Source organism: Cajanus cajan, chromosome 10, assembly GCF_000230855.2.
Source record: "Cajanus cajan strain Asha chromosome 10, NIPB_CcT2T_4, whole genome shotgun sequence".
NCBI classification, from domain to species: Eukaryota; Viridiplantae; Streptophyta; class Magnoliopsida; order Fabales; family Fabaceae; genus Cajanus; species Cajanus cajan.
In genome coordinates this window covers 22,792,326-22,864,414 of record NC_138526.1, presented here as the reverse complement: position 1 = coordinate 22,864,414, position 72,089 = coordinate 22,792,326, and the positions used below count along the sequence as shown (strand labels likewise).

General features: G+C 32.1%; 3 protein-coding genes and 2 non-coding genes across 6 annotated transcripts; all 5 read left to right on the top strand.

The window, feature by feature from the left end:
* The first annotated feature begins 32,345 nt into the window (after nt 1-32,345).
* AAC2 (ADP/ATP carrier 2) lies at nt 32,346-36,076 on the top strand. Its single transcript, XM_020378064.3, has 4 exons — nt 32,346-32,487; nt 33,657-34,164; nt 34,453-34,824; nt 35,569-36,076. Exons 2-4 carry the CDS (start codon nt 33,667-33,669, stop codon nt 35,863-35,865), a joined length of 1,167 nt encoding a protein of 388 aa, XP_020233653.1. The 5' UTR covers nt 32,346-32,487; nt 33,657-33,666; the 3' UTR covers nt 35,866-36,076.
* Nucleotides 36,077-44,096: 8,020 nt separating this feature from the next.
* LOC109813802 (rRNA 2'-O-methyltransferase fibrillarin 2) lies at nt 44,097-47,499 on the top strand. Its single transcript, XM_020378060.3, has 7 exons — nt 44,097-44,235; nt 44,429-44,745; nt 44,854-44,949; nt 45,349-45,426; nt 45,512-45,688; nt 46,668-46,736; nt 47,085-47,499. The coding sequence occupies exons 1-7, from the start codon at nt 44,220-44,222 to the stop codon at nt 47,265-47,267; spliced, it is 936 nt and encodes a 311-aa protein (XP_020233649.1). The 5' UTR covers nt 44,097-44,219; the 3' UTR covers nt 47,268-47,499.
* Nucleotides 45,972-46,042, top strand: LOC114916874 (small nucleolar RNA snoR60). The gene has a single exon (XR_003805526.1). It is a non-coding gene; the product is annotated as a small nucleolar RNA snoR60 (small nucleolar RNA).
* LOC114916873 (small nucleolar RNA snoR60) lies at nt 46,283-46,353 on the top strand. The gene has a single exon (XR_003805525.1). It is a non-coding gene; the product is annotated as a small nucleolar RNA snoR60 (small nucleolar RNA).
* An 8,212-nt stretch (nt 47,500-55,711) lies between the features above and the next one.
* On the top strand, nt 55,712-59,954 carry LOC109813806 (interferon-activable protein). Of its 2 annotated transcripts, none has more exons than XM_020378067.3 (6): nt 55,712-56,002; nt 56,337-56,392; nt 56,566-56,621; nt 56,710-57,210; nt 58,603-58,774; nt 59,531-59,954. In XM_020378067.3, exons 1-6 carry the CDS (start codon nt 55,849-55,851, stop codon nt 59,681-59,683), a joined length of 1,092 nt encoding a protein of 363 aa, XP_020233656.1. In that variant the 5' UTR covers nt 55,712-55,848; the 3' UTR covers nt 59,684-59,954. The 2 variants fall into 2 exon arrangements, with proteins under 2 accessions (XP_020233656.1, XP_020233655.1); XM_020378066.3 differs by having other exon boundaries at nt 55,714-56,002; nt 56,563-56,621.
* The last annotated feature ends 12,135 nt before the right edge of the window (nt 59,955-72,089 follow it).

Genomic DNA, 72,089 nt, shown 5'->3' with positions numbered 1-72,089 from the left:
TTTGATTTTCCATTTTTACCCTTGTATTTTGGGGTATCTTAGACATAGGATCTATTTTACTTGTATTTTCAATTTTACCCTTGTATTTTGGGGTATTTTAGTCATAGGATTTATTTTCTTTTATATTTCTCATTTTACCCTTGTATTATGGGGTGCTTTAGATCATAGGTTTTTATTTTTAGGCTAAGGTATTTGATTAGGGTGGGAACAAAACCTAGACATATTTTTTGTGGCTCTTGGACCTATTTTTGGTGTTAGAAAGACTTAGGCCCAAGTGGAGGGCAAAGGTTGCATGGTCTTATCATGCACCTAGATGTAGCCTAACTAATCTCAAAGATTCCATCCTTGGCCACCAAGTTTCATCTAGGGTTCATTTTCATTTCATTTGGTGTGCATTTGGATTGTGAATTTCGTCCATGCACTCTCCAAATGCAACCCTAGATGCCTCCCACTCCTATAAATACCCTAGGCTATGCATCATGTAAATATTTTGGAATATATGAATTTGAGTGAGCATTTTTGCCTCAAATCCTCTCCTTAGTCACTAGGTCTACACGGCCTACCTCTCCTATCTCCTCCCTAGAGTGAGTTTAAGGTTACCTTGAGTGGCCTTCATCCCCACTTGGTGAAGGGAGCCAACTAGAACACCCAAAAACACCATCCTCCCAACCTTTCTCCTATTCGCCCAAGACTTCACCTTTCACGCCCACCATCACTTAGCCTCACCCTTGAAGGAACGTCCACCCTCTAAGGTCACCATCTTGGCCTTGGAAAGGAGCTCCTCTTCACCATTGAACGTTTGATCATCCCCTTGGTGGAAGGAGTCCATCATTTGGTATCAAAAGCTTAGGTTATCTTCAAGGGTAACTAGCTTCTTTTCCATTTTCTTTGAGTCTTTATTTCTTGAGTCTTGATTTGCGTCATCTTTGTGTCTCCTTGTCATCCATGAAAGTTTTGCCATAAGGTCTCATCATATTATTCTATGGTTCATTCATTGTTCATGAGCCTCCTTTTGTGTTTTAGGGTTTTTCTCGAGTTTTAGGTTCTTGTGTGCCATTTTTATTTCTACTCTTGTTGCTGGAAAAATATTTCAAGAACATGAAGAACATGCATTACATCTCTTTTTGATCTTTTTACCTTTCAAGTTTTGTCAAAAGTTGTGTTTCTCTCACCCATCTCAAAAAGACAAATATCTTGATGTATGATGCACCCATTTGATGTATGAAACCATGAAAATATGAAATGTATGTGTTTTTTCATGAGGTGACCGAAATTTTGTTGCACCATTTAGAGGTCATTCATGCATGTTAACTAGTCCTTGGCATGCTCCAAATTTGTGTTGAAATCTATGTGTTATTTCCTTCCTACACATACATGATTGGCCACCTTTCCATGCACATCATTACATGATTATTATTTTGTCCTTTTATGCACATGTGTGAGTGATAAGTTTTGTGTGTGAGTGCTGGAATACTTGAAAAAATCTGCACCAAAAAAAAAATAGTACAAGACACACTCCACTCACAAAATGCTTCTATACCCACTCATGTGTTGCCACTTGTCTCTCTATTTTTGACTCCTTATATGTGTTGAATTTTTAATCACCCACAAGTGTAAAAACAAAGCAACATTTAAAAAGAAAATAGAAGAAAAATCTGGACAAAAAAAGAATTAAAAAAAAACGTGACCAAAAAAGACTAAAAGAAAAGAAAGAAAAACAAAAAAGACTTGTTGCTAGACTTGTGGACATTGATCTAATTACCCTTGCACATTGGAGTTGGACTTGGATTGAATTTTTGGACCTTATTGGACCCTCTTTGAGACACAAAACTGTGGTTGGACCTTTACCAAAAAGGACTTAAGTTTACAATTGCAAAACCTTTAAAGACTTACTCCATTCTAGTGCCATTCTAGGATTTTCTCTTTTGAGTGCTATCCTTTTAATGTGTCTTAATTTTTGTTTGTCTTCGTTGGAATTTTTATGTTTGTCTCATTAATATCTCTTTAAGTTTAGCTTTTTAATTGAGTTTTTTCAGTTTTTATTCCTTTGGTCTCCTTCTTGTTCTTGGTTGGTTTGTTGTCTTTGAGTGTAGGTGAAATACTATCTCCAAGATACCTTTAGCAAAACTTCTTTGGGGGATTGAGTGGAGACTAAATCCGTGAGGTCCTAAGTGCTTTGGAGAAGGATATCATATCTCAAAGAGTGCAAACACCAAAGGAGGAGAGGACTAAGTTTGTTTGTTCCTTGTGAAGGGGAGCCAAATTGGAGGAGTTGAAGACCTTTAATTTCTTTTCTTTCTTACTTGCTCATTTTGCTCAATTTTTGGCCTCTTGTAATTTGGGTCTTATTTCTTTATCTTGGTTTGTAATTGGCCATTTTTTTAAACCTCTTCATTTTGGTTTTAGTTCGTGTAGTTGAAGGTGATTTGAAAACCTTCACCTAGGACTTCGATTAGTATATGCTATAAGTGTTTTTCTTTTGCATGTTTTAAAGCTTTTAGTGGTATAATTGCTTAGGACTTTATTTTTGTCTCAATTTCCATTTAGAAGGCTTGTTTTTTCCTACTAGGGGGAACATGCACACACACACTTTATTTTTGTGCCAAGTTGTTTTGTGAGAAAAGTAGAAAAGGTTTAGTGATTTTTATTTGATAAGGCTTGGTTATTAAGTGATTCCTAGTAGTCCACCTCCCTTTGATAGTTCACTTTGTACATTTTTCTACCTATCTTGCACCTTGAAAACCATTTGTGAAAACTTTTTTATCACTCATTCTTTGTGAAAACCTTTTTCAAACCTTTTTGAAAATAACTTTGTGAAAACCTTTTTGATCAAAGATGAGTGATCATTCTAGTATACATTGATGAGATTCCAATTATGAAACCTCAAGGATTTCCTTCAATGCTTCTCGGATTCCTTGGAAAGTTGTCAAGGAAGAAGACTCCGAGTAGCACCAATGTGACCTAGGCTTGCTCTAGCTAAGTCCGAGAGAAGAAGATGCACTCTAGCTCTACAAAGAGAGGAGCTCAAGAAGGGTAGAGGTAGAGTGTAGGAGTGACTTTCGGAAATGAAAGAATTCAAAGAGAGAAGTCTCATGTATATCATCCAAAAGTGAAATACAATTCTCGGCCACTTTGAACTTATAGGAAATAATTAGATTAAAGGGACCATGGATTAGCCTAAGGTTAAGTGAAACCATGGTATGGTTTACTTAACCTTAGGCGCCCAAAATTTGAATTCAAAATTTCAAATTTTGGAGCCTAAACCCGGATCACACCATGTGCACTTCATTTGGAATGTAATTAAGCTTCCATTTGAGTTGCATTTAGGTCACACCATGTGCATGTGTTGCACATGGCCGAAATGCACATCAAATGTAAAGCTAATTACACTCTAATGTAAATACACATGTAACCTAAAATAACCCTAAATTCAAATGACCATTAAATGTAAATTCTAAACTAAATGGCCGGAAATACAAGGCCCTAAGAAATACAAGGCCTTAAGGCCCAATCTTACACTACTTAACATAAGCACAAAATGGATATACAAGATAGGCCCATGTGAAGCTCAACTTTGGACCTTCCAAGCCCATTGGGCCTTGATTGGCCCAAGCCTTCATGCCTTGCCCACTCCTCTTGGATCTTGTAGAATGTCCCCTCTTGCCTTCTTAAGCATGATTCCATCATCCTCTCCTTCTTGAAAAGGATTTGTCCTCAAATCTCGAGGATGCATGGAAGAAAAAGGATCACCTATAGACACAACATACCAAGAATAGAAGGTAAAATTGTCATGGTAAGAAAATGAATTAGAGATCTTAAGAGGAATCCTTCTATGTAGCCTAACAAAGAAAACTAAAATATTGAAATTAAACTCCCTAAAGGTAAAGATAGGATCCTCTTCTAAGGATAACCTAGAATGAAATCTTAAAAATGTAATAACACTAAGACTAATGCCAGTGAAAGAATGATTTTTACAAATGAAAACATCCTGTCTAAAGTATCCTAAATGGTAACCCAAGTATTGCCTAAAATATAAAGAAAAGAATACAAGGAAACTTCCTAGACAATTTTGGATTTGATTGTTAGATATTCATGATCATATAAACTATGTGGGTCTTGTAGGGAAGGAATCAAATTAAGTTCAAAGAAGTAAGAACTTCCCATATGATCAAACATAGAATATAGAACACTAAAATTTGTAGCCAGCAAACAATATAAACCAAAAATTGGGTGTTTTATTAAGACCAAAGAAATACTTTCTTCCTTGTGCACCTTCAAGGAAGTAGTATAAGAAGTAGAACTAAATATAGTCCACTCCTTCTTCACTACATCTTGAAGTTGAGAATCTTTATCTTGTAAAATATTTTGTTCTCGGATCTCTACTTTAAGACTAGTGGTAACATAAGGGTTAGAGTTAAGGATTGTATGTGGAAAGAGAGTATTTTGAAAATGATTTTTAATGATAGCACAACTCTTTTCATTTACAAGTCCTTTAGAGGAGATAATTTCCTCCTTACTCTTCCCTAAGAGAAATGCCTTTTTTTTTCTCTTGTTTTCCTCAATTTTTCTTTTGCTAAAAATTTTTCTTCTTTTTGTTTAAGAATAAGAATTTCTTCCTCCAAAATTGCAAGTTGTGCTTCTCTTTCAAGTTTTTATTTTTCTCTTTTTAACACTTCTTGTTTTGTCCAAGGTGTTAGTGGCTTAAGCTCTTGCATAGATTGTAAAAAATATTTTGAAGAGCTTGATTCACTAATACCTAAGGAATATTTTCTCATGATTAAACAAAAAGATTTCTTTTGATGAAAGATATTTTTGAAGCGATTTTTAACAAGGCTAAGACTAAGTACGTGGAGGACTAAGTATACAAATTGAACTTTGGAGGGAGGTGAGCTACTAAGAGCTACTTAATAACCAAGCCTCTTCAAGTAAAAATTACTAATCCCCTTGTAGTTAATCTCTACCAAAATCTTTTCAATGAATTTTTTTTTTTTTTTGTGATTTGTGAACTAAGATATGCTAGACGAATGAAAGCAATTAAAACAAGTATGATTGCAAGAATTAAACTATCTAAACGTTTCCTAAGGTGAGAGCTTGAGAGATACCAAAGATTAATTAAGGACCACTCTCACCAAGTCTAATGAAAATTAAACCCTAAGGAGAGATGGTTGTGTACCAAATACACACCCAAGACATTCTTACAAATGGTCAATTACAAGGTAATTACAAAACTGAACAGCAAAAGAAACAAGTGGCTTAAAGAGAAATCAAAAACAGCCACCAAAATTAGTGAGGGATTAGTGACCAATTTTGCAACAAAATTTCAAAGTAGTAAGGAAAATTTGCTCTCTAAATCCGTCACTAATACTCTGTTTTTTTTTTAAATTCAATTACAAATCAACTTGAATCTCCAATGTATCTCCTCGGATGTAACAAGTCCAGCAGCCACAAGTGTTTGGTGTTTGTTATTTGGTAGCCAAATCCGAAAGCACCTTTGTCCCTTCCTCCTCCTTTTCTTAGTCCTCTTTTGATGACCCTTGTAGAACTAGCTTCTAAGGAGATAGGCTAGGTCAAACATAGGTCACATTTGAGTACCAAAGTGAACATAAACAGCAAAGAGATTTGAGAATTAAAGAAGACAAGAATAGAGTTTAGGAGAAGACAATATGGATGATCAAAGAACAAGAGTTGGCTAGGACAAGAAAGAATTAACCTAGAAAGGATCTAGAGTTGATTAATAAAACCAAAACACTCCAAAATATGTAAGCTGAAAACAAGATGTATACAATAAGCAATGGAAAACCGAGACAAACTTGGTGAAAAATTTCAACACAAATCTCCTTATATGGCTTTTTCTTTTAAGTAATTAGGTTAAGCACTTTTTTTTAATCACTTTGCTTTTGCATTTTTTTTTAAAAAAATTTGTTCTTTTTTTTTTTTATCTTAGGAGATTTCCTTTTTCTTTACACAATATGCAAACTCACACTTTCGGTCACGCTTAGAGTTAAGCACAAAATCGGATCCAATTTGAAATGCAAATGGTAAGAAAATTAGGTCAAAATGTAATGTAAATGCAACATGCTTTTGGTACTTATTTGTTTGTTTAGCACATGCACGGTTTTGGCTCTCAAATTCAAATTTCAAATGAAGCTTAAACAACAATTTTCAGCACACAAGCCTTACACAAAAACCAAACTCACGAATTGGAGACAAATTTTTCAAGACATTTTATAGAAAAGGAAACCTAAATTCTAAGAAAACTACTACTGAACTAGTAGTAGTTTATGAACTCAAATTCAAACAAAAATTATGAGCACACTTAAACAATAAGGATCTCGGCCAAATCCAGAAAAATTTTCAAGTTGCAATTGAAATCAAAAATGTTAAACAAGCATAGCTAAGAATGATGAACAAGAAAGAACTACACATTACTCCTAGACATGGATTCAAAATAAAATGACTCAAACACACCTTGACCGAATAAAATTTCAAATATGACTCAAACAAAACAAAAGATCATAGGCAGAAAATTCCTAAAAGGAAAAAGAATTGGAGCATGATTCATGGAAGCAATTATTCATAAACGCATAAATGAATCATTTAAGCAACATGATACTAGATCCATCAAATTTTTAGGCAAAAATTAGATCTAGGAAAGATTAAACTCAAAAGTGACAAGAACACAAGATGAACAAGATGAACAACATGACAAGATGAACCACGGATCAAAATTCAAAAGACAAGATAAGGAGCTTATCTCTTGAAGACCGAAGCTCTTGATACCACTTGATGAGATTCCAATTATGAAACCTCAAGGATTTCCTTCAATGCTTCTCGGATTCCTTGGAAAGTTGTCAAGGAAGAAGACTCCAAGTAGCACCAATGTGACCTAGGCTTGCTCTAGCTAAGTCCGAGAGAAGAAGATGCACTCTAGCTCTACAAAGAGAGGAGCTCAAGAAGGGTAGAGGTAGAGTGTAGGAGTGACTTTCAGAAATGAGAGAATTCAAAGAGAGAAGTCTCATGTATATCATCCAAAAGTGAAATACAATTCTCGGCCACTTTGAACTTATAGGAAATAATTAGATTAAAGGGACCATGGGTTAGCCTAAGGTTAAGTGAAACCATGGTATGGTTTACTTAACCTTAGGCGCCCAAAATTTGAATTCAAAATTTCAAATTTTGGAGCCTAAACCCGGATCACACCATGTGCACTTCATTTGGAATGTAATTAAGCTTCCATTTGAGTTGCATTTAGGTCACACCATGTGCATGTGTTGCACATGACCGAAATGCACATCAAATGTAAAGCTAATTACATTGTAATGCAAATACACATGCAACCTAAAATAACCCTAAATTCAAATGACCATTAAATGTAAATTCTAAACTAAATGGCCGGAAATACAAGGCCCTAAGAAATACAAGGCCTTAAGGCCCAATCTTACACTACTTAACATAAGCACAAAATGGATATACAAGATAGGCCCATGTGAAGCTCAACTTTGGACCTTCCAAGCCCATTGGGCCTTGACTGACCCAAGCCTTCATGCCTAGCCCACTCCTCTTGGATCTTGTAGAATGTCCCCTCTTGCCTTCTTAAGCATGATTCCATCATACATGGTCATAACTCATGTAGTTCTAGGTCTAGTGTTAGGGATGAACTTAGGCAATTAAAGGAGTACCTAAGAAAAAAAGAGGAGGAAAATATAAAAAGAGAGGAAGAATTAAGAAAAAGAGAAAAAGAATGTGAGAAAAATAATGAAGAAATAAAAAGGTTGCTTACTAGGCTAGTTGTGGGAGGAGAGGCTAGTGGTTCAAGACCAAGAGTCACTTCTCCTAAATCCTCAAAAGGCAAGGGGCATATGATACCCTCAAGTGTTCATGAGGAGGAAGGGCATCATACCCAACCTCCAAGTGATATCTTCTATAGTAGTCATCACAATGATGATTACTATCAAAGACCCTCAAGGCAACATAGACATAGGGAGTCCTCCAATAAGGAACCTAACATCACTCTTCCCCCATTTCATGGCAAGGATAATGTTGAAAATTATTTGGATTGGGAAATGAAAGTTGAACAACTTTTCTCTTGCCATGGAGTGAGGGAAGATAGGAAGGTTTCTTTAGCAACCCTTAGCTTCCAAGGGCATGTTATGTATTGGTGGACCTCCTTAGAAAAAGAAAGGAGAATAAACCATGAGCCCTCAATCCAATATTGGAATGAGCTCCGTAGTGCCTTAAGAAGGAGGCATATTCCTCCATACTATGATCGAGAGCTTATGGACAAGCTTCAAAGGTTGAAACAAGGATCCTCTAGTGTGGAAGAATATAGGAAATCTATCGAGTTGCTAATGATGAGGGCTGGGATTAGGGAGGAAGAGAGGACCACAATCTCTAGATTTCAAAGTGGTCTAAACCTTGAGATAAGAGACAAAGTTGAACTTTTGCCATATAGAGATTTGAATGAACTTGTTCAACTTTGCTCAAGGGTGGAGTATCAACTTAAAAGAAAATCTTTTCGAAAAGACTCCACTCCCTCTTATCCCAAGAGTTTTAAGAATGAGGGCCACTCTTCCCAACCTTCTCCCAAAGAAGAAAAAGAAAAAGAAAAAGAAAAATCATCTTTTAAGGCATCTTCCAAAGACACTAAAACAAGTGACATCAAGTGTTTCAAGTGTCTTGGCCGTGGGCACATTGCTTCACAATGTCCCACGAAGAAAACCATGCTTTTAAAGGGCCAAGATCACTATAGTAGCCTTGATGAAGCTACTTCCTCATCGTCAAGTGATGAAGAAGAAGTTTTAGAATCCGAGGAAGAAATCTTACCTTGTGAAGGAGACTTATTGTTGGTTAGAAGGCTCCTTAACAATCAATCTAGTAAAATTGACCAATCACAAAGAGAGAACTTGTTTCAAACAAAATGCAATGTCTTAGAAAGCACTTGTTCTCTCATTGTAGATAATGGGTCTACTTCTAATTGTTGTAGTACTAGATTGGTTGATAAGATAGCCTTAGCTATAAAACCTCATCCTAAACCTTACAAAATGCAATGGATCAATGAGGAAAGAGGTTTTGTAGTTAACCAACAAGCAAGCATACCAATCTCTATTGGCAAGTATAAAGAAGAAGTTTTATGTGACATAGTGCCATTAGAGGTTAGTCATGTCTTGCTTGGGAGGCCATGGCAATTTGACAAGAAAACAATCCATGATGGCCTCACCAATAAAATAAGTTTCCAACACTTGGGAAAGAAATTTGTGTGGTGTCCTCTATCACCTTCTCAGGTGAATGAGGACCAACTCAAATTAAAAGCTAAGAAAGATGAGGAGAAAAGCAAAAACAAAAACAAAAAGAAAAGGAAAGAAAAAAAGAATTTTTCCTTTGAAGAAAAAGGGCTAGGTTCTAGAGAACCTTAACCCTTGTGCCATCCTCATTCTTCTTGGTGCCAAAGAAAGATGGCAATGGAGGATGAGCACCTTTTTTTAAAAAGCCATCATTGAATAAAAGGCACCCAATCCCTAAGATAAATGATTTAGTGAATGAATTACATGGGGTCAATAACTTTTTCAAAAATGGTGATGCCTCTTTGGCTCTCTCCTTCCCCTAGTACTTTCATTCAACAAATTGTGTACTTAAGGATTGCATAGCTAAGTTTTAAGTAGTTTATTTCCCTAATTATGGTCTCACATCTCTTGAAGGTACTAATGGAATGATTGAGCTTGAAGATTTGTGGTCAAATGCTTCTCAAGAAGGAGGGGATGATGGAGGACCATCCATGGAGCTTCATGTGAGACCCATCACTAAGTCAATGGCTAGGAGAGTAGAAGAGAATAGGGAAGTAAAAACCTTAGAAGACATGTTTCTCAAGATTAAAATACACTAATCACTCTCCTAAGCTTTGATAGCCTAGAATTTATCTTTATGCCTATTTTGCCCTTGTCTTTGATTTTCCATTTTTACCCTTGTATTTTGGAGTATCTTAGACATAGGATCTATTTTACTTGTATTTCCAATTTTACCCTTTTATTTTGGGGTATTTTAGTCATAGGATTTATTTTCTTTTATATTTCTCATTTCACCCTTGTATTATGGGGTGCTTTAGATAATAGGTTTTTATTTTTGGGCTAAGGTATTTGATTAGGGTGGGAACAAAACCTAAACATATTTTTTGTGGCTCTTGGACCTATTTTTGGTGTTACAAAGGCTTAGGCCCAAGTGGAGGGCAAAGGTTGCATGGTCTTATCATGCACCTAAATGTAGCCTAACTAATCCCAAAGATTCCATCCTTGGCCACCAAGTTTCATCTAGGGTTCATTTGCATTTCATTTGGTGTGCATTTGGATTGTGAATTTCGTCCATGCACTCTACAAATGCAACCCTAGATGCCTCCCATTCCTATAAATACCCTAGGCTATGCATCATGTAAATACATTGGAATATATGAATTTGAGTGAGCATTTTTGCCTCAAATCCTCTCCTTAGTCACTAGGTCTACACGGCCTACCTCTCGTATCTCCTCCCTAGAGTGAGTTTAGGGTTACCTTGAGTGGCCTTCATCTCCACTTGGTGAAGAGAGCCAACTAGAACACCCAAAAACACCATCCTCCCAACCTTTCTCCTATTCGCCCAAGACTCCACCTTTCACGCCCACCATCACTTAGCCTCACCCTTGAAGGAACATCCACCCTCTAAGGTCACCATCTTGGCCTTGGAAAGGAGCTCCTCTTCACCATTGAATGTTTGATCATCCCCTTGGTGGAAGGAGTCCATCAGGCCTTCCTAAACTCAAGTTCAACAAGGACAAACTATATGATGCTTGTCAAAAAGGTAAGCAAATAAAGGCTAGCTTTAAAAGCAAAATTTTGATTTCTACTTCTAGACCTTTACAATTAGTTCACATGGATTTGTTTGGTCCTTCAAGAACCATGAGTCTAGGTGGAAACTATTATGGCTTAGTAATTGTAGAAGATTACTCTAGATTTACTTGGGTGATGTTTCTAGTTGCTAAAAATGATGTTTACAATGCCTTTAAGAAATTTGCCAAGCTTGTTCAAAATGAAAAGAATGTGAACATAACATTTATAAGGAGTGATCATGGTGGAGAATTCTAAAATGATTTATTCCAAAAATTTTGTAAAAAAAACATGGCATAGATCATAATTTTTCATCTCTAAGAACTCATCAACAAAATGGGGTTATGGAGAGGAAAAATAAATCCCTAGAAGAGTTGGCAAAGTACTTTTGGGCTGATGCTATAAACACAGCATGTCATGTATTAAATAAGATACTTATTAGGCCTATTTTGAAAAAGACACCTTATGAAATTTACAAAAGAAGAAAGCCTAATATATCTTACTTCAAAGTTTTTGGATTTAAGTGATTTATTTTAAACAATGGGGAAGAACAACTTGGGAAGTTTGATGCAAAGGTTGATGAAGCTATCTTCTTAGGATACTTTTTGAATAGTAAAGCCTATAGAGTGTTTAACAAAAAAACTTCAGTAGTAGAAGAACATGTACATGTTGTATTTGATGAATCTAACCCACAGGAAACTGAATTAGATAAAATAAGTGAGTTGATAGATGAACCTCTCTTAGAAAATGAACTAAATAAAAAGCCTAAAGAGAGTGACCCAAGTGAAACCTTAGAAAAGATTAATAAAGAATTGCCTAAGGAGTGGAGAACTACACATGATTTATTAATAGATAATATCATTGGTGATATAGGAAAAGGTGTAGCCACTAAGAGATCCATGAGAAATATTTGTAATACTATGGCATTTGTATCACAAATAGAACCCAAATCTATAAATGAAGTTTTACAAGATGAATATTGGTTAATGGCAATGTAAGAAGAACTAAATCAATTCACTAGAAATGATGTTTGGGATTCAATACCTTTACCAAGTGATCGTCCTATTATAGGAAAAAAATGGGTTTATACAAATAAGCTTGATGAATTTGGTATAATAATTAGAAACAAGGCTAAGCTAGTTGCTAACGAATATAATCAAGAGGAAGGAATATATTATGATGAAACTTTTGCCACTATAGTAAGGATATAAGCCATTAGATTACTGTTAGCCTATGCTTATATTATGAATTTTAAGTTGTATCAAATGGATGTTAAAAGTGCTTTTCTAAATGTTTTTATTCAAAAAGAAGTATATGTACAACAACTTCTTGGATTTATTGATCATAAATATCCTAATCATGTATACAAACTCAAAAAGGCACTTTATGGATTAAAGCAAGCACCTAGGTCTTGGTATGATAGACTAAGCAAATTTCTAATTGATAATAACTATGTGAGAGGAAAAGTAGATAATACATTGTTTATAAAGAAGTTTAAAAAGGATGCAATGTATGTCCAAATCTATTTTGATGATACGGTATTTGGAGCTACTAATCTCTTTGTGTCAAGAATTTGCTAAGATTATGCAGGGTGAGTTTGAGATGTCTATGATGGGAGAGTAGACTTTCTTCTTGGGATTACAAATCAAGCAACTAAATGAAGGAACATTCATAAGTTAAAACGAGTACTGCAACGAGATACTAAGGAAGTTTGGTATGGAAAGCTATAAAGAAGTTGCAACACCAATATCAACTTCATACAATCTTGACTTGGATGAAAGAGGCAAAGTTGTTGATATCTCAAAGTACAGAGGTATAATTGGATCATTACTATATTTAACAACAAGTAGGCCTGTCATTATGTTTGTTGTTTGTCTATGTGCTAGATTCCAATCATGTCCTAAAGAATCTCAATGAAATCAGTCAAAAGAACATTAAAGTATCTAAAAGGAACTATTAATGTAGGATTGTGGCATCCTAGAGGAGTAACCTTAAGTCCAGTTGGATACTCTGACTTAGATTATCCAAGGTGTAGACTTGATAGGAAGAGTACAAGTGGTACTTGTCATTTACTTGGAAGTGCACGTGTCTCATGACATAATAAGAAGCAGGCTTGTGTAGCCTTGAGCACAGCTGAGACTGAGTATATAGCTACCGGAAGTTGTTGTGCATAGATTTTATGGATGAAACAACAATTAAGGGATTATGGAACCGGAGAAAATAAATGTACCCTTAAGGTGTGACAACACAAGTGCCATAAACTTAACTAAAAATCCAATCTTACACTCTAGGACTAAACATAGAAATAAGACATCATTTCTTATGAGACCATGTTCAAAAAGAAGATTGTATGGTAGAATTTGTTGAAACTAATAAGCAATTAGCTGACATATTTATAAGAGTCTAGAGATAGATTTAACCAACTTAGAATTGAACTTGGTATAATAAATGAGTCTTGCTTAATTGATTAACTTCATGAGTGAATTTGTATGAAATTGTATGTTGCATTTTGTATGCTTAATGTGTGTAAATTAAGTAGAGATAACATAATAAAAATAATTGAAGAATTCTTATACTTTATGTATAGTATATAGAGAAAGAGATTGACGATAAAGCATGGAGAAATATGAAGTTTGATGAAGAAAACAGATTTTTCCTGTAATAATCGATTATCCTTAAATATAAGTGATTATTGTAAGTAAAAGACTCTAGAATAATCGATTATTTTGCAAATAATTGATTATCTAGAAGTGTGAAAATTTCATCAATTTTGTAATAATCGATTATTAAATATAATCAATTATCTTAAGGAGAAGACTCTGGAATAATCGATTATTCTGAAAATAATTGATTATCTAAGAGTTTTAGGAAATCATAGGTTTTGGAATAATTGATTATTTTGGAAATAATTGATTATTTAGTGGAGAAATGGTTTTTCAATTGATTATTTATATCAATAATCGATTATCTGGGTGACTCTTCAAATTCTGGATTTTTTTTACCATTATGAAAGCACGCCAACTCCCAACCTTCCACATTTTTTTCTTCTTTCATAAAAACACACATTTTCATTCCCTAATCCGCAAGCAAAGGGTTTAACACTTCATCATTACTCATTTTCTCTATAAATTCAACCTATTCTTTCATTTAATCTCGCAAACCCTAACACTATTCATTTCCTTCTTCTTTTTCATTGCCAAAATTTCTTCCTTTATTCTTAACTCAAAATGGCATCTTCCTCCAAGAGAGCAAAGAAGCTTGAAGTGAGGGGGAGCAAACGCCTATTTCCATTTGGCCGCTAAGAGCTTGTCACCAAATGGCTTCCAACCAAAGAAGCTCAAAAATACTACTTTGAGTGGTTTGCCAGGGAAGAATCATTCCTCTTAAAACCCTAAAGCTGGACTTGTTCAAGGATGAGGGTTTCACTTTTCCAACATTGTTGGAGTTCTAAGATTTAAAGAAATTCTTGGAGTTGGATGGCCCCTACTCCCTGGACCTCATAAGGGCTTTCCTATGTATGGCAACAAGTAATGGTGGAATTACTCAATCAGTATTAAAAGGAGAGATGATTAAGTTGGATGGTTCTACATTGAGTGAAGTTACTAGATTAAGTGGAACAGGTGCTGCAAAATCCCAACCATTTAATTTTGGAGACTATGATGAGTTGACAACGTTCAAGGATTATCAAAGGAATCTAGAGACTACAAATTATAGCAAGTTTCTAGCTAGAGGTATGAAGAAAAATTCTAGGCTTATTTCATTTATAAATGCTTGGATGATGAAGCCCAGGTTGCACAATCATGCACAAATGTCAAGAGAAGACATTTTGCTTATGCATGTGATAAAGAAAAAGGAGAAAATTGATTGGATGCCCGTGGTGAATGACTACATTTGGAAGGCAAGAAGAAAAAAGGACAGACCAATTCCTTATGCCTTGTTGCTCTCCAAAGTATTTGAAAAGGCTGAAGTGGACCTAGAAGAGGAGAACAAGATCATTCTTTATTCTTCCAACAAGATATAGAGAGCCTCGTTGCATCACATAAGGATGCTTAAGCAAGAGGACAAGTGGATCTTCAAGGGTGATGTCCCTTCTACTCCTGAACTTGCAATTGATGAAGATGGATTTCCATCACATGCTAAGGAGCAGCTACCTCAAGAGGAGCAAGAATCTGAACCTAAATTGAAGCCATTCTTTCCTTTTAAGCAAATGATGATCAATAAAATTGATGCTATTATGGAGATGAGTCAAAAACATGAGTCTCAATTCTTTGGTATCCTTGATAACTTTGACAATTTGGATTATGAGATAACAAATATCAAGGGTCAGCTAGGAATTGAAGAAGATTTAGATTGAAGATTCTAGTTCTAGGCTCTTAGGCAATTAGGAGTTATTGTCATATTTCAATGTTCTGTTTTATAACTAATTTTTAAGATCAGTTTTTAAATGTCTTGTTTTTAATTTCTGTTTCTATGATCTTGAAATTCAATATGGTTGTAATGTTTAATGTTAGAACAATATTATGGTATGGTTTTTGATTTCAATGATGAATGCTTACTTTATGTTTTGTGATTCTATTATTGATATGGTGATGTTGAATAGTATGATTGGTACGACATAATATGAAACTTAAAATGAACAAATTACTTGAATTATTGATAAAACTGAAATGTGATGTGTGAATCATTGCTTGTAATACTAGATGATTGAACAGTATACTGCACATGGATGTAAACTTGAATACATGAAAGTGATATACTGTTAAAATGAATTGAAAATTTTCATTGTACATTACATTGTATCATACAATTTGTAAAGTCTGCAAGTAATAAATCTTATCTCTATTTGGACAAGAGTAGATATGTTTTTGATGATGTCCAAAGGGGGAGAAAGGCTTGAGTTGCTTTGTAGGTCTAAGGTAAATATGTGTTTAGAAAAACAACAAAGCAAAGTGAACTACACAACATGGACTATGATGATCTTCTCAAGGCAAAACAAGTATTGGATTTTGTCATCATCAAAAATGGGGAGATTATTAAGATTAATATCTTAAGGAAGTTGATGGAGCTAATTCAGAAAGGTTTTGATGATTACAAAAAGGGAAGCATAAAGATCAAAGATGTGTATAAGATGAATAATGTAGTTTATAACTTGAATTGCTTTGTGTTTTATCTTTATGCATGTTTAAGTGTTTGTGCTTTGTGCAAGTAACTAAATCTTATCCTAACTAACATAAGAATGGTATAATGATGATATAAATGTGATTTGGAAAGCAATATGAATGAAGAAATCGATATTTTGAGATTTTACTCAAAATAATCAATTATTCACTTAAAATAATCGATTATTTGCTCTATTTTTCAGAAACTGAAAATCTTTGTTGTAATAATCGATTATCTGATGAAATAATGATTATTCCAGAATACACCTCCCTAGAATAATCGATTATCCTGAGAAATAATCGATTAAGTTGTTCTTGGATGATTTTCAGAATGACAAAGAACAAAATAATCCATTATTCCTATAAATAATCGATTATTTGAGAATGAAAACTTTATAAAAAAATAGTTTTCTCATTCAGAAACTTAGCCAAGTGATATTGTGAGCAAACCTTTGTGAAATATTGAATCTCTCTAATCTTCTTGGAGTGTTTCTTTGTGAAATTCAAAAACCAAGAAGTAAAACAATTTGGGAAGTTTTTTTTTAAGATCTCATCATCATCATCATCATCACTATCTTGAAGAAAGGATAAAGATTTCTCTTGAATTCATATTCTGATTTGTTTAGTATACCAGGTGAATTCATTCCTTACTTTTTAGGTGTAAAAGTAGTGAATCTTGAGTAGGTTTCTCAAGTGTGGAAATTCTTGTAATGGATGATTGCAAGAAGTATTTTCTTGGGGTTCAAGAAAAGTGATATCTTGTATGTAAAAGTAGATTGCATGTGTGTTGTGTGATTGTAAACCTTCTGACATAAAGATAGTGGATAAATTTTGATCAGGTTTGATTAATGATTGGATGTAGGTCACATGTGGAGTGGCTGAATCAGGATAAATCTCTTTGCACTTTTCTCTATCCTTATTCTCTTTACTTGTGTAATCTTTGATTGATATCTTGACTTTATTAAATATGATTGCATATGATTTGTGGTTTTGTACGATTGATATATTAATTGAAATGTCATCTGTGCATCATACAAAGTTAAAGTTCAAAAGATTAAAGAAAGATTAGGAGAGCATATAGAAGGATATCCCTTAACAAGAATTCAATATACTTCAATTGAAAAGTGTTTTAGAAAAGTTTTTCAAATAAAGATCCATAGCCCTGATTAAATTTTGAAAAATCCAATTCACCCTCTCTTGGATTAAGCCATCTTTTCTAACAACCAAGACTAGTTTTGTCAAATGGAATCCTTCTATGTTTTAACAAAATGTTTAGTTTTGTGGATCCATCAACAAGTTTAGTTAAGTCCTTCCTAAGTTGAATATTTTCATTTTTGAAGACTTTTATATCAGGAGGTACTAAACTAGTGATCTTATTTTTGAGACAATATCGTTTTAGCATCATTTGACATTTTTCTTTTGAGTTCAAGATTATCTTTTTTCAAAGCTTTATATTTTTCTTTAAGTTGCTTGTATTTTAAAGAAATCATGTGAGAATTAACTAAGAATCTCAAAAGATATCTCATCACTATCGAAATTAGATGAATATGAACTAGAGTCAGAATTTACCTCAATGTTCGTTGTGTCTGATTCAATGTCTGTCATAAGACATATGTTAGCAATCTTTTTCATCTAAATTGTTGCTTTCACTATCAAGATCCTGCTAGGTGGCCATTAGACTCTTTTTGGATTTCTTTTTATTCGACCACCTTTTCTTGACTAAGGGATGATTTATTATTAGATGTACAGGCTTCTTGCATTCATAGCAGACGATATCCTTGATTTTTGATTTGTTGGTTTTGTTCCTTTTTCTTATTTTTTTGTGTAGGTTCCTTAGTCTTCCATTCTTTTTCAGCATATTTTTGAACTTTTTGGACATGAGGGAGTTTTCATCATTTGTTGAATCTTCTAACCTATCTTTTGACATGCTCGACTTTGATTCAACTTTTAGAACTTTTCCTTTCTCTTTTCTTTTCCTCGTTTCACCACTCTTCAAGGCAATAATATCTTTTTCCTTGGTTTGATCTTTGTTGTTTGGGTAGACCTCATGAACACGAAGTGCTCCAATAAGTTCATCAAGAGTGAGGACTTTTAAATTTCGAGCTTCAGAGATAGTAGTGGCTTTTGGCTCCCAGACCTTAGGAAGGTTGTTTAAGATCTTGAGATTATTCTGAGCTTTGGAGAACTCAATTTCCAAGGATTTTAACCTATTTAGAATTGTTTGGAATCCTCCAAACATTTCATCAATGGTTCGTTCTCCTTCATTGAGCACAACTCATAGTGCCTTTGAAGAATGGCAACTTATCTGAGTCTAACATCTTCAATGCCCTCTTGAGTTACCCTAATGGCATCCCACATTTCCTTTGTAGTAGAGTAGCTGAAGAACTTGTTGTACTCAGTTCTAGATAGAGAACAAGCAAGTATATATCTTACTTTAGTATTTTGGTGCAAGATGTTGTAATCTTCTTGAGTGTATTCATTCTCAGGCTTAGTCAGCTCAATGTCACCTTGGGTGATAATCCTTCAGAGCTAGTATTGGGTGAATTTGATAAACATTTGCATCCTATCCTTTTAGTAGGGGTAGTCTTCTCCGTTGAAGGTTTGAGGCTTTGTGGGAGAAGCTTCTTCTAGCAAGTATTGTCTTTCACTACTTCCCATTCTAGATCTTTTTCCTTTAGCACTATTAGATGTTCAACCCCGTCAAAGGTTGTGCTTTGATACCAATTGTTGGAGAAAAGATACACACTAGAAAGGGGCTTGAATAGTGTATATCAAAACTCATACTTTTGAAAACAGTGAAGTAGTAAAAGCTTGACAAACGCAGTGCTAAAATGCATCAAATAAAGGAGCACAAGTCTTTTATACTAGTTTGTCTCAAACACAGAGACTACGTCCAGTTCTCAATCCAACCAGATTGATTTCCACTATCTTTCACAAGATACAAGTATTCTTTCAACAAACCACTTGTGGTTCAAACCCAAGTAATCTTTTACTTGCCTCTCCAAGCAAATAACTCTAAGTATTCTTTAACAAATAAGTCTCTCTAGGCTTAATAATCAAGTATTCTTTTAACTACAAGCCTCTTCAAGCTCAACCCTTACAAATAGAAATTTGAAAGAAGTTACGAAGATAACTTCGTCTCTCCTAGACGTGATGCTATGAAAATTAACAAACTATACAATACAAAATTTATCGACAAGGTATGCACTTTAGAGATTTTTCTAAGTGATCAATTCATTTCCTATCTCTCTTGTATCCTTTTCTTATCTGTGTATATGTTGTCTTGATTAAGAATCCATTATATAGTAGCTTGGAAAAAAATGATCGTTGAGCCATTTTCTCAAGATGTTTCGTCTATCTTCTCTTTGAGACCAGAGAGAGTAAATTAATCGTTAATGCATGCATTTAATACATTGCATGAAAATGTTCATCTCTTATCTGATATTGACATCTACTTATCATAATTTTGTTAGGTAGGGTGAAAAGCAATGACTTAATTAGAGTAGTGCAGCGTGTTCAAAGTTCTTGTATGTTTTTCCATGATTTTGGGGATTCTGCTCTTTCTCTCTTACGTAAAGATTGACTTTTCATTCCTAATAACTTTTGGTGTCTTTGAAGAAGTTTTTTCATTCAATTTGTTAATGAATAAAGTATTCAATGCTCTTAAATGATAATTTGACTTTACAATGAGAAATAAATTTAGTTTCAGTGAGTTAGATTGTGTTGTTCGTCTGATGTCCTTCGTCTTATAAACGAAATATGATGGTTACTTCGTCTGAAATAGTCTCTTTTTTTAAAAAAAATATTTTGTTTGTTATCATTAAAACTTATAGACTCTTGATAGATCCAAGACCGTCTTTTAATTTTATAGATATATTTATTAATTTAAATTAATTTTTGTAATTAAATATAAATTATGGAAGCTTAATTTTTTTTAAAGATAGGTCCAAAGCAAGGTCTTTAGTGGGTTCATGCTTGGACTGACCTTGTTATTGTTGACAGAGCATGTACGTGTGTTACTATTGTGAAAGTTTAGTTTTAAAGACCCTTTAATTGGAGGGTTAAAAAAAGACCTTTCAATTTTTAAAATAATTTACTATAAAATTTTTATTAATAAGTTATTTAAATATATATTATAATATAAATCATTTATTTATATTTAACAATAATCATCTCTATATATAACATACAAATATCATTCTTATATTAGGGTATTTTTAAAAAAATTTCTTCAATGAGAAAGTATTTAAAAATTATTTTAACTTCTTATCTAATTTGATTTTAATTCAAAATAATTATTTATTAATTAAATTTTAATATTTTAAAATAAATTATTAATAAATAAAAATATTATTATGATACAACATAAATTATTTATTATATTAAAATATAGTTTATATGTTTAAAAGTATATATTTATATAAATTTTAAATATAATGTATACATTAAATATAATATATATATAATTTATTATAAATTTTAACTATATATAACAGACATTTAATTTCTATATTCTACGTACTAAAATACTGATAAATTTATTATTCTCCGATGAGCTATTTGTCACATTAGTTCTAATGTATAAATGATGTGGACGTTTTTTATTTTTATTTTTTTCTCTAATTAAATTATGGTCAAAGTATAGCAGTTCAAATTTGAAAATAACATTGACATATAGAAGAGTCATTCGCCTCCTTCTGAATCAGACCAACCAACCAAATACACCTAATAATTTTCAGAGTCCAAATCTTTATTCATAGAATAAAATGTGCAAGACAACAATGCTAATTGCTAAAAGTGCAGATTAAATAATTCCATGCATCCCATTTTTAGATCTTGGTCAACTAGTGTGTACCACAGCGTTACATTTGATAGCGATGTAAGTGTTTTGCAACATATATATATATATATATATATAATTATAAATAAGGAGAGATTAATGGACACTAAGTAATTTTTATTAACTATAATACTATTTAATAATATTTAATTAAATGATTATTTTTTAAATTTTATTATTAAATTAAATTTTTTACTCATAAATTTTATATACAAAATTTCATATTAGTATAAAATGATTTGATATTCTTTTATATAAAATAAAATTAAAATAATATATATATTATTTAAGATATATAAAAATATAAGCAATTTAATCATTTTTAAATTATTATTCAAAGTTAAAATTTGATATATACATATAAGGTAATATAAAATTATAATTTGATAATTTGATTAATAATATTTATTTATAATATAAAATTATTAAGTGGTATAATAATTGATAAGAATTATACCAGCGATTAAAAATATAATTTCATTATAAATATTTAAGAAAAATTTGAGGTAAATTTTTGTTATTTTTATATAAATATATTTAATATACGGTTTAAATATATTTTAATTAAAATAATTAAGCTTTTTGATTTTATTTTCTATAAAACAAATCTTTATTTTTATTCCTTAATTTTGTAACTATGTTTTTAATCTGTCTTGTTATCATGTAATTCTTTATTTATTTAAATGTAATTCTTTTTTAATTATGTGTATGCTTATTAGAAGGTCTAATGATCATGTTAAATAGTATCCACAATTATATGTCATAAAGTGATATATGATACTTCTAAATTATTTTATAGATTCTTAAAATAAATATTATTTTTCTATTTTAAAATTGTTAGTAACAAAAAAAATAGTAAAAGACTTTAGATTTTTGAAGAATGAAAAATATTTTTTTATATAAATCAAAATCAAAAGTTATTTATTTCATATGAACTAATAAAAATATTTAAGCATTAATATAATTAGAATATATTTAGAATAATATAATTAAAATTAGCAAAATAATTAAGAACTAATAAAGTTAGAGAAAAATATTTATCATTTGGACACATAAAAATTTAAACGCATTTTGTTTCTATCGTAAGTCCGCTGTCATTGTTAGGGTCACCGCATCCGAGGTATTGTCTGCTTTGGCACTCGTTGGGCCATCACGGTTTTGTCCTTTAAAAGGCGCCTCGACGGGTTAAGGAGGAAGGGTGTTTATAAACTACCCTTAGCCTCGACTCCTAAGCGATGTGGGACTTTTAGGCATACCGGAACAAGCCCCCCAGTCGATGCTAAGGGGCAAGAGTGGCCTAGGCCTTCCTTCTAGTGCCAAATGTTCCTACCGTAAGTCCGCTGTCATCGTTAGAGTTACCACATTCGAGGTATTGTCCGCTTTGGCGCTCGTAATCGATGTGAGACTTTTAGGCATACCGGAACAAGCCCACCAGTCGATGCTAAGGGGCAAGAGTGGCACGGGCCCTCCTTCTAGCGCCAAATATTTCTACCGTAAGTCCGCTGTCATTGTTAAGGTCACCGCATCCGAGGTATTGTTCGCTTTGGCGCTTGTTGGGCCGTCACGATTTTGTCCTTTAAAAGGCGTCTTGGTGGGTTAAGGAGGGAGGGTGTTTATAAACTACCCTTAGCCTCGACTCCTAGGCGATGTGGGACTTTTAGGCATATCGAAACACATTTCAAATTATAATGGTCGTTATTTAAGTCCAAAAAATTATTATACGAGCTCACATGACACGAACAATAAAGAAAAATATTGTTTTTAAGTTTAACACATAATTATTTAAACTTCAAACAAACCATATTTTAAAAATTCTAAAACACTTACATTTGACAAATCATGTCTAATTTTTTTTGGTCAACAAGAGGGGTTAAAACTCCAAAACACTAAGCATTAACTTGAAGAGTAGCAGAAGAATCTGCAAGTAACAAGGAAATAATAAAGGATAGAGGGGAATCATAGATGAAAACATCCTCCAATATAGACTCTCTACATTTAGATAATGAATCGGCAACTAAGTTAGCTTCTTTATTAATATAAGAACATGAAAATCTAGATGGTTTAGTAGACAACTCTTTTATCTCCTGAACAACATGACAGCACGGATGGACCCTTGAACAACCTTCGTTGAGTAGCTTTACTGCTTATGACGAATCAGATTCAACCAAGATATATTGACCCACATTTCTTTCTAATACTATATGGGTTCCATGCAATATAGCTTTAAGTTCACCACTAGAGTTTCTCACTACTCCATCGCAAGAAGCCTCTCCATCTCGTGTCATCGCCCCATCACAATTCAACTTTAGAATTCCAGCCCTAGTATAAGTCCATCGAGGATTCTAATACAAAAATCATGTGCCTAGATCTTGATTAAGGTCCCTCAAGAATGTACGGGTTATGCGAGCTTGTATCTCCGCTACCAACTGATCAGACGTGATGACCAAGTTTTGAAAAAATGCTCTGCTGCCACGATGCCACAACGAGTCTAGTGTGATTCTCAACCTGAAGCTCCAGCATGGACTCAAGTGTTTGCACCTGAATAGATTTTTCAAAAGCCAAACCTCCAGATTTCCTCTAGACTCCTGCATCAAGGTTACCCCTCTACAGCTTTTGTTCCACACCTCATAGGCATAAGGGCAATCTCTTAGAACATGTAAAGTAGTTTCCATGTCTTGTCTGCACACACAACATGTGGAATCAAAAGACATTCCACGCTTTGCTCTACAAGAGTTTGTGAGTAGACTCTCTTAAGCTACTCTTCAAAGGAATACGTGAACTCTCTCTGGCCCATGCCATTTCCATATTTGCTTGAAGAGTGAAGATTTGGCCGGTAGCATTTGTTGAGTAGCAGCTTCATAGGCTGATTTGATTGTGAACATGTTGTTCGTTGTTGGATTCCAAATAACCTTATCATTGCAGCATCATCAGAGGGAGGGGGTCTGCATAGGATTATTGCTAATAATTCAGCTGGTATCCAATCTTGAATATTCAATAGGTCCCACATTCCAAACATGTTGGTATAGTCTCGCACATATTTAAAGAGCTCAACAGGAGGTATAAATACTAAAGCTTGTTGAATTAGAGGAGGGGAGTTCGGAATCCACTTATCATACCAAAATTTAATCATGCGTCCATTGCCAAGTTGCCAAGCCAACGTTAGAAACAACCAGATTCCATGCATCATTAATACCATGCCAAAGATTTGACATATTTGATTTCTTCACAACTTTTGGAATAATCTCATTAGAGCACTTGTATTTAGCTTTGACAACCCTTACCCACACTTTTGAGGTTCTATAATCATACTCCAGCAGTTCTTCATCATGAATGAAGTGTTGACATCATGCATGCGTCTCAAGCCAAGCCCACCATAGTCCTTTGGATAACAAAGAGTCTGCCAACCAACAGCATGGTAATTCTTTTGGTTCTGGTTATCTCCCCAAAGAAAGTTGCGACAAATTCGATCAATCTCATCATATAACAGATGAGGAAGCTGAACTGTCTACATTGTGAAGGAAGGAAGTGCTGCAAGAATATATTTGGTTAACGTAAGCCTTCCCACGAAAGAAATAATTTTTGCCTTCCAACCACTTAGGCTTTGGTTCAGTTTTTCTATAATGCACTGGTAGGAGGACCTATTAACTCGCGAGCAGTGAGCCAGAATTCCTAAATACTTTTCCAAGTTTTCTGTTTGTTGAAATCCCAAGGCTGCAATAACACTTGACTTGTCAGAGAAACTCACATTCTTGGAAAAGAAAACATGAGTCTTGTCTAAGTTTACTTTTTGACCTAAGCTAGCACAAATCATGTCTAATTAATGGTTGGAAAAAAATTATAATTATAAAAAATTACAACTTTTATATTTATTAAAACAATATTTATATTTTTTTAATTTTATTACACACATAAAGTATCAAATAATTTTTAATTTTTAAAAAATTATAAACTTGATTTATGTATGAATAACTTTTAATTTAATGATTGAATTATTGTAATTTAATGTAAAACATGAGTTATTAAATAAAGTAAGTAATAAGATTTATTCTTAAAATAAAGAAATTTCTCTATACATATGTGCATGTTTTCAAATCATGAGTAATATATTTTTTCAATAATTTTCACTAGTTTTTCTCTTCACACATTATTTTATTATTATATTTGATTGAGTAAACATTTTTTTAATGGAGGTGCATACATCACACTAAGTTTCCAAATAAAACCTTTTAAATTTACAAGTTTAACTGTTTAACTACTAATATTGATAACCTTGAGTTTGTTAAAAGAATTTTTTTTCACACAAGAAATAATGATAGTTGGATGTTTTTTAAGCAATATTTTAAATTGAGCAAGTTTTTTATTAAAAAAAATTAAGTAAACTATTAAAATAACTAGTAATTATTTAGATCAAAAAATTAATTATATAATTATAATTATAATATATTAAAAATAAAATATATGAAATAAAAATAATTTAAAATATATTTTAAATTCATACAAAGTGTAATGCAGTTAGTAGACTGGAACGAGACATTCCAAATTTGGAACGGGCCGTTCCAAACTACTAAAACAAGGGTGATTTAGTAGCCCAGAATGGGTCGTTCCCAAACTGGAACGGGCCGTTCTAGACTACTAAATAGGCTTGTAAATTCTAGTTCAGAACGGGCCGTTCCAACTCCAGAACGGACTGTTCTGGTTTAAGAACGTGTCGTTCTACATGTGAGTTGTACACATGATGAAGGAGAGAAGAACGGGCCATTCCAGATCCGAAACGGGCCGTTCTAGACACTCCAGAATTCTATAAATAGGCATCATGCATGCAGTTGAAGAGAAAGAAGGAGAACTAAGAGAGAGGTTTTAGAGAGAAGTTTTAGAGAGAAGGAATCTGGGCTAGGAAGCTTAATTTTGAAGGATTGAAGTTCGGGAATCGAGCTTGGAGGAAAGTTTTTCTTATTCCCAAATTCTTGGTTATTCGGAGCCAATATTCAGGTAAGGGAAGCTAGATTGTAGATTTGTAGGTTGAATGTGAGTTGAGAAATCATTTGGGTGCTTAGGTTGATTGGTATTGTTTGTGTGTGTAAGTTGGCATGATAGATGGGTTGTAATTGTAAACATGTAGTATGAGTTGTGTTATGTGGTGAAAATGTTGTGTGTTGCTAATATATGATTAAATATTTATTAATGATGTTGTTGGTGATGCTTTTGTGATGAAGATGAGATGTAAATGAGATGCATGTTGTAGTTAAGTTGTGAAGTTGTTTATAAGTTGTGTGTTGATCTATGATATTGTTGAAGCATGTTGAAATTAAGTTGATAAAATTATTTTGTTATGTGCTGATTGTCTATATTTTGTGAAATATGATGAGATGATCTAGTGGAGAGTTGTGAAGTACATGATGATAAGGTTGTGAGTTGTGTGAAGTTTGTAAAGGTGTTGAGACGATACAAAAGTTATTAGTAGATTGTGTTGCTATGTTGTTAGATGAGAGTTTTATGTTGTACTTTGTGTTGAAAAGACATTAATTTGTGATGGTTGAGTTATAAATTATGAATTGAGATGTTGAGTCGATAGTTGAGCAGATGAGATGATAATTGTGTTGTTTAAAGTTGAAATGAGATGTTGTGTTGTTTAAATGTGTTGTTAAACAATGTTGATGAGTTGTTGTGCTGATAAACTATGTTGTTCAAGTTGAAAGTTGACTGAGATGATGAGTTGAAAATTGTGTTGATCGTGCTGTGATGATGAGTTGTTGATCACTAGGACTAGAGGAGATGTTTTCGAAGTTGCTCATCCCATTGTGCGGATTGAGATAGTTGTGGTACTCTGAGCGCCTAGTTTGTTGAAAAACCCTCCTTGGGAAGTTGTCCCTTGGAGTGGATGATGTGTTGTTCTCCTCTAGGACGTAGTTGGTCCCGTGTGTGGTCAAGGTCGAGGCACACGTGTATGAAACGACCATGGTATAGGGGTCAGGCCGAGCTATACTGATTACAAGCGGCCAGTATGAGTAAAGTACGAAGTCAGGAACTTAGTTCCTAACCGAGTATCGGAGGGTTGTAGTATTTGGAGGATAGTCGATAGGCTGATCCCATAAGGTTTTGGGTTTAAGCTAGCTAATGTCGTGGTAGGCCTAAACCCAACTGTTCTATCCTGACATAGTACTATACTTACTTGTTTAAGTGACAAAATCTGAGAAATCGTTAGCGTGTTGTGAATTTCTATCCAAATTTTTTGTTTACCTAGCAAGCCCAAAAACACTATAAGAAAAATTAGAATTATCTATGGAAGAAATCCATAGATAAGCATGAAAATCTGTAGGTAACTGTCAATTACCACAGAAAAAAATTCGTAGGTAATAAGGTCGTAGATAATGTTATCTACGAAAAATTTTCCATAGGTAATATTACCTACGAAATTTTCCGTAGGTAACGTTACCTACGGAATTTTTCGTAGATAACCCACGAAAGTTGTTATCTACGGATTTTATCCAAAGATAACTTTCAGAAATTTTTTGTTTAATTTTAATAAATTTATTAATGTAACAACCCTCATATTTGGCCTCTCAAGTATGTTATTTCATGTAGAGTTGTCAAAACGGGCTACCCGGCCCGGCCCGGCCCGACCCACCACGGGTTGGCCATTTGGTGGGCCAACCCAACCCGGCTCACTTATCAGTGAGCTCAAAAAAATCGAGCCCGGCCCGGCCCACCACGGGTTGGTGGGTTAAACGGGTTGGCTCACCTTAAAAAAAAATAATTTTTTTCATTTTTTTTTTCTTAATATACAACTAAAGCCCAAAAATTTAAACTTATTTTAAAAATCTGAGATTCTTAATTAAGACATCCTTAAATGAATTATTCATCCCAAACATTAAATGATAATTTTAAATACAATCAAATCAAATCTAAATAATCTCAAATAGATAAATATAATCCAAAATTATCTTAAACTTCAAATACAATCCAAAATCACAAAAATTACATATCACAATCTAACATTAAATTATTATTGTCTCATGTTGGACTGCACCATGACCCAATAATTATTGTATTTTTTCAACAAAAAAAAAAATTAATCACGGGTTGGTGGGCCAGCCCGGCTCACCACGGGTTCAACCCGGGTGAGCCGGGTTGGTGGTGAGCCGGGTTCAAATTTGACCCGTATTAAAATTTTCAAATTTTTTTTAACCCAACCCAGCTCGAACCCGTGGTGAGCCGGGTTGGCTCGCCGGGCCAAGCCCATTTTGACAGCTCTAATTTCATGACACTTCACTTTTTAACGTATTTTGTCCTTACTGCACATTTTTTTGGAAACTTCCCAGAAGGTCACTCATCCCTATATTACTTCAAGTGAAACACACTTAACTGTGGAGTTCTTATGAGATAAGCTACAGAAAAGCAAATGTATGTTATCAGTATAAATAGTACAAATTAATTCATTTAAGTCATCATCAACTACACAATCTCATACTTATATTATTATTATTATTATTATTATTATTATTATTATTATTATTATTTATTATTATTATTATAATTATTATAATTATTTATTTATATTATTTTTATTTTATTATTTTTATAATAATAATAATAATTATTATTATTTTTTTTTTATATTTATTATTTTTTTTATTATTATTATAATTACTATTATTATGAGTATTATTATTATTATTATTATTTTTTCTATTATTATTATAATTATTATAATTATAATAATAATAATTATTATTATTTTTATTATTATTATTATTATTATTATCATCTACAAAATTTTTCATAGGTAACTTACCTACAGAAAATCCACGAAAGATGTTATCTATGGAAAATTTCGTAGGTAACATTACCTAAGGAAAATTCCATAGATAACAACTTTCGTGGGTTATCTAAGGAAAATTTCGTAGGTAACATTACCTATGAAATTTTCCATAGATAACAACTTTCGAGGTTATTATTATTATTATCATTATTATAATTATTATAATTATTGTTTTTATAATAATAATAATTATTTTTATTTTTATTTTTATTATTATTATTATTATTATTATCTACGGAATTTTCCGTAGGTAACTTACCTACGGATTTTTTCGTAGATAATCTCGAAAGTTGTTATCTACGAAAAATTTCGTAGGTAACGTTACATACGAAATTTTCCGTAGATAACAACTTTCGTGAGTTATCTACGGAAAAAATTCCGTAGGTAACTAGAAATTATCTACGAAAAAAATTTCGTAGATAATATTTCGTAGTTAACTAAATATTATCTACGAAAAAAAGTTCGTATATAATAACAGTTTTTCTTGTAGTGTAAAGGTTCTGTGTTGTCGGTTCGGTAGGACCTAGCCACTTAGACTAATCACCACGTTGTAGGAGATCTCTGAGTTGAAATACGTGACGACGCATAAGTTGTTGATGTGTTGATTTAGTTGCATATCTGTTGTGATGTTGTGAAGCTGTGATTAAGTTGGGTGTTGTTATGTGTTGAACGTTGAACTGTTGAAAATGTTGTTTCTGTTGTTGAAGTTGTAAGTTTTTTATATCTATATGTTGATTATTTTCAACAGCTTACCCTTATATGTTTCCATGTGGTTTGGACTGCGATGATCATATTATGTATGAGAGCAAAATAGGGATAGGCTAGAGAGTAGCGGTAGTATCACAGGTGGTGACTAGAGCTAATCTTTTGTGTAGACTACCTTGGTATAGCATTTTGTTAGTATTAGATACTTGACTTGTTGAGCTTCAAGCTAGATATATGTATATATATTCTACTCCTACGTGATGTTGTTTTGCAATGTGGCGGACAGGCGGGTCTTTACACAAAGATTGTTCTATATTATTTTGGTCATAAAAAATTATTAATTATAGATTTATGACATTTTCTGAGTTCTTACTTTTATTCTTAACAGTTATTATAAATTATTAATAACTTTTTTTAGTGATGACCTTAATATTATTAACTCTAATTAGTAATCAGTTTAGTGTGGACATGAAAAATAAAATAAAATATTAATTAAAATAACAAAATAATAAAAATATTTAAATACATAATTCAATTATTTAATGTGTTATTGTTTTATATAAATAAGATAAATAATAAATATACATAATATACTTCTATTATTTATTTTAATTTTAATATATAATAGTTTTTTTTTAAATTTTTTTTAAATTTTTTTTAAATTTAAATATAATTTTAATCTCCCAAATTTAAAATAAATTTAATTTTAGTCTCTTATTTTAAAATTATTTTTTCAGTTTTATAATTTTTAAAAAATATTTTAATTTCTCAATTATGAACAATTTATCCCAAAGTAAGTACCATTATAATAATTATCATCCTTATCATTATCATAATATTTTTTATTTATAAAAAATATCATATTTATTTATATTATAATCTAGATATTTTGTTTTTTTTTATATAATTGTGCTGCTTTTTTTCTTCTTATTTTGTAGCTGTTACATATATAGTATGTATGAGTTTTATTTTCATTAAATACATTTATTTATTTTTGTTTAATTATTTATCTGTATAAGTTTTTTTTTTAATTTTTAAATTATTTAATCAATATTTTAAATTTTCAATTAATATCAAATATGACAATTTTTTTACAAATTATCATCAACATATTTTTCACTCCTTAACTTAATTATTAATACTACTAATATTTTTAATATTTATATTTTATTATCAATAAAATATTTTTATATAGTCAATAACTATTTCTATTATTTGCTAATTATATGTTTATGTTTTATATAATTTATAAAATTTGGTAATATTTGAAAATACTGTTAAAAATTATGTAAATATCATCAAAAATAAAACTGAAAAGAAAAAATAAAAGATAATATTTTCATGATATTATACAATCATGAACCTATATTATAGTGATGCTAGACAAATGCACCCTTTACTTCAATTAAATTATTAATGTATATTTAAAAATATTATATTTTTGTACCTTTAATTTTATATATTAAACCAATTGTAAACCAATTGATTATTGTTTTCAGCATTTATGTTTTGTTATATATATATATAATGATTATTTTTTAATTTTGTTTTAAAAATTGTCTCCACTAATTTAAAACTTTAGATATACTACTTATATTATATAAAGATCTTAAAATTTTATTAAAAATAAATAGAGGTCAAGATATTTTAAAATATTATTCGATCTTAATTTTTTTTATATAATAAAGAAATATAACTCTTATCTAAGGTCGATTCTTACAAAGAAATAATGTGATGCTTATTTCGTAAGAAATTAAACTCGAGTTTTTAATTAAAAAGTACAAATGTCAAACCAATGAACTAATGTTATTTAGTTTATTCAATCATAAATTAGTTTGTTATCTATTATAAGCATAAAAATATAAACTGATTTTACGTATGTTAAGAAAAATAGTTAATTATATCAAAATTTACTAATCTCATAATATTTTTTCTAATTTGTTCTTATTATATTTTTAAATAACGGTGTAAGTAAAAAATCACATTAAAATAGAAATATTTTAGGAATAATAATATCAAATAAAGAAAAAAAATAGTTGAAATTTACTATATTTAAGACTGAAATATGTTTTTTTTTTTTTTACTTGTAATAAGGATTATAAGTATATAGAAAGTATTTCCTTTGAACCTATATAAAAATACATAAACCAATTACATATCAAATAAAACTTTTTATTAAATATATTTAATTTTCACAACATAAAAATATATATCATTTTTTTCAAAAATATCTTTAAACATATTTATAGTAGATTAATGGGGTCGAGATACTTTATGCTTTTATTGAAGATTAAATAAAAATTAAGTAATAAATATATGTTGGTCAAGTATTATTAATAGCTAACCCCAAGCGTGTGGTTCAGTGGTAGAGGTTAATCCATGCTTAAGAAAGATCAGAGAGTTCGAATCTTGCTTTGTGTATGCAGTCGCGTTAAATCTTCTTTGGGGTCAGCTATCACACCCTTTGGATATTTCAGGGATGAACCATTAATAGCCAATTAGTTTTAAGGTCTTTAATTTGATAAAAAAAAATATTATTTTCTAATTTATTAAAATAAAAGAAAATAATAATCAACAAAATGTAAAAATTAAGATGATTATTAAAAGAAGTATCTTTTTATATATTAATATAAATAATGCTCTCATTATTACATAAGAATATTTTTGAATTAATAATATTAAATTAGATTAAATTCATGAATAAAATTTACTTATATTTTAGTTAAAAAAGTTTTTAAAAAAATTCTTTATATATAAATTTAAAGAGATTACGGTATAAAATTATACCAAGAAAAAAGGATTTTGTCATTAAAATATTGATGATAGTTTTTTAAAAAAAATAAATAAAAATTCAATAGTCTCTTTTAGACTTTGGAAGCTTCCAAGCGCCAATGACTGTTTGGACGGTGATTAGGGTCGGAATCATGACCCCATTTGATTCGGACCAATAGAAAGTGGACACGTTGCATTTGCTTCTAACGTGTTAGGTTCCATGTGAACTTAGGTCGTATATAAAAAAGGCTCGACTATTCTCTCTTCACTTCGTTCAAAGCACGCCGTGTTTCGCTATCTCCCATCCTTTCGCATTTCCAACACCCTTTTCATCTGTGAAAGGTAACCACTATTCTTCTTCTCTTCGTTTTGCTTCACGTGCTTTTGAGATCTGAAAAATAATTTCATTTCCTTTGGTTTTTCCTCGATTCGATCTTCAGATCTGTCGCTGTATGACACTGTCTTGTATTTTTTATTTTTTATGATGATTTTGTTCGGTTTTTTGTTGTGTTGGACGGTTATTTTTTATATGTACTATTGTCTACTGTTCGATCCGATTCGTTTTGGTTCTGTTTGTGTTTGTGGCATTGCTGTTTCGTTGATGAATCCGATGAAGTGATAGATCTGTTACGGATTGTTCTTGTTGATTTGATCCGGAAGCTGAATCTGTCTGTGCTTGGGTTTTTAGAACAAAGTTGTTTTCTACTTCGGTTTAGAATGATGGATCTATTTTATTTTAGTTTTTTCTTTTATTGTTTCACAGGAATCTTGTGTTTTTAGACTTATATGGCCATTGTTTTATGATTTGATGTAAATCTGTGTTTGGTTTGTAGATCTATATTGACTTTTTCCCCCCTTATTTGTTCTGTGACTTCTGTCTGACCTCTAGTGGTCCTTCTTGTGTTGGAATTTTCAACATTTATGAACTATAATGGTGACTTTGTTTTTAAAGTCTCCAGGGGTTGAGATCCATCCTTTTATTTTGTATTTGTTTAGTTATTCGTGAGAAATGAATTAAGGTTGAACAATATTTTTCTACGTACGTATGGAAGATGACATTAGTGCCTCATTCTTTGTCTTCCGATTGATTTCCATTATAATTTTGCAATTTGTAACTCGATATTTGTATCCCAAATAAATATGGCCTTTTGGTTTGTGTGGCTGATTTACTGCTAAGATTTTTTTGTATTAGACATTTTTTCTCATAATCAACAATGAACTCCATATTCTCATAATCACCAAGTTTGCTTCATGTTTGTTTCCTGATGTTGATAGGTGTCTTGTAGTACAGATTGATTGAAGTTGTTCTTTTTATGTATAGTTTAAACTTTTGGATGTAAATTATGTCACAAAGTTTCTCTATACCTTTTGTCTTAGACTAACAAATAGAATACCGCACTAGATTTAATAGTAATGAAATATTTGAATAAATTGTGTTATTTTAATAGCCAATGCTCATGGTTTTGAAACTGTCCTTATTAATTCTATTTCACATTTTATAATTTGTTCAGGATAGTCACCATGGTTGATCAGGTCCAACATCCTACAATCATGGACAAGGTGGCTGGCCAACTCCATCTTCGATCTGGTCTTTCATCTGGTATAAAGAGTTATGATGGAGCCTTCCGCCACCCTGCTATGTACCAAAGGCCCTCATTTGGGAATTACTCGAATGCTGCATTGCAGTATCCAGTAATGCCCACTTGCAAAACTACTATGGATTTGTCTGCTGCAACAACAACCTCCCCTGTTTTTGCTGCGGCACCAGCAGAGAAGGGCCATTTTCTTATAGACTTTCTCATGGGAGGTGTTTCAGCAGCTGTCTCCAAAACTGCTGCTGCTCCCATTGAACGTGTTAAGCTCCTGATCCAGAACCAGGATGAGATGATCAAAACTGGAAGGCTCTCTGAGCCATACAAGGGTATTGGTGATTGCTTTAAGAGAACAATGCAGGATGAGGGTGTTGTTTCTTTATGGAGAGGAAACACAGCCAATGTCATTCGTTATTTCCCCACCCAGGTTGGTTATTTTGTAATTATTATTTTTTGGACAAAATATATATTGTTCTTTAGGTGTTTTAGTGGTGTTTGAAATCATAATTGGAGTTATATCTCAATAATTTATATTGACGTTTTCAAACTTTTATTATGTGAATTATTATAGAATGACATCAAATTCTGATTATAGATTGACATCAAAAGCCTGAGGAACTGCATTTAAAAAAAATTTCTTTTGATTTTCCTTACCTCCCTAATGGCATGGTTAATATAATATGTGATACTGAATTTGCTGTTTGTATTCTACCAGGCTTTGAACTTTGCATTTAAGGACTACTTCAAGAGGCTTTTCAATTTCAAGAAGGACAGGGATGGCTACTGGAAATGGTTTGCTGGCAATTTGGCCTCTGGAGGTGCTGCTGGTGCATCATCCCTTTTGTTTGTTTATTCTCTTGACTATGCCCGTACCCGTCTTGCCAATGATGCTAAGGCTGCAAAGAAGGGTGGAGAAAGACAATTCAATGGTCTTGTGGATGTCTACAGGAAGACATTGGCATCTGATGGTGTTGCTGGACTTTACCGTGGTTTCAACATCTCGTGTGTTGGAATCATCGTGTATCGTGGTCTGTACTTTGGAATGTACGATTCCTTGAAACCAGTGGTCTTGACTGGATCATTGCAGGTTAGTTTTTGCCTCTTTATATATAAGTATCTCTTGGATATCCGGTCTAATCAAATTTTTATACTTGTTAATTATGTTTTTAATTCTTTTAAATGCGTTGGTTGGTTTGATTTCAGTCGAATAAATATTGTGATGGTTTTAGGTACTCTCACAAATTTAGAAGTCTTGAAAATAATTTTTTATCTGTACTTGGGTGTTACTTAGTGATTACATGTCAAACATTTAGTTCTATCATGCTAGCAACCATTCTGAGGTGCATGTGAACTGATAACTAAAGGCATATCACGTCATTGCTAAATTAGTCACAGTTTATTTTTATAAAAATGAGTAAATAGTCTTTATTACCCGATTAGTAGTTTACTTGATCTTATGTAATTCCTGAAGAAAAATATATGAAATATGAAATAGTAAAAGTCAGATTTTAATCCTTTTAATTGAGTATAAGTTAAAAATGTCCCCTATATTTACAATCTTTATTGGACTGTGACTATTTTTTTGTTAGGGATCAGTGTTCTGATTTTTACCAACCAATTTGGGTATTTTCGCTCAAATAGTTATAAAATTTGTATATACCAGTATTAAAAAAATCGGACCCAAATCAAATGAAATCATATTTTAAGAGCCTACAAATATGTCAATGCAATCAAATATCATATTATATTTTAAATTATTTTAATCCTACAAGAAAGGGTTATCTAAATTCTGTTTAGTGAGAGCTAATGCAATTTTCCTTGGTGAATGCAGGATAGCTTTTTCGCTAGCTTTGCCCTAGGGTGGCTCATCACCAATGGTGCAGGTCTAGCATCATACCCAATTGACACTGTTAGAAGAAGAATGATGATGACCTCTGGTGAAGCTGTTAAGTACAAGAGTTCTTTGGATGCATTTGCACAAATCCTCAAGAATGAGGGTGCCAAATCCCTGTTCAAGGGTGCAGGTGCTAACATCCTCCGTGCCGTTGCTGGTGCTGGTGTGCTTGCTGGGTACGACAAGTTGCAGGTGCTTGTGTTTGGCAAGAAATATGGTTCTGGTGGTGCTTAATTTTCCATGAGTCACTATTATTATTTTTAGATGGCGATGAAAAACCGTTAAGTTGCGAGAGTTTAGACTAATTGCTGCCGCAAATTTTGTTTAATAAATTTCCTAGATGGGATATTTTCCCAAAACAATTAAAAGTTTCTGGATGGCAAATTTACATTGAAAATATGATTTATTTGAGTGACAGGATAAATTACTGTCACTTGGAATTCCATTGTTGGTGATTTCAAATTGTTTCTTACATATTGCTTCAGATTATTTCTATTATAAAGTGCTAAAAAATCTTTGTTATGATTATCATCGGTGAAAAGTAAGTCTTGGGTTGAACGATTCCATCTTTATTCTTTTTATTTTGTTTAGAAAGGAATATTAAACACAATATAGAACAAACTACTGCCTGGATTCATAAACAACTCTTTATGGCTAATGTTTCAAATTAAATGCAATCCATGTTGGAACTTTGTTAGTATTAGAGCAAATCTTGTAAATATTAGAGTAAGTTTGGATACATGTTTAGCAATACAATACAATTGGGAGATTTTCAACTGGAAAATATTTTTTATTTTTAATAAAAAATTCTCAAAAACACTTTAATTTATTAAAAAATCCTTATTAGTAAACTTATAGGAATTAGAAAAACCCAAGATACGTACCAAAAGGCCTGGGATTGCCACGGGAACTGCCATCTCCATTAAGTTTAGCAGTACCATCATGATGGGTAGCCAAAAAACCAGCATAGGTGTAATGGTGGTAGAAGATTTGCATGGTAGATAGTGTGTCTTAGTGGGTGGATAGAATGTGGTTGAAGTACCGGTGTGGCCAAATTTTATCTTGAAAAATCTTGACATTACGTGATCTCCGTAAAAACAAGCACACATGGACAAAATTCAAACATAAGTTTGAGTGAGAATCCATTGGTTAGTAGGGATGTTGCCATGAAAGGCAAGCCAAAGGAATGTTTAAAATGTTCAGGAAGGTGGTTTTCTAGACGCAGGACCAAGTCTCCTCATTGTTGTTTTTCTGGTCATGAAGAACTAAACTCCGTAGCTTATCTTTGATTTCAGTGGCTATGGGTGTGGCCAACAAGTTCCATTGCCAAGTGTGCCCTGAACAACTATTTTTACAATGCTTCAATCAAGTATTCAAGATGTGAGCATAAATACATAATCCAACATCTCACACAAGTGCTCCTCCTCAAGAAATTTATCATAAAATAAAGAAATGCTGCCACCAATTTGAATCATGCTCCCAACTTTAAGACCGTAAAACTTTCTATAGAACACCACGTGTAGGGGGCAGGGGCACCTTGGACTGTATACATGCATAATTGAACTTTGCTGTAAATATTTTTCCCTTGACACTTGGACCCATAATTTTTAACCCAAGAAAGATAAATATGAATTGTTCTTCTAATACCAAGCCCACCTCTATCCTTTGGACTAGAAACTTTTTCATAATTTTTAACCAATAGCTGGAAGGAAGCACCCATGTTATAGAATCAATTTTATCACATATTCCCTCTTGTGGCCAAAGGTTTTGCATGGGATAAGTGGAATCCATGAAGGACACTTCTTTTTCCTACCAAGGTCGAGACTCTTACTAAAGGAGTAATAAAAAGAATTTGCTACTTCCTAACACTTGAAAATATTTGTGTATTAGATTAGATTTTACAGAAAAATTTCACCAAGATTTTATTTTATTTTTCTACCAAGGCTGAAAGCCTCTTTATGATCAAGTAACCGATTCTTTCCCCGTCAACAACATTTTAATGGTTTCAAAGAAAGGGGATTTTGCACAAAAATTCCTTTTTGACGGATTAAGGCCGTGAGCCTCAAAGTTGAAAAATACCAACCATATCAACTTATTAAACTTCGAAATAAATTGCAACATCCAAGTAATGAAGTTATAGAGAAAAGAAAGAGGTAAGAAATAAAGTGGAGAGAAATAGAGTAGAGAGAAATAGGTGAGAAAAATAATTAAAAAATAAAATAAAAATTTGATTGTTTGGTTGAAGCGAAATAGGTAACAAATAGATGATGAGAAATAATATTATGTATGAGTGGTGAAATGGAAAGAAATATGTGAGAAATAAGATATATATAAAGGAGAAAAGATAATTAAAAATAAATAACTAGAGTAAAAATGAAAGAAATAGAAAATAAAAAAATTAAATTAATTTTTTATTTATTTATTTTAATCAGTTAAATAAAAATTATATAACTAAATAAACAATATTTTGAAATAAAATAAATATATAATGAAAGTAAGTAAATAATTCTGAAGTAATTTTTTTAGATTTAAATTAAGTAAATAATTTTAAAGTATATAAACAATTGAAAAATCATATAAAATTTTAAACTTTCAATCAAATAAAAAGTTCTTGAGATCGATCGAAAGTTTAGAAATGAACGTAATCAAATAAAAAAGTTTATTTAATCGAATAAAAGTAAACATAATTGAATAATTTTTTTAATCGAATGAAAGTAAGATTATCAAATAAAAGTATGTAATCCAATATGTAATATCCTATGATGTACAGATACAATACAAATATCAAATATTATACGTATCTGATATAGAGGTACATCAATTTTTAAAAATATAAGATATGATACGTATTAAAAAATTTAAATTAATGTATATAAAATAGTAATAATAATAAATATTATTTAAAAATCAAAATTAAGAATACATTTCTTGCTTTTTAATTTTTAAACATTACTAATAAATTATAAATTATTTCTTAATTGTCAAGAAATAAGAATAGTATCAACTTTATCCCTACAATAATAATAATAATACAAAATATTTTTCTTCCATAATAATAATAATTAAATATTTCTAACCCCAATAATATAAAAAAGAATATAATAATAATAATAATATTATTTTGAAATTGTAGTAATTTGTTAAAACATAATTGCAAGAATTACTTTTTAAAATCATGTAGGGGTAGGTATAGGTTTGAGATTGACTCGTAAGCTTGTGGACTTCATAAATAATGAACCAATTATTTTCAAATCCACATAAACACAGGAAATTTTAAGTCTAGCAAAAAGTTTGTGCACTTTGTGGGCTTAATCGATGAAACCCATGAACTACCCGCTTCACTAGAGGTATGTGTAAATGAATATAATGTTGTGCCTCAATAAATTTGAAATTGTAAAACAAAACACAAAGACTTTCCTTAATATATTGCAACAAAGACAACTATTTCATCTATCAGGTTTGATACTCATCCATTGTCATCTGATGTTTTTTCCTGAGTTATGCTCCAATCATTATACTTTATTTGGCCTATAATGTCAATAATATATAAATATATATTTTTGGATACTGTTGGATCCACTCGAAAAACTACAAACAAGTCGAAACAATCATGTAGATTCCTCGAAAAATGATATGAAGATGGACACCTTCTAATAGCAAATATTCGAGATCGAGAAGAGTCATGCTCGAAAACTAGGTAGGTCGAGAGGTTAATATGAACGTGGAAGGACGGTTAAAGGAAGTTATAACTCAAGACCACGTAGCAAGCATAGTGGATAGCGGTTATGAGTTAGAGGTGTACGTGCACAAAATTAACCACTCTTGATTGCTCTATAAATGCAAGGATTACGGACCGTAACAGAGGTCGGAAAACTCATATCAGAACTACTTTCAAGCACTCTCTGCTTGCTCACATGGCTTTCGTGCAAGGAATCGTTTTCGGGTATGACTGCTTCTTTACCACATTTCTTTTCTTGTTTTAGGAGTAGGTACAGTATAATTTCTTGTGTAGTTTCTTACTGTTCTTGTAAGCACGTAGTGAAATTATGTACTTTGAAGAGTATGCTCTATGTAATTTAATCACTACTTGAAGTGAACCATGATCTGTATTGTCAATATTATAATTGTTCACTCGATTCATCTAAGTGTTCATGTGCATGCAAATTGTTATATGTTGATCGTTGAGGAGTGTTGGGAAATGGGTAATCATTAATTATTCCACTCTGTTCTTCTTGGCGCAAAAAATAGACCTAAATTGAAACACGGGCTGTGCTAGTCTACATAAAAAGAACCCGTAAAAGATTAATGGTTAAATCCACCGTAAACAAATTGGCACGCCCGGTGGGACCCATTTAGTTCATAACATATAATTAGACTAGTTTTAGGGAGACAAAGTGTATGAGATTAAGGAGTGGAAGAACTATGTCTACGTCTAATAATGCCAATCATAATAATGCAGATGTAGAACAACCTAACCCCAATCCTGATAGTGCTACTAATGTGACCAGGGGGGCAGGGTCTCCTCCTGTGTTGCTCAAAAACCACGCTAGGCACAACAATGTCACTCAAGAACTGGTGAACGTTACTAGGGAATACCCTTGGGGTATGCCACCTAATTGGCGAAGTACCCAACCTGCGTATGTCGAAATGTCGATGCCTTTTGTAGGACCTAATTCACAAATGAATGTGTCCCCACAGGGATATAATCCTGGGCCAAATGGTTTGGGTTTTGTCATGCAAGACCCGTACCAGCATGTAGGAACTAGTCAAGAAGGGTTGTTAATTCGACAAAGTAGTTACATACCTACGGGTATCAGTAACCAAGCGATGATGGCTCTTCGACAACAGATGGACCATAGTAATCATGACATGGTTAATTTGTTGTCAACTCAGATGCACAATATTATGACTCCCCTCTATGAGCTGATAAACAAAATAGGGGATAAATTAGGTAATGAACCCCCTTCGAGAGCGATGAGTGCGAACGTGAATGATATGGAAAACCCCGGGGGGCATGGAAATTTTCATAACGTAGTTCGACCTAATAGGAATCCCAATGATGATTTAGATCAAATGGTAGAGAGAATATTGAATAGGCATGGATTTGATATAGGTCGAAATGAACGCCCATATTTCGTGTCAGCCTTTCCCGATTATATCACACAGGTCGAATTACCCCGTGGAATGAAGGTACCAAAGTTCTCGAAATTTGCAGGAGAATTGACTGAGTCAACAGTCGAACATATAGCTAGGTACGGGGTCGAATGTGGGGATTTAGGGAATAATGAATATTTGAAAATGAAGTATTTCCCTAGTTCATTGACCAAGCATGCTTTTACGTGGTTTACCACCTTACCTCCTAATTCAATACATACTTGGGTACAATTAGAGGGTAGTTTCCATGAACATTTCTTCAGAGAAGAAACAAAGGTTAGTATAGCCGATCTAATGAACATTAAAAGGCAAAATAATGAAACGTTAGATGACTATTTAAATAGGTTCAGGCAATTGAAATCTCGATGCTATACTAATATACCTGAACATGAATTAGTTAGAATTGCAGCAACAGGGTTAGATTTTTCGATACGCAAGAAATTAGTAAATGAACAATTGAGGGACATGGCCCAACTTGCTGAGAAGGTGAGAAGGATCGAACAAATTAAATTAGAAAAAGAAAGGTTGAGAAAATTTGACAAATTTGTTCGAAAAGAGAAGGTAGCGTATTTAGAAAACTCTGATTTTAGCGAAGATTCTAACTGAGATTTCGAGTGAAGATTTCGAGATTAACTTAGCAGAACTACGTCCCGGACCTACGTACCAATGTCAAATGCTAAAACCAGGGGGTAATGTGGAAGGGAATTCGAATAAGAAATACAGTTTTGATATAACTAAAGCAGAAAAAATATTTGACATCTTATTAAAAGATAAACAAATTATCCTTCCAGAAAATTACAAGATTCCACCATTCGAGCAAAGAAAAGGGAAGAAGTTCTGTAAATATCATAATATGTATGGTCACTGGACTAATAATTGTGTGCGTTTCAGGGATTTGATCGAAAAGGCGATTACTGATGGTCGTCTTGCATTCGAAGAAAAAGACATGAAAGTTGACACAGACCCATTCGCTGCTCATACGGGATATGTCGAACCAGTCTCTATGGGAGTCAACATGGTGGATGTCACTGTGGAAGAAGATGAAAACATCGAACCTATCTCTGATGAGAAACTCGAGGAATTAATGGAGGATTTTGCCAAGGAGCAGGAACCTATTTACCCAAAGAAGGAGATAGTTTGATCGAGTTCTTATCCAAAAAGAAGGAAGCAGATAAAGAGGTTATGCTGTGTCCTCGATGCAGTGCCGTCTTTGACAGGGCTGCTGCTAAGGCCTTCGAGGAGTCGGAAATGCTGAAAAGCTATAGAGCTGAGAAGTTACGTGAAAGGGCCAAAATGTATGAAGGATCGAAAGCAGGATTGACCATGAGGCAAGTTCACATGCCCCAATACAATGCTCCAGTGGGAAAAATGGAGATGTATAATTCCTCGAGGTTCGACAATACTTATGTGCCGAATGCAAATGTGCCTGTGGGAAAATGGAACGTACCACCTAGGCCAATGATGGGAGGTATGGGTCGAGGAAAAACAGATCATGGGTCATGCTGCTCACCCGATGCAAGGAGTGCTAGGGAAGATGCCAAGCTCGATAACAGGGCCTAGTCGAGTTAATACTGGAGGATATGGGCGAGGCTTGCGACAACCTTTTAATCACCTGACTAAGACTCAGTGGAGGAGACAACAAAGGATGAGGAAAGCCACCTTTGAAGGTGTTAAGGGAAACCGTTTTTCGATTCCAGTACCTCAGAAAGGGGAGTCATCTCAAAAGTTCTTAGAGGATGATGAGGACATGATCACGGACTGTTTCGAGAGTGGGTTCGAGGATTCTCTGGAAGATATCTGTGGGATCGTTTCCATTTTGCCGACTGAGTATGCTGAGGCTATGGAAGCCGTGAATGAACAAGAGGACATTCATCGAGAGGATTATTTCGAGGACCCTAATTACGAGTCCAAGGTGATATGGGTGAACCAAGTCTCGAGGGTCGTCCCCAAGTTCAATTCTGCCGTGTTCGATTCCCCCAGGAAGAAATGAAAAGTCATCTTAAGCCCCTCTTGCTGACCTTAATGATAGAAGGGCAAGAAGTGAACAAGGTATTGGTCGACGGAGGTGCAGTTGTGAACATTCTCCCCAAAACGATGCTGAAGAGGTTTGGTAAGTCTTTGGCTGATCTGAAACCCCACAACATAATGATCTCCGACTACGCGGGCAAGTCTTCACACCCTGAAGGCATGATTCTGCTCGATGTGCATATTGGGAGTGTAAAGAGGACCACTATGTTTATAGTGACGCCTTCTAAAGCGAACTTCAATGTTCTGTTGGGTCGAGAGTGGATCCATGGGGTAGGTGCCGTTCCTTCGACGGTGCATCAGAAGATTTTCTTCTGCAATGATGATGAAGGGCTGGAGGTCCTTGAGGCTGATCAGAGAACTTATGAGGTGGGCATGTACTTTGCTGATCAGCAGTTAACAACCTTCGCAAAGACCAAGCCTTTTGATGCTTACAACTCTGGAATGATGGACGAGGACGAAGGAGTTAAGAAAACCTTTTGCTGGGATGTTAGGAGAGGTTTCGTGATTCGAGCCGAAAAGGATTCGGCTCCACTTGAAGAATGAAGGATGAAGATCCTTATTCGAACACGGCGAAAAATAGACCTAAATTGAAACACGCGCTGTGCTAGTCTACATAAAAAGAACCCGTAAAAGATTAATGGTTAAATCCATCGTAAACAGATACTATATTAAGACTTTGATTTTTTATTTGTATTGTTCGATGTTGTTGTTACAAATGTATTTATATTCTTGTGTTATTTTTTTTTTCATGGTTTCATATCTTAAAAAAAGTAAAGAAAAAGAAAATAAAATTTAATTGAATTCGTCAAATATTTATTAAAAATCTCATATTTATTTATTGTTCATAGACCGACTTGTTTATTTGCAAGCTTCATAGTCAAATACGAACTAGAAAACTTGTAACCATTTATTTTGTATTTCTTATTTATCGGACCTTTTAAAAATGTAAACTTCGTAGATTAGATCATTCTAAATACCATTTCTAAATTTATTAATAATATAATTTTAAAAATTACTTTTCTGAAATTGAAAGTAATTTCCGGAAAGAGAGTCGAAATACCACTTAGGAAAAATAGGATTATTCGAAGAAAAGGAAAAAAAATATTTTGAAAATATATTAAAAAAAAGAAATAAAGGTGTACTTAATAAATAACAGGTGTAAATAGAAAAAAGCCCTGAAGTTTTTTCTTTCGGGCGCTGAAATTGGATGGAAACGATTGGGTTTGGCCCATTAACAAGTGCATAGGGTATGGAAAACGAACCGGGCCCGCGGGTTAGGGTAGTGGAGTGTTGGTGGATGCTGTTGTTCCCTCTATAAATTCAAAACCCTAAACCCTATATTTCTCAGTTCGGTTCCGCTGTTGCGTTGCTCTTCACCTTCTAGCCGTATACAACCTTTATCGAAGATGGCTCCTCCCAGAGGTAACACTCCTTTTATCCATTTCTCACAAAGAAAATAGGGTTTTCCTTGTTCCTAGGTTTTTCTTGCTCCGTTGTTTCTTTGCTTGTGGAGATGTTTGATGATTTTCATTTTATTGATTGAACATTGAAGAATGTATTTGGTGAGAGAAGTGATTTGTCATGTGATTTTTCCATGATTTTATCGATTGCGCAGGTGGTGGAGGTTTCAGGGGTGGAAGGGGTGATAGAGGAAGAGGAAGGGGTGGTGGAGGAAGAGGAGGAGACAGAGGTACTCCGTTTAAGGCCAGAGGTGGCGGCCGTGGCGGTGGACGCGGTGGCGGCCGTGGAGGAGGACGCGGTGGCGGCCGCGGTGGTGGCCGAGGTGGAGGGATGAAGGGTGGCAGCAAGGTTGTTGTTCAGCCTCATAGACATGATGGTATTTTCATTGCCAAGGGCAAAGAAGATGCTCTTGTTACCAAAAATCTTGTTCCGGGAGAAGCTGTGTACAATGAGAAAAGGATCACTGTGCAGGTTAAATCTTATGTCTTTAGCTTTCTGTTATGTTATTTGTAGTTGTATAAGTTCAAAAGGTAGTATTTTTTTTTGATGTTGCATTAAATAATAAGTTACTTTGTGCAGAATGAAGATGGTTCAAAAGATGAGTACAGAGTTTGGAATCCCTTCCGCTCGAAGTTGGCTGCTGCTATCCTTGGTGGAGTTGACAACATATGGATTGTAAGTAATTTGACTATATGCTCCGTGTTGGTATTATATTTAAATGAATTTTTTTTTGATCCCTATAGTTTAAAATTGATCTCTTTAGTCTCTAAAATTTCAAAATAGTCTTTTGGTATTCCCTAACATAATTCACTGTATATAACATCAACCGGATTTTATATTCTGATTTTACTAGGTAGATTTTGTTTGACAGCATTTGGCAGATTTATTAACTATATTAAAATAAAAGGACCAAAATAATTTTTTTTTAAAAATTATATGGACTGAAAAATCAATTTTAAATTTGAAGGATCAAAAAATTTACTACATATATGAAGGACTAAAAGTATGTTTAAACCTATAATTTAAATGCACTGCCTTAACATTTGTATTACTTTTGCTTTATTGCTTATAAAGAAACCTGGAGCTCGAGTTCTTTATCTAGGAGCTGCTTCTGGAACCACTGTTTCTCATGTGTCGGATGTTGTCGGCCCAGTAAGTGCCATTCCAAATTGTATAATGGTATATTAGATTTTCAGTATAGAAGGACTGATTAGATTATGCTGCTCTTTCTGCATAGACTGGAGTTGTTTATGCAGTAGAATTTTCCCATAGAAGTGGACGAGACTTGGTCAATATGGCAAAGAAGCGCACTAATGTTATACCAATTATTGAAGATGCTAGACATCCGGCTAAGTACAGGATGTTGGTTGGAATGGTTGATGTCATATTTTCTGATGTTGCCCAGCCTGATCAGGTGTGATTAAAATTTCTTACATAGTATCTCTTTCCCATAGTTTCCACCTTGGATTTACAACCAATATATACTTGGGTTACATGACATCGTGCATACTACAGTCAGTGGTGCTGTATAATTGTTGTTTGTTTGATTTTGATTTTGATTCATTTCCTTTCTTTTGGTTGTTAAACATTAGCTATCTATCTATACTTCCAATACTTATTCCTAGATTTACAATTTGAATGATATGGTACTTAATATTTCTGTATTTGTCAAGTCATTAGTCAGTATAGGATAATCTGTGCATATGAAGAGTTACTCGGATTCCCCTTCAAGACATCATGGATGATGCAGACCCGAGTTTCTGATGCACATCAATTTCTTCTATTTTTCTAAAGTATTATTTTATAATGTATTTTTCAATAGACAAGAGTGTTTGTTGGTGCTTTATGTTTGCATTTGCCTATTTTGTGTCAATAACTGCTGTATTATTTTAATATTTTTCTTAGTTATTTTCATGAATGTAATATGGTGTATCCATTGTTCATTTTGTGTTCGTGTCTAGTCATGATTTTAATTTGTGTCCAGTCATTATTCTGCATGGGATAATCTGTGCATATGATGAGTTACTCGGATTCCCCTTCAAGACATCATGGATGATGCAGACCCGAGTTTCTGATGCGTGTCAACTTCTGTCTCTCTTTGTTTTGTTATTTTATTACTTTTTTTAATAGACAACAGTGCTTGCTGCTTCTTTTTGTTTGCACATTTGCCTTTTTTTGTATCAATAACAACTGTCATATTTTTAAAATTTTCTTAGTTATGTGAATGTGTATACGTGTTTGTGTCTAGTCATGATTTTAATTTGTGGTTTTTTTTTTTACTTTCTTCCTTTGCTTCTATTGGAAGATAAAAAATCCCTAAACACTGTCAAGTAACTATTAGTCAGGTAGTTTATGTATCTGTCTTGTTTATGAGCTTTTGGTGATCATTGCAGGCAAGAATTTTGGGGCTGAATGCTTCTTATTATCTCAAGGCAGGAGGTCATTTTGTTATTTCAATCAAGGTTTGTTCACACATCTAATCATGTTTTTGCAAGACTTTATCGGGTTGTATGGCTTATAGTGGAAAACCTTTAAAAAAGGGTTGGCCCCGTGCACAAGGTTTTCTCACCTAGTTGGATTACCCTTGTAAATGGAGAGGCTGCTTTTTAGGATTTGAACTTTGGACTCTCAGGTTACAAAGCAATATATTTACCGAGAGGGATCATTATATTGTAATGAGAGAACTTGTTGGGATTAGGTTAAGATATTTTGGCTGTGGTTCTAGGTTTAAATTGATGGCTTGTGTTTAAAATGTGTAGATTTGCAATTTGCAAATTGTGTTCACTTATTTCATTTTTCATTTGTGTTAGGCAAATTGCATAGACTCCACAGTCCCTGCTGAGGCAGTGTTTGAAAGTGAAGTCAACAAGCTGAAGGCAGATCAATTTAAACCATTCGAGCAAGTCACCCTTGAACCATTTGAGAGGGACCATGCCTGTGTGGTTGGTGGATACAGAGTGCCGAAGAAGAAAGATGCTGCCAAGAAGACTTAGATTTGTGTTAATTGTCTTAAAACTCTTCAAGCGTAGTTCTATTTTGCTATTATCTTTTTGTCAGTAGCTTTTCACTAAGAATGTGTTGACTCGTACCTTTATCCTTCCTCAAAATATCAACATGTTCTTCACAAAATTACGTTCTTAGTATTGAGATCAACAGCGTTGCTTGCATGTTCCTACTTGTGAATCCAGTTTATTTTTATTTAATGAAAGTATATGATTGCAAGCATATGTCAATCTTGCACTATCTTTGTAATATGGTCTTTTGTATTTTCCACGGACAGGGTAGAACATTTTCCGTATGTATTCATGAAGGAAGCCTATAGGACCGAATAAAATTAGTAAAACCATCTTCGAGACTCCAATTTGATAAGAGGTTTGTTTAAATTTCCTAAAAAAAAGGGTTTTAGTAAAAATAAATAAATTAAAATTTCTATAATCTTAAATTAGTATACATAAATATACTTTGAAGATGTGTTTATATGGAATAACTTGTACAGATTTATTTATACCTAAGTAAATTTTAGAAATTGAAGAAGTTTTTTTTTCTTCATATTTTCTTTTCGTAAAAATATTTTAGAAAAAGATTATCTGAAACAGGCTTCGCTGCCAAAATTAGGCTACTGCGGAGTTGATATTTTTGTTGCTCTGATTCTTATGTTTGGTTCAGCATTTTTGACATTGTGGAGTTAATGGGGGTGGAATTTTCAGGGGTGCATTGTTGGTTTAGCTAGTGGAATTGGTGAAAATTGGGGGGCACACAATCAACAAAACCTTTGCCACCATCCATCGGTGAAAATGCGGAAGGATGCCTTTTGAAGTCGACCTTGGATGGAGAATTATTTTCATTGTAAAACATTCTTATAAAGGAGGGAATTCAAGTTTTTTGAATTAGAAGAAAAGTTTTATGGATATAAAAAATTACAATATCTTTTTTTAAAATAAAATATATATCTCTATTTTTCTTTCATTCTTGTATCTCATTATTTTTTTATCTTGTGAATTTTAGTAATATTATTAAAATCATTTTATTTTTAATATTTGTTAACACTTTCATTTATTTATTTTTAATTTTTTTATTTGAATGAAATAAAATAATATATTTTATTCTTCTTAATTATAATGTAGTATTTTTTTATACTTTTTTGTTGAATTCTGTATTTAAATTATTTTCATAAGTTTTTAATTTTTTAAAAATAATTTAATATTATATTTGTAATAAGATTTAAGTAAATAAATATTTATAATAGATTTATTTGAATAAATATTTTTGTAAAAAATATTTATAAATCTAGAAATATATTATTGTAATTATACATGAAAATTTTTTATTCTCAAAGATCATAAACGAATATTTCTAATAACTTTTATGAATAACGAAATATATTTTAGTTATTTTAGGATTTGTAATTCTAAAAAATTATGATTACGTATGAAAAAACTTTTCTTCTATCATATATCTCCAATGTGATAACTCCAAGTGTTGGTATGGGTGTTATTGTTAGGGGCTGTCATATTCAAGGAAAACCGAAAATGCTATTTGGTATATTGATTTGATGCTTGTGATACTGGTGTTACTTTCACTACTTTAATGTTGCAAAAGTTTTAGAATTGAGCAGAATAATGCAACATTGTCATGTGAAGCTTGATGTTTGTTACATACAATCTTCTTATATCTTAACTTTGTGCTAATGGTGATCTTGAAGCTGCTTTTATACTTTATGAAGATATGAAACAACGAGATCTTTTGCCCAATACCTCTATATACATACTTATTGATTCTTTCTCTGCTGGAAATTATTAAATTGAAAATGAAAATCTTTTTAGGGACATACTAGTTAGGGAACAAGTTTCTTCAAATACACATGGAGGCACCAAAAGATTGAATGAGTTATTTATAATTGCTAGAAAGAATCAATTGACTTGAGGTACAAAATGAGAAAGTTCGATCACATTTATGCTCTTTATAGTTTATATGTTTAGATGTGAGTTGGCATGATGCTGACTGAGCCAACAGTTCTGTTACTCATAAGGACGTGATATTGTTGATATGATTTGTATTACATTCCCCCCAGTATCATTCTTTTGGTTTCTTCCACAGTATCTTGAACACTTGATTCTTAATTTTTAGTAAACATTTTTGTTCATCCCATCTGAAATTTTTGTTACCCAGCTTCTTAGAATAAGGTGTAGCATTTATCTGCATGGTTAACTTTTTGGAAACACCTACGTCAGAAAATCCTTGTATGCCATTCGAATTTTACAGATTTCCAATGATAGATGATTTTCAGAAAATCAAATGATTTTAAAAGAACTAAACTTAGATACAATTCTTCAGATTGGTGGTTGAGTTGTATTTAAGATTCGAAGTTTTACTTCAGTTATCCACACAATATATTTTTGCATTAAAAAATTATATAAATTAGTAAAGTAAAATTCCAATTTTAATTATGAAACAATTCAGGATCTAGATGTAAGTTTTCTCCATTTTAAAAAGCTATAGCACATAGCCCTTTATTCTCTGAACAACAACTCCTTCGTGGCAAAGGTTAGGCAGTGCATGCGTGATATCAACAAACTTCAGGCGGTATTAATATAATTTGCTCAAAAAGATATAAATAATTAATTTATCTATTATTACATTTTTTAAAAAAAATTACAATTTGATATTGTGTAATTATTTTTAATATAAAAAACTTATGCTATTTTTATCTATTATTTTATAAAAGTTGTTGTTAGATATTATTATTATTATTATAAATTAGTGGAGGGTACTTTAGTCTTTATGTTTTTATTTATATATTTTATTCTTGTACTTTTGTCTATTATATGATTTGTGAGATAATATTATTATTCTCAATAAAACCTTAGCCTCCTTTCTTCTATTCTATGTTTGTTCTTCTTTGTGCATATGTTTGCGTTTGAATGATTGTTATAATGATATTAGAATGATGTTTCATAAGATAAATCCAACAATAATGAGTATGATCATTAATAAAAGATACATAATAACAAGATCCATCTTTGGTAAGAACTGATGATGGACCCCATACATCAGAATGGATCAAGTCAAAGGTGCCTGAGAAATAGAAACACTCTTACTAAAAGGCAAAGCAATAAACTTTGCAAGTTTACAACCACAACAATAAAAAATATCACTGGTTTGTAACTTTCCCAAAGCTCTAGTAGAAGCCAAGTATTTTAATCTAGAGGAAGAAACATGTCCAAGACGGGAATGCCACAAGTAAAAACTAGATGATGCTGAATTCAAATTAAAAGATGACAGATCAACAATGGATGCCACAACATTTGGAACCTTCAACTCGTCAAACATATAGAGTCTCCCTTGTTTACGGCCTATCCCAACCAGCCTCCTGAATTGTGGATCCTATACATAACAATTAGTGGAAGAGAACAAAACTGAATAACTAGAATCACATAATTGACCAACAGAAACAAGATTCAAAGTGAGACTAGGAATGTAATAAACATATGAAAGTATCAAATTTAGGCGTGGACACAAATCCAGTGCCTGCTAATGGCATTGGGGTGCCATCAACAATCATGACAAGTATAGAAGACATATAGTATTTAAAGACATAAAACACTTAGGATCATATGACATGTGATGAGATGCTCCATAATCAAGAACCCATATTGGTGAAGACATACCTGATGAACTAGAGGAATACAAACCTTTTACAGAGGAGGCAAACAAGGCATGTGACTGAGTAGTAATAAATTTTTGGAACTGTAAGATCATCAACTTGAGAAGTGATTTTAGTAGCAGAACTAGGTGGAGCATTAGTAACAACATGTGACAGTGGAACTTTAAAGTTTCTCTGGTTTGACTGATAGGAATGAGGACGCCATTGAGTTTGTTGTTGAGGCTTCAATAATTTTGGACATTGTGCTTTCTAGTGACATTTCTCCTTACAATAGCTACATTCATCATAACCAACCTTTCCATGAGAGTTACTTTTATTAAATGGAGTAGCAAATACTGATGGGGGAGTAGAGAGAATTCCTTTGTCAGAACCAGAGCTGGACTTCAATTGTATTTCTTTTGCCAACAACTCCTTAACCATCACATCAACACTAGGAAGGGGAGAATGATGTAAAATCGTTCCACGAAGTCCCTCAAAATCATCATGTAGTGCCATCAAAAACTGAACCAAAAGTTGTTTTTTTTTTTTAAAAGTTGGTATACACTTGAAGTCCTTGCAAATCAAAACTTTAGTGCCGAAACAGAGATAAAATCGCAACAAAATAGAAAGGGTTGCAACAATATAAAAAACCACAATAAAACTTTGTTGTGGATGCAAAAGTGAGGCAAAACCTTAAACTTCATGAATCGGGTCGCATCACAAACGCAAAATGCTTTAGGTATTCCCAAGCACGAACCATGCTCTTAATACCATGATAACAATCATTCAAACACAACATAAGTTTCGTGCTTTGGTTAAAACCCAACATAATGCTGTTATTAAGTGGTTTCGTTGTGATTTGGGTAATGAGCACACTTCTAATAAATTCTCTGCATGACTTGCTTCTGATGGTACTATTCATCAGACTTCATGTACTGATACTCCTCAACAGAATGGCGTTGTTGAAAGAAAAAATTGTCATATTGTTGAAACGGTTTGTTTCCTTTTATTGTCTGCTTCGGTTCCAAGTGATTTTTAGGGTGAAGCTATTCTTTATTGGTATCCATGTTATTAATAGAATTCCATCTTCTGTTATGTCAGGTTTGTCTCCCTTCCAAAGGTTGTATGGTTGTGTTCTTGATTACTCTTCCTTGAAGGTTTTTGGGTCTACTTGTTTTGTTCTTCGTCCACAAGTAGAACGTAGTAAATTGTCTTCTTGTTCTACTATATGTGTCTTTCTTGGTTATGTGGATGGTTAGAAGGGTTATCGTTGTTATGATCCTAATAACCAAAAACTCTATGTTTCCCATCATGTTGTGTTCCTTGAGCACATACCATTTTATTCTCTTTCTACTGGTCCTCTCAATCCTACAAAGTCTGATCTCACTCGTATTGATCCCTTTTCCATGGATATTGGTGATTTGAATAAATATGAGAGTGAAAATTGTAGGGATAATATTGATACTCCTGTAGGTCAAGATGTCCCCACGACCCCCCAAGATCCTCTTGTGGTTGTTGATCCGATTTCTCCTAGTTATCCTTCACATGTTCGTAAGTCCACTTAAACACCTAATTTTCTTTATTCTTTTTATTCTGCTTCTTTTGCTTCTTTCCTAATGGCCATTCATAGTTTGTCTGAGCCTTCTTCCTATAAAGAGGCTATGCTTGACCCCCTTTGTCAACAAGCTATGACAGAGGAACTTTCTGCCTTACACAAGACAACTACTTGGGACTTGGTCTCTCTTCCTCTAGGAAAACATGCTATTGGGTCTTGATGGGTTTACAAGATTAAAACCAAATCTGATGGGTCAGTTGAGTGCTACAAAGCGCTTCTTGTTGCTAAAGGATTCTCACAACAATATGGCATGGATTTTGAAGAAATTTTTGCCCCAGTTGCCAAGATGACCACTATTCACACTCTTATTACAGTTGCATCTATTCTTTAGTGGCATATTTTTCAAATGGATGTAAAAAATGCGTTCTTAAATGGTGATTTTCAAGAGGAGGTCTACATGATACCTCCACCTGGTGTTCCTCATAATCCTGGGGGTGTGTGTAGATTAAAGAAGTCTTTTTATGGTCTTAAACAAGCTCCTCATGCTTAGTTTGAAAAGTTTGCTATTGTGATTGCATCTCTTGGCTTCCGCTCTAGTGATCATGACTCTGCTTTGTTTTTGAAGACTTTTTCTCATGGTCGTATTATTCTTTCCCTATATGTTGACAACATGATTATTACTAGGGATGATGTTGATGGGATTCCAGGCTTAAAATTGCAGTTAGCTAAACAGTTTGAGATGAAGGATTTAGGCCTTCTTCGCTATTTCTTGGGGATTGAAGTTGCCTACTCTCATAGAGGTTATCTTCTCTCTCAATCTAAGTATATTGCAAACATTCTTGAAGGGCACAACTTTCTGATACTAGAGTGGCAGACACTCCTCTTGAGCTTAATGCAAAATATCTTCCTTCTGATGGTGTCCCTTTACATGATCCCACTTTGTATCATGCATTGTTTGGAAACTTGGTGTTTCTCGCTATTACTAGACTTGATATTACTTGTGCTATTCATGTTGTTAGTCAGTTTGTGAGCTCTCCTACTATAGTGCATTAGGCATCTCTTCTTCATATTCTTATATATCTCCGAGGCACTCAATTTCAGAGTCTTCTATTTCCTTCATCTTCTTCTTTGGAATTGCATGCTTATTCTGATGCTGTTTGGGCTGGCGACCTTATTAATCGTAAGTCTACCACATGATTTTGTATTTTTTTAGGAGAATCTTTTATCTCTTAGAGGAGCAAGAAACAAGATATTGTTTCTCACTCTTCTACAGAAGTTAAATATCATGCTATGACTTCTTTTACTGTAGAATTAGTTTGGTTACGTTGGCTACTTTCTAATATGGGTATTTCTTTTTTCTAAATCTACTCCTATGTACTATGACAACAAAAAGTGCCATCCACATCGCCCACAATTCAGTCTTTCATGAGCGCACAAAACATATTGGAATTGATTATCATCTCACTCGTCATCATCTCCAACATGACATCATCACTTTGCCTTTTGTTACTTCCTCTTTGCAGATTGCTAATTTGTTTACCAAATCACACTCTACTAATCGTTTTCATTTTCTGACTCACAAACTCTTGATGATTCGTCCTGATACATTGTGAATTTGAGGGATACATAGCACGATATTTAGCTTCTGTAGAAGAGTGAGAAACAATATTATTATTATATATTAGTGGATGATACTTTAGTCTTTATGCTTTTATCTATATATTTTACTCTTGTACTTTTGTCTATTATATGTTTGTTCTTCTCTGTGCATGTGTCGAGAATGAAGACATTGTTGTAGGTGGGATTGTAGAACTCATAGGCGATGACGATCTTGTCGTCGATCTTGAGGGGTCCGTTGTTGAAGGAAATGGGGGGGGGGGGGACAAAGCCCTCGGGAGCTGAAGGTGTTGTTGTTGTTGAGGCTAATGGAGTTGAAGAAGGAGATTGGAGTTGACAGGGTTGAAGAAGGAGGTTAGGGTTGATGGAGATGAGAGTGGGGGTGTCGAAGGAGCTTGGAGTTGACAGTGGGGGTGATGAGGGTTTTTTATTTGACAAAATGGTTATTTACTATCAAAAAATAAAATTTACATTAATAAAAAATTTATTATTATGTAAATATAAACTGTTCAATTTAATTATTCATATATTTAATAATATTTTTCATTTCTTCACTAGTGAACCACATGAAAAATATATTTTATTTTATTAGTCCACTCATAAATCATGTGATACATGGATGTATTGTAGATTTCGCCTATCAAATAATGTCTTTGTTTTTACAAAGACGATGCTGATCAAAATAACTCTTTTGATGGTTATGAATTAATTTGTGTCTTTGCTAAGACCATTCAACAAAAAGAAAAATGATAAATTAATTCTAATTGTTTGTATCAGCACACAAAGAAATCATTGTCATATATTCTTCTTTTAATAAATTTTTAGAAAATTTAATCATTGGATTTATTTATTTTTTAAATTGTTACAACAAAATCTCTCTCTTTACGTTTCTTATTTTCAAATATATTTTTAAAATAAGAAAACTTAATTTACTTGAAAATAATATGAGAAAGTGAAATTATAAGTAGTGTTTTGTTTAACCATGAAGTTAACTCGTTTCCCAAAAATATTTTCTTTTCAAGTGTTCAAACTTACTAAGGGAATAGAATTTATATACACAAAAACAAAGAATTAAACTTGCAACATAATTAATTTAAGTAACTAAACTATTTATATATAAAAAGATCTTGTTCAAGTTAATACAAATGTATTGATGAGAATACAAAAATTAAGAATCCACTTGATATTAAAAATTGAAAATAGAATGAAATCTTAAGTTTCATCTTCATTATAATATTTTTTTTTACTAAAACTTACATTAATATTTTAAAACTTCATCTTAAACTAATTTAATTCGATAGAAAGATAAAGTTTAATTAAGAATTATTTCAATCAAGAATTGAACTTGAATACTACTTAATGATTTAACTTTAAATTTAATATATTAATTATTTGTGTCTAGCTCATTAATTACTAGACTTCACATGTAATTTTACTACCAATATGCTAGAAAAAAATTATATATTTTTATTAAATCATAAATTTTTTCCCTACTAATTAGGTAGTATTATATCGTAATCATGTGATCAACAACATTAGTTTAATCATGACTACTGATGATGAATCAATTGACGCAGATCTCCAACGGTCAAAAGCACAAGACAAAGAGCGATCCAATGTCGGTTCCTAACGTTCATTCCTCCGTTCCCTCTGACTCATATCATAACGGTCACATTTGCACCCTTCACTATCACGTGCACACACACACACACTCTCATCCAACGCTTTCTGGGTCTCAACGCACTCGTCTCTCTCATCAATGGAACCCGCGAAAATTGATTGGAAGAGACTCGAGTGGAGCTTCGTGGAAGACGAACTCTACGAAAACATCAACGCACCCAAGTGGGTTGACTTCTTGTCCCTTGACCACTCCCTCAATGATCATGCTGATGAAGCTTGGTTCTGCAAACCTGGTACCATTTCTCTTTCTTCCAAGATAATTGCCATCTGGGTTTGCCAAAGTTTGCTTCTTTTTCAATGGGTCTTGTCTGGTTTTTAAATTGGGTGTCACAATCTTGATATTGTTGGGAAATTGTTGATAAATGGGCCGCAATTGCAGTCACAGTGACCCCAGAAGCTTTAATATTGTGGTTCCATACATATTTTTTTTTATAAAATCATTTAATATTGAAGATTTTAGGTTAGAATTTTGTTGTTATAATTGTAATAAAGTTACATATATATATATATATATATATTTTTTTTTTTTTTTGTAACTTGGCTTTCTAATTTTGGTGGGTTTTGCAGATTGCAAACATCCCAAGACAGCGGAGGATTTTCTAAGATCAGCAACTCCTTCCAAGGTTTTTTCCTTTCTTCTTTCTACCCTCTTGTTAAGTGTGAGATTCTCAATCTTGGGTGTTTCCCCATTTGATAAGCATTTAGCCTCGAGCTGGTTCTCTGATGCCGTGTTTCTATTTACGGGCTTTGGTGATATTGTTCTGAGATTCTTTTAATCTTTTGCTTTTTGTAGAAGGGTTTCAGCCCAGGTTATCTTTCAGAAAATCTTTCATGTGGTGGCAAAAATAGAAGGTAATTGAGAGTGACACTCTTTCTTTTAGCTTGCAATTCAAGATTGTGTTGAAAGATTGAAATTCGCAAATTTTGTATCTTGATACAGAGATGTGAAAATCAAGAGAAGGGTGCCTGCACTATCATCAGCTTCAGCCCAAGCTGATAAATTCAGATTCAACCACGACAGTGAAAACCAAAACCCGAATTTGTTTTCTCCTCCTACTAAAGTAAACCTCGGGAAGGAAGCAATTAAGTCTAGTGAAGAGAAGAAGAAAGTGGTTGATGACACATTCGAGGATCACAAGGTACCTTCATTGAGGTCAACTCTATCTGCCAGGAATTTGTTTGCGGGGAGGCCTATTCTGAATCAAATCACGGAATTCTGCAATGAGTTGAAGAAATTGGCAATAAGAGCAAGGGAGAGAGAAAATGATGAAAAATTGAGCCTCAAAGAGAGTGAAGAGGTAGTGGAGAAGAACCCTTGTTCTGTTCAAGCCTTGGCAGAGTCAGATAAAAAAGAGAAAGAAAGGAAGCCACTGCTTGAAGTGAGTAGTAAGGCTGAAAAATTGGAGGGAATGTGTGTTAAAGTGAAGCAACAGAGAAAAATGTAAGCATATTCTTCTATGGTCCCAATTAGAAATTCTAGGAATTATATACAAAATCTTAGGATTGTTTTGGTTGACAAAATATATTATTTTCACTTTCAATTACAAAGATGTCACATTATTATCAGTTTATTTTTCTGCTTTTAAATACTTGTATAGTAAACACCGAAAACAATTTTTATTGTTGAAGATGGTGTGACATTTTTGTAAGTAAAAGTGAAAAAAAAAAAAAAAATAGAAAATGGAAAATATTTAGTTTGGAGTTTAGGGTTCAATTCAATGAATTCACGTGAGTACAAAATACCACACCAAACACTAGAAAATTACAAGTAAATGTGGTCCACAGAAAATTATGAGTTTCAATTGTTGCCGCCATGATGCAGTTGTGGCAGTATTAGGGTTGCAATTGAAATTGGGGACTGCAATATAAATATAACTGCTAAAAAGGTTTTTTTTTTTCCTTATCAGATAGTAATAATTTATACTTGTCAACAGATTCTAGTGTTGAAACTAAAACAGTGCTAAAAACTGTTTGTCATGTTGATGTTTTTATTTGTAATGACTAGCATGCTTGGAACTGTGATAAGTAATGCCAATTGATATTGCACTATTGAAGTTATAAAATTATTATCCTCAATCTTAGAAAACAAAACTACATTTTGTTCATGTACATATTTATGCTTAATCTGCATTGCCAAGAAATGTGATTATTTAGTTAGCCACGTGATAGACCATGTTTATGGTATTCAGTGGCAACCCAATAAATGTAGGTAGTTGCATAATTCATATAGCCTGAGTTTGGTGGAGGATCTCTTTCACGCCAAACAGAAAGCTAACTAGGACAGACATCACTTTTGCATCATGCATAATTATTTTTCATATACACACACCCCTTTGGAGACAAATTATAGGCTTGTTATAGGTCAGTTTTCAAATTATAGGTCGTTTATTTTCCGAAGCTCTTTTATTTTGTGGTATATGGAAACGCGTCTTCTAATTAAATTTATTACTGGCTTGTCACCACTACATTCCTTTCATGGCATTAAAGGGCCCCATTAGAAATAACCAAATCATTTTCTAAATTCTCACAGCATCCTCCACCACCTCATCAGTTGCTTCAAACATAAGAAGTTATATTCGTGAGATACTAAATTTCAGCTACTATCTTATGTCATAGTCTTTTTTATTCATCTTCAGTATAGTTAAGCCTGTTTCAAACAGTAAACATGCGAGTTCATTTATCAAATCAAACAATAAGAAATACAAAATTATTGATACTATAGTTCATTGAGTGCCAACTGTTTTCTAACTTGATTATCAACAACTGCAAGTTGCAACCATTCTAGCATTTCCCGAGTTAATCATTTGTGTATTACTACTGCTGTATTCTGCAGAAGACATGATGAGTCGGAGAACATGCCTACTCTTGACTTGGAGAATCTGAAGCACAAGAGGGAGGAGAGCTTACAACAAATTCGAACAAATCCTCCCTCTCCTCAGTGCTTTTCTGCCGCACGTGCATTCAACAAAAATACCCCCACAAAGGGTTCCAAATCCAGGCTAATGGTATGTTTTTCGTAACTGCATTTTTTCAGATTGAAAGACCGTGCCAACATTTCATTAGACAAAATCATCAAAACCAAAGATTTTGATTGGGTTAGGACGGATAAATAGGTTTTGTAGTTATATTTAAGGTTTAAATACCTTTTTAGCCTTTATAGTTTTATGAACTTTATCTTTTAGTTTCTATAATTTGGAATATTTCATTTTAGCCCCTATACATATGTTTTTGTTTCCTTTTAATTCTTATAGTTTCATAAACTTTTTCTTTTAGTCCTTATAGCAATAGCCAATAAAGACTAAAACAAAAACTGATATATAGGAAAAAAAATAGAAATTTTTTTAATTATAAGGACTAAAAGATAAAACTCATGAAACTATAGGGACCGAAAGGGTATTAAAACCTAAATATTTAATAGATTTTCATGAAATATCTTTCTAAAAATTCATGCATTACTTGATATAGCTTTCATATCAAGAAAACAAGATATAGCTTGTATCATTTATGATACTTGAAAGGATCATGAAAATGTACCAATTCATGCTGCATTTGGGATATATTACATATATGCTGATTTGATTAACAAATAACAAGATCAATGAATACTTTATTCAATGTCAAAGACTCAAATGACACCACACTACACATCAGTCCTACTGTATAAGGGCAAAGGCTTTGCTGCTGTTAAAATTTTCACTCTTCCTATAACCTAACAGGAGTTGAATGTTTCTGATATGCCTTTTCTTTTTCTTCTTTTGCAGGATAGAGGAATACTTGAACAAATTGAACAAAACAAGGAAACTGTGAAGGAGCCTCCTGCAGAGAAAAGCAGAAGCACTGCAATAGTTGATGGTAGAGAAACAAAAGCCTTGGACATGTTTTGGTTCCTGAAGCCTTGCACACTCTCAGGTTGAATCTATTGAAAACTGGGCCAAATACATTATTTCATTCTTTCATTTGTTTTTAATATTAGTAATTTTTAATGAAGCCCTCATAAAACAACACTGTTTTATATATAGCCATTCTTTATAACTGTAGCTATTTTTTTTTAATTTATTTGTTGTCTTATGTTCTCCTGTATTCTTGTTTGTACCGTTGATACAAGAATAGGAATCTGACGATTCAAAATACACCTGTACTGGAACAATGATTCTGTTAATAAATTGTTATCTTTCTTGCCTGTGACTTGAGGGATTAGTGCTGTATGTTTAATCGATTAACTCTTATGGTCTCGTGGTATCTTGTTCTTGCAACCTTGAGGAGACTCAATGACAGGGCATGTTTTTATCTCAAGAATATGCAAGTCACCATTGATTAATTTAAAGAGCATTTTAATCTTAATCTCTGATGTATAGATACTGTACCCGCAATGTATGGCTTTCTCTCTATCAAAATTTGGATGTTTTATATTGTAATTCTAAATTGCATACATTTTTTTTAGAGCGAGACAAATGTGTTATGATTACTTGAATTTTTTTAGATTTAACTATTTATTTATTTATTTAGATTTAACTATTTTTTTCAATAATTTTTTCAGAAGATTAAAGACAAGTTGTTATTACAACGGTATAGGGAGATTATCATTTTGATGTGAGAATGAGAATATGTTCAATTTCAACTCTTAAATTAAAATAAATGACTTATAATATATGTGAGAATGAAAATATGTTCAATTTCAACCATTAAATTAAAATAAATGACTTAAATTCAAATATTATAAATATAGTCGTACGTATTTTATCGTCGTTGTGGTTATCATCATTAGAATTATTGTTAATACTATCACCATTGTCGTCACTACTATTATCGTTATTAATGTTATCAAACTTAAGAATCGAAAGACAGTAAAAGATTGTAATTTGACTTGTTAGAGTTATGTGTATATGCAAAATTATATTTATATAAATGCATATAGATAAAAATAATAAACTAGAAAAATAATTCATAACTCATAATAAATCATAAAAGATTAAGATTCGGTGCATAACACAACTCAAAATAATTTCATAATTCATAACATAACTCATAATAATTTCATAATAAAAATAATAAATTATGATAACATTTAAATTAAAGTTAGGATGAGTGAATAATGAATAACAAAAGAAAAGATGCATTCATTGACGACAACGTTAGTGGTGACTATATAAATGATAATGAAAATGTTGACGACAAACAACAACGATAAACAATTGAAACAATGGTTAAATCATTGACAAGAAATGACAACGATAATGAAAGTGTCAATATAATAGGTATGGTAGTTGTTGCCATCACTAATGGTGGTGGCCGTGTCAACGATAGTAGTGGTGGTTGTGGTGATAGTGGGGACAATGATGGTGTTACTAGTTTCTTCTAATCTAGCTCCAACACAATTCCAAAATTTGAATGTTTGATGAGACAATTTGAATATTGAAAGAAAAATTGGCCTCTTAAGTGAATGTAGGTCTTCAAGTCACTCACAATGAACATTAGATTGGTAAATGAAATAACAATAAAAAGTGGATAATTGACTTAAATCAGTAAAGGATAACAAAATTTCAACATGAAAGCTATAAATTCGGCAAAATTTAAAGATGCATTGGAAGAAAAAATCTATGAAAAAAATGAAATATATGTTTGAATGATTTGTGTGTGTCTCAATGTATTTTGGTAAATATTTTCATTGCAAATTTGAAACTAGCAACCTAAATCAAGTCTATGTAACCTTTGACCACTAATTATTGTGGTCTTCAATTGTTTTGGCTAATTGACTTGATTTCGACTAGCTCTCTCATCAATGCACATACTCTAATCCTATTTTTTTAGGAAATATCTATGAAATCTTAGGGGTTGAATTAACAGCTTCTTTTAACTGTTGGGAGCATGGTTCTTAGATTTCTGGCTTCATGCTTCATCGTTTTCATAAAAAATGCTTCGACAACATTTCAAATTCTATATTACCCACTTGAATTATTCACTTAATATATATCACTAATATCAATAGACAGTCTTTGAGATATCTTATCCTTTCGACTAACCCACTCTACTAGAAATTTTTTAATGATGATAATGTCCCTTATATCTTGGTTGGTATGAAGAGTTTAAGATATAACCTTTATGATTTAAACATCATTGTAATGGATTTATCATAAAATCATTTAGTCATTACAAATCTCTTTCATCGCATCCTCTTTAAGTAAATCCTTTACTTATCATAACTATCGGATCCAGCTTTTCTAGTGATCACGGGCTATTGCTACTCCAGGGGTTTCGAGAATCTGCTCAAGGCTCAAGAGGGTCGTGACTAACTCCAGCTTTGTACTGATGAACGTCATGGATGTGATAACCTTGTTGGTCCATGACCACCGTCATTCTAGCTATCCATTTCCTATTACCTCCTGGTTTCGATCGAGTATGATCCCTTCCAATATGGGCACATGGCCTAGGGGCTCTAAACCTTACTATAAGTGGCCCAATAGAATGATTTATGCAAAGGGAGCCGATTGGAAGAGGTGGGGCATTTTTTAAGGCCATTAATTTGACAAAACAAATGTTAAACCCAATTACCCACTAATTTTTCAACTTTTCATCATGCCCTTTGGCTTTATGACCTTTATTGTGTAGGGTATATGGTCACAATCTTGGGATTCCTTATCATTGTTGATGTAGTTTCGTCCCTCTATGACCAAGATACCGATGATCTTGGCATTTCTTTTAACTTTTCCATCAACGACTATCCTCAGTTTCTGATAGCCAATGTGAAGAGCACAACTATGTCAGTCCAAGAACACAACGCCTTCCTTCTACATTGGGATGGTAAGTACTTTATCTGTTCTTCCTCAAATGTTGTTGTATTCGAGTATATGGTTTACATGTTTCTTTGCTTCGGTTAGAGCAGCTGATGGCTATCGTTGTATTGTTTTTATCTTCTCTCTACCAGTTGATCTTCCTGATCTTGGAGAAATTGGCAACTGGTTAGAACATTACTAGTTTCTCTAGCTCTATTTGGTTTCTCCGGCTTGGATTATGAAGTTGCCGAAATTTGCTAGCGCTTTGGACTTCCAAGGGAAGGATCCTATTTTCGTGAAGCTTATTAAGTATCCGATACTCTTTTATCCATACCATAACACAAATAATATAAAGCTAAAATATCTCATGAAATAAATAAACTCAAAATTCATACAAGTAGAGAGAATCACATTGTCAACATAAATTAACTTAATGAAAATAATAAAATTACAAGGGAATTAAAATCAAAGTTCTCAAATTTAATAAGATGAAACAAACTCCTAAATTAATCTTAACTATGCTCCAATATCATATGTTTTATCAAAACAACCCTTTATAAAGCCTAAGCCTTATCACTAATATCTTCAACACCATATTGATGATATTACTTACGGAAACCACAAGAGCAACAACAATCAATACAAGAGAGTGAAAAACATGTCACTCTAGTTTACGGTGTATGAATGCCACTAGATAGCCAAACACAAACAAGCATACAACAAGACATAATAAACACAACTAAACATTATCATCACATTTGATTCATTCATAACCTAATTAACAATATCAGATAGCATTATAATGCATTATGCAATGAACACAAACTACAAATTATTATGCATGTGACACCAGTAAAAATATTCCACTTGTGCATTATCATAAGCAATATTCTCTCTAAGAGGATATACTACTAGGGTCTGGTCGGGATAATTAAGTTGTGCAAGATACATCTTATGCACACAGCGGTAAGACTTGGATTTCCGAAACCAAGCTATCCCCAAGGTTGGTTTCCAAGCTTTTACACAAGAGGTCTTTCTTGATGGTATATTTCATATTGTACCCCAAAAATACATTTTATGCAAATGATACATGTCAAATAGTCTTAATGCATTACATTCACATGATCTCATAATTTCACAGTTCACATACTTTTTTTATATATCACATTACTCATCATTCATATTAATATATTCATATATAGATATCAATTCACATTCGCATTAGCATCACAATACAATAGTTACAACATGGAAATCAACAAAAGAACAACAAAATTTTCATTGGTAGGATGACACCCAATAGCACATGCCCACGCCTGATACAAATACCATCGATAGGTCTTTGGAGTGTTCATGCTTGGTGTGAGTCATCTCATGCCCGACGGAAGCATCATAAGGAGCTCCTGGAGCTTTTGCACTCAATGATGGTCATCCCATGCCTGACGTGAGAGACCTTGAGAGCAATCTTTGTTCTTAGCCTCAATAATGTCTGACATGCCTCAAGTGATGCCTGATGTCATATTAGAAACAACATGCATAACAAAAAAATGTAGAAATAAGAGTCATACACCAATTCACCAAAATAAAAAATTCAATCGGTAAAAATGCTCTATAACATACCATTAACACTCCATATTACTTCATTTACACATATAAACTAATATCGTAGCATAACTATCACAACAAGTTCCTTTAGGGTTTCTCATGGGAACTATAGGGATTTGAGATCACGCAATTATCAACCAAAGCATGCAATTAATCATACAGGCAAAAAGTCATGTCATTGTTTATGTTCAAGAAGAAGAATAGAAGAAAATTAGCACAATTAGGGAAAACCCCTCATTCACAAACAATTAACAAAGACGAGATTGAGGGTCAATCCTAGTACCCAACATACAATCCCTCACCCAAAACGAGGTTTCTCACCTCGTTACCTAGGGTGATTTTCCTTTTATTCTTATTCTTCGAGCTTTGAGCAAAAAATGAAGCGCGTATCTGAAAAACATAAAATGAAGCAGTGTGAAAAAGTTGTTCAAATCTTCTTTTTCAAAATATTAACTCTTTAACTCTCCAATTAAAACATATTAACTATAGTTACAAATTTCTTCCCTTTTATTTAATTAAAAAAATTAATTAAAACATTTAATTAAAATACCTTATATTATATTTTATGAAAAACAAAGTGTTACAACTCTCTCATCCTTTTAGAATTTTGTCCTCAAAATTACTTGAATAAAACAAAAATGGATATGCCTCCTGCATCTGACTTTCTAACTCCCACATAACAATTTCTTCAATATGCCCCTCAAATGACCTTAACCAAATGAGTATCTTTACCTCTTAGTTGTTTCACCCTCTTATCCTTAATCTTCAAAGGGACTATTTCATAGGTAAGGTTATCCTTCAATTGAATGTTGTCAGACTCAATAAAGTGGGATGAGTCATGAATGTATTTTCAAAGTTGAGAAACATGAAAGACATTATGCAAATCAGAAAGAGACAGAGGCAAAACAATTTGATAGACAACATTGCCAATCCTCTTAAGGATTTGGTAGGCACCAATGAATCGTGGAGTAAGCTTGTGAGATTTAAGTGCTCTACCAACTCCATTCAAGCAGTTACCTTAAGGAATACATGATCTTTCTCTTTAAATTCAAGGTCGTTTCTTCTTGGAGGATCCTTTTGCCAACGAGTTTGCTCAGGACTCAACTAGGTTCTACTAGTGCGATTGCAGATTCTTTCCCGATGCTCATACCTCTAATCTCATTCACAGTAGCTAATATCATTCTTTTACATAAACTTAGTAAGAGTCCAACCTGAATCAACGACAATGTTTACTATAATAAGCTTTTTGAGGTGTAAGAACTGACTTGACAGGTGGTGTCAAGTCACTACTTAAGGCTTCATTAAGTATTTGAGAGCGACTATCATTTGGGGGGGTATAATGAGAGTACCGAGGTTGTTTGTGTTCTTGGGCACGTTGGGATTGATCTCTCTCCCTTTTATCTTGAGATGTTGCTTTAATTTTTTCTTGCTATTCACCGAAACATTTTTGGAACTCGACAAGTTCTTCCATTTACATATATTTCGTGACTCCCCTATGAAGTTCTTTAATAGAAGAAGTTGACTTCTTGTTCAGACTATCCAAGAAAAGACATGGCTTTAAGGTTGTTAGCATTTGGTGCAATGCGACCTCCTCGGATAGATTGGGAATTTCAAAAGCAACTTTTCCAAACCTATCCATGAAAGCTCTAAGAGATTTATCCTTACCTTGCTTGACGTTGATAAGGGCAACAATTATCATAACATGAGGTCGACTAGTGCTAAATTGTGTAGTAAACTAAGAGACGAGCATTCGAAAAGAGTTGACCGGTCAAGGAGCAGGCGAGTGAACCATATTAGAACCGCTCCTTTTAATGGAGTGGAGAATAGGTGGCACATGAGACAATCATGTTGGTAAGCATGCTAACTTGAGAAAGGTATAAGCTAACATGATCATCAAGGTTAGAGGTCCCATCATACTTATCAAGCTGCAAATTCTTTAATTCCTTTGGAAGGGAAACTTCCATTATTTCATCAGTTAATGGGTGCTTCCTAAATTCTTCCCGCACTATAGCGAAATGGGGTGCTGATATCCCAATTTGCTGAGAGGTGGGTGTTGAAGTTTCGGTTGGCCCAGATGTATGAGAAGGTCAAATTTCCCTAGATCGTGCAATTGGAGTTGATGGCATTCCAAAAGGAAAACTTGAATCTTTGGAAGAATAAGAGGATTTTGGCTTCTAGGTTAGGTCTGAATCCAATATTTTTAGTATTGGATTGTGATTTTTGGAGTAGTTGTCGTAGATCAACATTTTGTTGTTGGAGGAGGGGCATTTCCTCCTCATGACACTTTTGCTACTGTTCACTTTGCACCTTCCACTATTGTAATTCTTGTTGTAACTTAGTTAACACTTGAGTGTAATTCCATAATTCTTGCTTGGTAAAGCCAACCATTGTCTCAATTCAGTAGAGTCCATAGGAAGAATTTTCTACGACCCCACGGTGGGTGCTAAATGTTCTTGTTGGAAAATGAGTGTAAGAGGTCTTCAGTGTTAGGTGTCAAGTGGTTTGTACCTATAAAAGAGACTTAGATGCTAAAGTTAACAAGTAATCAGAGTGATTGAGTGTAATATGTATATGTTACATACCTTATGAAGGTTTGATGCAGGTATATTTATAGGTAAAGGAATAATATTATTGTCAAGAATTTGATCATTAAGTGTATTTAAGAGTTTTTATTGCCTTGTAATGACTGGATGTTACTACTTGTAATGATTGTGATAGAAGTATGACTTTAATTGAATTATCCTTGACTATACATTTTCGATAATTTTAATGCCGATAGCTAACCACGTATCAGAATTGTCAAGTTTTTTTTTTGTTTTTGTTTTTGTAATTGTGGTTGACAGGTTATCAACTCCAAGAGTTTTTCGGTACAATACTAACTTGATTGATATTATTCATTTTCATAAGTTATTTTAAAATTCTAACATTCTCTAGGACAATTACAAAATCATATAATTTTAAATACTAAAATAGTATTTTTTTTAAAAAAATTAGATTACCATGTGTGAATGAATGTGATTAATAAAACACATAATGTTTCACATTAACATACCAACGTATTTAGTTTACAAAGGATAACAAAGGGACTAGCTTGACATTCAACTTCAACTTTAAGATACTATTTTGAAGTTTTAATAATTTTAAGGATTAAATTGATAGTGTCTTATAATTTAAAGGACTAAATCAATCCATATATGTTAAACACAAACATTTATCTTATGCGAGAGTATTTTAGAAGCTTTTCTTTAATGAAGGAGTTTTTATAAACTTTTTTAACTTCTTACCTAATTCAATTTTTATTTATCAAATTTATGAATTAAATTTTAACATTTTTAAAATAAATTATCAATAAATAAAAATAATATTATACTACGATATAAAATATTTATCATAAATATAAAATATAATTTATATGTTTAAAAGTATCTATTTATACAATTTTAAATATGATTTATATATCTAAATGTAATATTTATTTATATATATATATTTTATTATGAAGTCTAGTTACATATATAATAAATATTTAGCATGTATATTATATAGACTAAAATACTAGTCGCTAATTAACACAAAATATTGCATTAATAGTTATTTTTAATTAAAAAAAATGATTAGAAAGATAACTAATAAAATAAACTAAGGACACATTTAAAATTTTTCGAAAAAAATATATATTAATTATATTCTTAACCAGTGTAAAAAGAAAAAACTTAAGCAAAAGATAAAAATAAATGAAAGTTCCTTTACATACCAATAAAAATTAATAAATAAAAATATTAAAAAAATATATTGAGAAAAATATTAGTGACACAACTCTCTTTTATCATTTGAATTTTATATAAAATCATAAAAGCATACAGTTCTTATATATTATTTAATCTTTTTTATTTATTTTTTACATTTTGCATTCATTTTGTTGATAAATTTCAATCAATAAAAAATAGTATATTTAAAATAGTGATGGATCTAAAAATTTTAGATAGTGGAGACAATACTTATTCATATATTTGTAATATTAAAAATTTTACATATAACTTTTAAAAATATAAATATATATCATAATTATTTTTTACAAGCTTTTATATTTACGATTGCAATTAAAGATGAAAATAAATTAGGTGAGACTAGATTTTATTATAATTTAGTAGGTTTGAACCTAACTTTCTTTAAAAATATATATCCTAAGTATGACTTGTTAAATCATGCAAAGACGAAGCAATTCCAAATGAGGTTTCAAATGAGACAAATATAATACATATTGTTATTTCTAACAAGTGGGTTAGTGTTTTAGAAAAACATAAGTATAGGCAAGCTGTGAAGAATGAAACAAGAGTCACTTCATTCACCGAAAAAGAAGGCATCAGACTGAAAGGCCAAAACAAGATCATAGACGAAGTTAAACCAAACACAAGAAGAAAAATGATCCCAGGAAAGTCAAACATCATACGAAGATCAAAAGAAAAGTCACTACAAGAAAAATGCTGATTTCCGACGGAAATTTTCGACGGAAATAGGTAAATTTCCGACGGATTTTGCTTTTTCCGACGGATTTCCGACGGATTTCAATCCGTCGGAAAAAGTGGCGTCGGAAAAAAAATCCGTCGGGAATAATTTTTCCGACGGAATTTTCCGACAGAAAATTCCGTCGGAAAATTCTGTCGGAAATTTCCGACGGAAAAATCCGTCGAAATTTGCTGTCAAAATTTCCGACAGAAAAATCCGTCAGAAATTGCTGTCAAATTTTCCTACGGAAAAATCCGTCGGAAATTATAATTTTTTTTTAATTTTAATAAATTTATTAATATAACAACTCTCATATTTGACTTCTCAAGGGTTCTATTTCACAATATTTCACTGTTTAGCGTGTTTTATTCTTACTTGTGCAATTTCTGGGAGACTTCCCAGAAGGTCACCCATCCCAGTACTACTCCAGGTCAAGCACGCTTAACTGTGAAGTTCTGATGAGTAAGCTATCGAAATGTCTATGTATGTTGTCAGTATAACTTGTACAAATTAATTCATTTAAGTCATCCTCAAATATACAATCTCATATTTGTACTATAATAATAATATATAATAATTTTATATTACGAATAATAATAATAATAATAATAATAATAATAATAATAATAATATATTTAATTATTCTTTATTTATATGTACTTACTTTTATAATTAACATCTACTTACTTTTATTTAAAATTATAATTTAAATTATTTAATTTTATAATTTATAATGATAATATAATTTATAAAATTATAAATATTTATTTATTACATACTTATAAATTAAATTTTAATATTTTAAATAAATTATTAATTAATTTAATATATTTATTTACCTTAAATCAAACATATAAAATTTAAAAAATGTATTTATCCTTATTTTTTTTTTCTAATTATCAACTATTAATAAATTACTAACTTAAAATCTTATCTAATTATATATAATATTTTCATATCAAATTTAAAACCAGATATTAGTTATACAAAAATATTAAGATCATATAGTAAATTGTCAATAAGATTTTAGTTAAATAATTTAAAATAATTAATATTTCAATTATATTGTTAATTAGCAAATAATTTATTCCAAAACTAATTAATTTTTTATATTAATTATTAGTAAAATTTAATAACTTTTAATTTAACAATTAATTGGATCGATGAAATTCAACACACCATGAGTTATTGAGCGGAATAACTTTACCAAGAGTTATTTTGTAAGTTATCTTAAATCAAACATATAAAATTCAAATAATGTATTTATCCATGTTTTATTTTTTAATTATCAACCATTAATAAAATACTAACTTAAAATCTTATCTAATTATATCATAATATTTTCATATCAAATTTAAAACCAGTTCTTACATTTTCGACAAATATAAATTTGTCTGAAATATTCTATCAATAATATAACTTTTCTTACAAAAATTTTCTCATCAAAAATATAAATTTTTCGACAGATTTAATTTTATTTTATAAAAAATCATCTTCGATTAATATAACATTTTGTATATATGATTTAAGAGTAAAAGATTTTCAATTGAACGGTTAAATTTACAAAATTCACATTTAATATAAAGTTATTGAGTGGTGTAACACTTAGTAAAATTAATACCATTGTAATTATAGCTCCCCTCATGTATATATATATATATATATATATATATATATATATATATATATGTGTGTGTGTGTGTGTGTGTCTATATATATATATATGATTTAAGAGTAAAATATTTTCAATTTAACGGTTGAATTTACAAAATTCACATTTAATATAAAATTATTGAGCGGTGTAACACTTAGTAAAATTTATACCATTGTAATTATAACCCCCCTTATATATATATATATATATATATATATATATATATTAAATGCGACTTTTACAATGTATTACACTGCTCAATAACTTTATATTAAATGTGAATTTGGTAAATCCAACTGTTAGATTGAAAGTTCATATCTCTTATAGATTATATATACAAAACTTTATATTAATCCAAGATGATTTGATACTTCATTTTTATAAAACAAAATTGATGTAATATATTCATTTCAAAATACACTAAAACTTGATATACACGTATAAAGTGATATGAACTTTCAATTTAACGGTTGGATTTACAAAATTCACATTTAATATAAAGTTATAGAGCGGCATAATACTTAGTAAAAGTTACACCGATATAATTATAACCCCTTATATTATATATATATATATATATATATATATATACACATACATATATATACAGCGACAGCTGCACGTTTGGAATAGTGAGGCACTTGCCCTCACTACTATTTGACATATACATAATTTTTTATCTAAAAAAATAATATATTTTAAAAAATAAAAATTATATTCTAATAAAATAAATATATAGATTTAGAAAAAATGTTTATTTATTTGATATCTGTCAAATTTTTGAAGGAAATTAATTCTCATGTGATAAAAAAAAAATTCTTAATAATGAATTAATTTTTAAAAAAAGTTTAATTATAATATATATATGTATATATATATATATGTCTTAATATTCACATATATAATGTAATATATTAAAACAAATAATTTTTTGATAAAATAAAATTTGTAGCATGCATGTTTTTCTTTTGTGTTTTTTATTTATTGTATACGTTGATTGAAAAAATCAAAATTGTAAAATTGTATACATTGATTAAAAAAATAAAAATAAGAAAAATCATAAGATTTATATTCTATTTAGAATTGTTATTATAAGATATATTTTAAAATAAATTATCATCTAAAAATATATATTAGATATTAAAAACAGATTTATATCATAAATAAATTAAACTTTATTTTTATAAATTTAACATATAGATTTTTATATTTTTAATAGTGTTAAATTATTATAAAATAAAAGTCTATATAATTGTAGTTCTACCCAAATATTTAAAAATTATCTATGATAGATAAATAAGTCACACTTAAAATATATATTTTTAAAGAAAGTTAGGTTCAAACCAAGTAAATTATAATAAAATATAGTATAACCTAATTTATTTTCATCTTTAATACTAATCGTAGATATAAAAATCTTGTAATAAATAATTATAATATATATTTATACCTTTAAAAGATATATAAAATTTTTAATACTACAAATATATATAAGAAATTAAAAATAATAAATTAAAAATAAGAAATTAAAAATAAATTAAAAATAAGATTTCCGACGAAAAATTCTGTCGGAAATTTCCGACGGAATAATTCCGTCGGAAATTTTCCGGCAGAAATTTCTGACGGATTTACTATTCCGTCGGAAATTTCCGACAAAATTGTCCGTCGGAAAATTTCTATCGGAAATTTCTGACGGATTTATATTTCCGTCGGAAATTTCCGACGGAAAATTTTTGACAGAAAATTCTGTCGGAAATTTCTGACGGAAATATAAATCCGTCGGAA

Excerpts from the sequence above, each read along its gene's own strand:
- AAC2 (XM_020378064.3), top strand. The coding sequence starts at position 33,667 with ATGGTTGATCAGGTCCAACATCCTACAATCATGGACAAGGTGGCTGGC. Across the intron at positions 34,165-34,452 it reads TTCGTTATTTCCCCACCCAG|GCTTTGAACTTTGCATTTAA; the intron begins GTTGGTTATTTT and ends GTATTCTACCAG. Across the intron at positions 34,825-35,568 it reads TCTTGACTGGATCATTGCAG|GATAGCTTTTTCGCTAGCTT; the intron begins GTTAGTTTTTGC and ends TGGTGAATGCAG.
- LOC109813802 (XM_020378060.3), top strand. Across the intron at positions 45,689-46,667 it reads ATGTTGCCCAGCCTGATCAG|GCAAGAATTTTGGGGCTGAA; the intron begins GTGTGATTAAAA and ends TGATCATTGCAG. Across the intron at positions 46,737-47,084 it reads ATTTTGTTATTTCAATCAAG|GCAAATTGCATAGACTCCAC; the intron begins GTTTGTTCACAC and ends CATTTGTGTTAG.
- LOC109813806 (XM_020378066.3), top strand. The coding sequence starts at position 55,849 with ATGGAACCCGCGAAAATTGATTGGAAGAGACTCGAGTGGAGCTTCGTG. Across the intron at positions 56,393-56,562 it reads GATCAGCAACTCCTTCCAAG|AAGGGTTTCAGCCCAGGTTA; the intron begins GTTTTTTCCTTT and ends TGCTTTTTGTAG. Across the intron at positions 58,775-59,530 it reads GTTCCAAATCCAGGCTAATG|GATAGAGGAATACTTGAACA; the intron begins GTATGTTTTTCG and ends CTTCTTTTGCAG.